The following is a 72,089-nucleotide window of genomic DNA, read 5'->3' as shown; positions in this document are numbered from 1 at the left end:
ATGAGTCCTGCCTCCTCATCCTTCTTGACCTCTCGTCAGCATTTGACACGGTCAAACATGAGAACTTGCTGGAGCTGCTAAATACTCGAATGGGGCTATCGGGAACTGTTCTCAAGTGGTTTTCGTCCTTCCTTCACAATCGGTCTCAGAGGTTCAAGATCGACAATGTGCTATCTACACCTATGCCTGCAGATCTAGGTGTGCCACAAGGATCCACCCTCTCCCCTACACTGTTCAACCTCGTTATGGAACCGCTCGCCACCTTGCTTCAAGCATCCAATGTTCAATTCCATATGTACGCCGACGACACACAACTCTATCTAAAGTTACAATCCCCGGAAGATATCAAACATCTGAATTCCACGCTTATTAACACCCAATCTTGGCTGGCCAATAATCACCTCAAACTAAACGCGCTGAAAACTGAGTTCCTACTCATCTCACCCCCGGCGAAAACGTCCTCCACCCAAACCTGGCTCAACAACCTAACAGCACTCAATGTCCAACCTACCATCGTGGACTCGGCGAAATCCCTAGGCATCACACTCGACGCCAAGCTCAACATGCAGCAGCACGTCAGCAAAGCCACTAAAGCAGCCAATTTCCAAATTAACACACTGAGGAAAATTAAACCCTTCCTCCCGGCCAAAGACTTCCAAACTGCTGTACAAGCTTTAGTCATCCCTTGAATTGACTACGGAATTGCGGCCCTCAGCGGTCTCCCGCTATCCACAACAGCACCCTTAAGAGCCTCCCTGAACGCTGCCGCGAGACTCATTACTGGCTCTAGAAAGCATTCCCACATATCCCCAGACTTAAAGTCTCTAAAATGGCTGCCTTTTGAAGCCAGAATACAGCTAAAAATTGCAGTTATGACACACGCGGCCGTGCACCACAAGGCACCCAACTACCTCGCTCAAAAGCTGTCTATATCAGGAGGCTCGAGAACCAATAGGAGCACAACAAATCTACTCCTGAAACCTCGTAGATTCCGGAAAGCGAAAACTTACAAGCGCTCCTTCTCAGGAATGGCACCCAGGATCTGGAATGCGCTCCCGCCTGAAACCAGGCTGATCTCCTCCACGGCACTCTTCAAGAAAGAGGTGAAAACCATCCTTCTGGCCAAGATCTCCTGATCGCCATAGATGTTGGTTCAGAGACTCCGCATTGTATCACTGCTCAACCTATCCCTTGGCACTACACTTTACCTGTAGAGTGGCACTACTACGCTACTCTCTTACTATCGACCAAGATATGATACACGTTGGTTTACTGATCCACCTGAACACCTCTGTATTGGGATCAATGACTTGTACTGTCCTATATTACTTCCCTACCTGATTGTATATGGATTGGTTTTATGTATGCTTTTTATTATCCATGTTATTACCATCTTATTGTTATTGTCACCGTGTTATTGTTGCTTTACCCATGTTATCACCATGTTATTGACTTTTATACTGTTCCCAGTATCTCTGTTGACTCCTACTGCCCCTACACTGTCTTTGTGAAGCGCTCTGATATCTGTAAGGATCCTGTTCGCGCTATATAAAACTTTGAATAAAATAAATAAATAAATAGAGATGTGAAACGTTCAGGTGCGGCTCTGTGGGTATCTGGGATGTATGTTATCTTGGGCTTCCACAGCAGACGTGAGAGGGAGGTAGGGGCTGAAGTTCTGTTAAGTTAATGGGGGTTGTGCGCCGTTTCTTCACTTTCTTTCAAGTCTGAATTATAGTTTTGAATGTATTTGTGGTAAACTGAATAAACAGAATATAAAATGTAATAAAATAGACAGAAATTAATTGAGATTTGGGAGTGTTTGTATATAATTTGTAAAGTTGGTTACAGATCAAAAAAAAGGAATTGGCAGAGACACAGATAATGCAGGTAGTGAGAAAAATAGTTGATTATATGTGATATTGTCGACAAAAAGTGGGAATGCTTTAGGTATTTTGGGGCAGATTTATGAAGGCCCTGCGCCGCCGGTGCGTCACTTTTTCCCATGTTAAAAGTGACGCACCGGCGGCGCAAGGCCTTCATAAATCTGCCCCTTTAAACTTTAAGTTTGAGGAAAAAATTACAGTGTGGTTTGTGGCCGAGGGATGCAGTGGTTGGGGTGGGGTGAGAAGGAGAGGTGTCCCAGTACAATCAAATGAAAAATTGTGACCATGAGGTTGTACACAGGTTCGTGGAGTATATGCCTTCATAAATTGATGTAGAAGACCGAATATATATAGAGGTTTCTGTGTTCCGCTGTGTGACTCCATTTTCATCTCACTCCTGCTTTCCATATCAGTTGCTTTGTGTTATGTTAGTGTGTGTATGTGTGTGTGTGTGTGTGTGCGTTCAGTCTGGGCTGAGGAAGTTTGTTCTGCAGGCAGACACAGATAGTCACATCAAAGTACTTGGCAGGTTTTGAAAATATTATTTATATAATTGAGATGGTTTTTGCTCGGTGGGCTCCACAGAGCTGAGGGTTTGTTGTGTTTCTGTCTTAGTCCGTTTGGTTTTTTACTTTGTTGTCTGATGGCTGGCAAAGAAGTGTTTGTTATAGTGGAGATGAAAGGGTGATAAGTACTGAAATACGAGATAGCGTGTGCTCTGTAGAAGCGGGGGAGCAGTGATTAGCAGTCTGAGTGAACCACAACTGCGGCGGTGCTTTGTTACATTGCTAAATTTTTTTTTTTGCCAGAGGTACGATTGATGCTATGGTTCACAACCCGCAAAGAAAGGCTTGACTGACCGTCGCAGGCCAGCGGGTTGAACTATGAAAAATTCAGGTTGAGAAAAGAAAACATGAACTGAGTACAGCTGAGATTACGTCAAACACATGAATACAGTTTTAGTATACATTATTTCAGTTGTGAATATGGGTTAAAAGAGGGAACGTATATATTTCAAATTTTGATTCAATGATCCAGTGCTTTGAAGGGAAGTTTTTTATCTAATACAAGTAAACATAATATAAAGAAAGTAGTGGGTATAGTTACTAGTCCATACAACACAAATGATGGAAATGTAGTATGAAGCAAAATGAATAACGTTTAAAAAACATATTGTACAGCCCCGCAATCAAATATATTTAATTATATTGCATGCAAGAAGGTGTCTTTTGATTTTAAGTTCAGTAATCATATATGAAAATGCTAATGGTTAAACATCACCTCATTAACAGTTAGTTTTCAGCATACGAAGCAGTAACAAGCTTGTTGTATGGTATTGTGAAAGGAAATGAAAAACGCGCCAAAAGCGAGAATTTGGCTGGAGGTGCATGTATGTTATCTGCAGGGACGTTCGAAAATCAGCACTCTGAACAACTATTGTATTGAGATAATTTTTGCAAGGTTTCAGTACTCGATGTGACATACAGGTTGATAAGCAAGGGTAATATCAGGGTAATCATATACTTTTCAGTTATGAATCAAAAATCTTTCAATAGGCATAAAACAAAAGCAGCACATGTGTGTGAGGCGGAAATAAAGAGCAGAAAGGGAAAATGGTGATAAACGATATAAAAAGTCATTGTAACTATACACATTTATTAGGGCACATTTAGCCAAATTTTACTCAGCCTTGCTTCGAGAATATCTCAAATCAGATAAGATCACATAAGGTAGTGATTTGTTGAAATTAGAGCATCATGAAATGTTTTGAACAAAATCGAGTAGGTGTGGAAAAACAAATTAACTCCACATAAATTAAAAAATTGTCAGCAGCAGGAAATTGCAATGTCCAATGTTATTAAAGCCAATAGGTCAGTTTATATAAAATATAAAAATAAAAAAATAATAAGAAAAATTAGGAAGGGAAAAAATAGTCAAGATATCAATGGTTTGCAGAACAGTTATCCTTCCATTGAATAGGCAAAGTAAGTGGCAACTGCTTCTAAAAGAAAGTCATTGTTATCATCCGAAAACAAGTCAGCCATCCAATTGAAAAGAGGAAATGAACATACATGGTCATTAATTACCGGAGCCTCTAGTAGCATCAGAGGAGAACTCGGTGAATTTTCAATGTAGCTGTGTGCCAAGAAATCTTGCGCCGCTGTGAAAATATTCCAATGACCCAGAACTCCATGTATCGCTGCAAAGGTCATTATCCCTCCGTAGGAACAAAGCTGTTCATGATCAAGTAACGGATTCATGAGATGATTGTAATTCACTTCAGGAGGTACTGAGTTGCAGAGACATAAGTCCAGGGCCCACATGAAATCACAGCTCAGGCAATGAAATACAGGTTGCACACAGGTGAAATAGGAAAATCGAAACGATAATCCATATGATGCACTCAAAGTCGCGAGTGGCAGAATGCCATACTGGTCAAGCATCCTGTGGCGAAATACTTCTAAGTGTTCCAGCTCGTTTGCGAAGGCAGGACGGACATCCATTTTGTAATAACGAAAATAGGAATACAAAAGTTGCAGCTGCTGGATGAGGAAGTTCAGAAACATAGATCTGAAAGTATGGAGTGAGAGTAGCAGAATGCCTTTAAATGATTTGGTGCAAAAAAAACACCAAACCATTGGTTAGTAGCTGCAAAAAAAATAGTGCAGCTGGGAAGTGGAGGAGCGTTAAAGATTATGAGAGTCACCTTAGAAAATTGTAAAGGAAGGTCACTATTTAATAAGGTATGCAGTTTTCTGCGAGTGTTAGCTAAGTGAATGAGATATGTTTGTGAACAGATGCTCGGGTAGCTTGATTTTGGGACAATAAGGCTGTTGTTCAAGTCTAGGGATGGAAGTTTGAGTTCAAGGCCGTATTTCGCGGCCAGATGCAAACAACAAGGTTCCCATGCGTGGGTGGATGAAGTTCATTTTTACAGAGAGGCATATGCAGAGTGACTATTACAGACTAAAGTTTGTCATTTAAAAAGTCATAGTAATTGACATTGCTTGAAAATAAATAATTACTGCTGAGTGTTAAGGTAAAATTCGGCATTATAGGAGATACCGGTGTACCTTTGAAAACACATGCAACATTACAGCGCTTCATGTAAAATAAGTCATGCAATTGGTAGTGCCTGGATGTGAACGATTATGTGCGGCATTGGTATTTTTGACACTGTGTACTTATGAGTAGTGGAGAAGTGACGCAATGAAATGATGTTAGGTGAGTGTAGTGTAGTTACGGAACGGAAAACGTTTACAGAGAGTTACATTTAGTATGGAATACTTTTTATTTTTTTCACAAACTTAGGTATGAGAATATTGTTACAGTGTTAGCGGGACTGTAAGTTGAAGTTTTATAAACATTAGTGAGATAACTAAATTAAGGTTTATTTAACATGTGCAGCTAATAATCTGTGAGAAAAGGCAATAGTCCACTGTCTTGTAAATAGGGGTGCGCGACCCAATGCGCGCACCACGTAACTTTTTACGGAGAAAACAAATTTTTTCTTTCACGTTCAGGGTCTATACTGGACCCCCTGAGAAAACCTACTCGGTTAGATAATCTGTACCTTCTCTCCTTTCCACGTTCTAACCCTTTGTTCAGTACAATATATTCACTCGGAGTTACAAAATGGCGGCCAACACTTTCTGATTTCCACAGATTCTAATTTTGACAGACGTTAAACAGCAAATCAGAATTGCGTAAAGTGTATATTTTTGCAATTTTAAACAATAGGCAAAATAAGTAAACTTAAAGTCCTGAAACAATCTTCAAGTGTCGTGTGCCTTTGCACCATTAAATTTTACTTATAAAGCACGTGAATCACAGTCTTGTAAATAAGGTTGCGCGACCGAGTGCGCGCACCCCGTAACTTTTTCAGAAAAAAAAAAGTTGTTTTGGCGTTCAGGGTCTATACTGCACCCCCTGAGAAAACGTACTCGCTTAGATAATCTGTACCTTTTTCTCTTTCCATGTTCTCACCGTTTGTTCAGTAGATTACAAACCACGTTTCCGTTTCATTACACAGGATTGTTTGTCGGTTTTGTACATTCAATACATAGACACTTGTTCTTGTGTGTGAATGGCATTGTGATTTGTTGTTTAACGTCAGTAAAGGGGGCATATTACCAAGCAATAGCGATAATTATCGCTATTGCTTGGTTAGAGACAACATTTTACTGGTGAGCTGCGGGGATTTTAATTGCAGATAAACCTTGGTATGACCAAGGTTTATCGCAAATGCGATAAAAAACGGCCGTAATGCATGCATATTGTAGAAAAGTCAGCGATATTCATGCAATACCGAGCTAATGCTCTTAGCCATGTTATCCACCTCCCATTGGTTAACATGGCTAAAAACTGCTCAGGGCAGGTGTTAGCTTTTGGAGATATTCACGCTTAGCGCGAATATCTCCAAAAGTTGGTAATAGGAGATAGTGATGTTAGCGACTGTTTCCAGTCGCTAACATCTTGCCACGCCCACTTTAGGATATCATTAGTGATAATTATTACTGACATGCAAAGTGGCGCCCAAGATGGTTGCTATCTCCGACTAGCTGTCGCTAACTGGTGTTAGCGACAGCTAGGTAATAGGGAGATAATTTTATCTTCGCTTTCTTGGCTTTTAAAGCCAAAAAAGCGGAGATAAATTCCCTTGATAATATGCCCAATTCGGGGGAATTCAGAAAGTGTTGACCGCCATTTTGTTAAAAAACACCCTGCACATAATCTATATGTATTTAGGTAATAAATATAGAAAGTAAGGTTGTGTAGCAGTGCATATCAAAAATATTGCATGTAGTATCCTGGTAATGTATGGTAGATTATATTGTAAATAATGATTGATTTAAAAAATATGTAGGGGGAAAAATTTGGTAAATAAATGTGGTTCACAAAGAAATCTTAAACTTAGGCTTTACGATATATATTGGATAGAAAATTAGGGAATGTATCTGTTAGGCATGATATTTGGTAGAATGGGTGTATGTTGTCTAATACATATGTCTGTATTATGTTAACTAAAATTCAGTTGTGTACTTTTTTTTTAAATAGTGTTTGGTGCTGAAAAGCAACAACCTGAACTGAGCGTGAGATTATACAAACAGAAAATCCTTTTTAACAGGTGAGTTGATAATTTTTAAATGATAATTTATTTTTGAAAAGATTACCATAATATGCATGTTTTTTAAGAAAAATTACACTGCTTCTCTTTTACATGAGGATTTTAATTTCTATTTTAAACATGTCTGAACATGCTTGTAGTACATATGTATTTTGAAATACGGTTCTATTGTTTATTGGTACAACCTTTTTATGGGCCGGGTCCATGTGTTATTTTCTATGCAGTTTGGGTTCATCTATTCTTTGACTGTAAGAGTTTGCTGTTTACGTTGGTTAATTTTTGCTAAGTCATCATTATCTCTCTAACTTATGCTGTATCATTTGTGTACAGGAATTTTTTAGAAATTATAGAGGTGTATTATGATATGGCTGTTGGCGTGATGGCCATTTCGGATGTATTTTTGTGACTGTAGTATCTATTTGCGCTCTATTATATGCATTTGCACAGGTGTATTATGATGCGGTCAGTCGGACGCCATGGAGGGAGTAACGGTAGGGCAGGGAGGGACGGAGGGGGAGGTGTAGGGTGGAGAGATCTAAAATGTGGTGTATAGATAAATGCAGGAAAGTATATAATTTAATTAATAAAATAAATTTTTTAGTGTACACAGCATCGCATTTTGGAATGCAGTGCACACTGCAAAATTCATTTAAATAATTAAATTATGTATTTACTACAAATTATCTGTGTCCTGGTTTTTAGGTCCCTCCAGCAAAGATCTTCTCCTCCTCGTCTTCCTGCCCCACCATAATTCCCTCCACGAGTCGCGGCTGATTGTGGTTTCATATGATTATGATGACATGTTTTACATTAGATGAAATTTATATGATGAATATGCTGTTAAAGGTAAAAGCTACTGTCTCTGTGGGAAGTAGCAGTCGGTTTAGTGAATGTTTAATTGGTATATTGTGAGTCATTCCTTCAGTTTGCATACAGTTTGAATCACAGTTTGTAGTGCTGAAGTTAGAAATTAGATCTCTACAATAAAATTAGAAAGTGTATAAATAGTTCTACAGCACGAAATGCAGAAAGCAAATTTCACAGTGAAATGTGTTTTTACAGCACAATTTCAATTTAAGAAATTAAATAGGAAACTGTTAATGTCTAGGATGAAAGTATCTGTTTTTTTTATAAAATAAAGAGGAAGGTCTTATATTAATCACTGTAGTTAATGTCTTTAAAAGTATGAAAATGTATGTAGTTGAAAGATTACTCGAGGTAATCATTGGTTAACTAATCATAAATAATATATAATTTAGTCTTTATATTTTTTTAAAAGGACACAGAAGATAGAAAAATAAAAAAATATGGAAGATTACTGTGAAAATAAGAATGTCCATTTTGAAATGGCAAAAGAAGTCCTTGAAGAATTAATTGAAGGACTATTTGAGGATGAAAATTCAACCGAAAATGAGGACTTTTTGGACTGCAGTTTTGATACTGCATACTTAGAGATGGTGGAAGAAGAGAATTTGCAAGAGCAAAATAATAATGAAGTATCAGATGAAATTATGCTAAATGTGCTTCTGGAATATGAATTATTAAATCAATAAAATTATTTTTGTTTAAAAAAAAAAAATTGAAAATATTATTGTTGTACTGTTAATCAGTATTCTCTTTTTTAAGAATGACAGTAAAAGTTGTGATGAGGTGCATAAAAGATTAAAGTTAGAAAAATAAAAAGCATTAGGAACACCGACAATGCTTGAAAGTTAGAATAGTACTTATATGTCTGAAAAATTACATTCATAGAATACATGTGTAAGGATAAAATAGATATGGAGTGTCACAAATTTAGAAACAATATTCAGTGTAGGATTTCCTACTCTGACCAGAGACTGTTTCTTTGTCTTTAATCAAGTTATAAAATCAAGCATTGGTTATAATTTGTATGTTATATGGTAGTAGGGGTCTATAATATTTTTTAACTTTTTTCCAAACAGATTTTCATTTATATCAGAAACATCAATCACTATGCCGACGAGAAATGAAAAAAAGAAAGCTGTATAAAAAGACATACCATTTGAAGAGAAAAGAGGCACAAGATTTACCTAATCAACAAAGGACGGAGAAAAATAAGAGTGGTCCTGGTAAGAGCAGCAAGGAATTTTTTTAAAAAATTGTGTCAGAGGAAAAGTCATTTGGATAATGTTGAAAAGGAAAAACAGTTTTCAGGATCTTCAAGGAGAAATGGACAAAAAAAAACTGTGTCTGAAAAGAGTGGTGAGGAAAATATGTACAGTAAAAGACGTACAAATCAGTTTGCGGAAATAAGGAAACGTATGTTTCATAAGAGAGTTGTTATGAATTTATTACAAAAGGAAAAAGTTTCTAAAAGTAAATCTGCTTTTTATAAGAAAAAAAATATATAGAGGAAGTTGTGGATGATGCGTTCGAGACAAAAAAAAATTGTTTATTTTAGTGCTTAAAAGAATAAATACACTAAATAAGGCAATCAGAGTTTTAAAAGCTAAGAGTAAATGGAAGAGACACATAAATAGAACTAATTTTTGTAAAATCTTTTCTGGTAAATGGATGCATACTTCAAATTCTGAGCCATTTTTTAATGAAGAGAGTTACTTTCAAAGTAACGATTTGTTGCATGCAGTTGACACCAGTGGTCGAGCGTATGAAGTGAAGGATGGCTGTCCTATTGAGAAAGAGAAAATTGAGGTCAGAAATACAGAAGGGGAAATAGGTGGAGAAGTTTTACAGGGACGTGTTCATGCTCCTGTTTATAGTTGGAATTGTAGCAGTATTTGCAGTGTACGACAGGATTCAATTGATTTCTTTCGCAATTTCTTACGTAAGTACACTAAGGAAAGTTTAAAAAAAAATTGTAATGTTGCAAGAATTAGATCGTTGCAGAGTGAGAGAAAAAATAGGTTTGCAAGGCCATTCTTTGGCTTGTCTTTCAAAAAAAATATGCCAGAGTGTTTTTCATCACTTTAGGATGTTAGCAGTGCATCATACCAAAATGAGAAAATTAGTTAGAATAATGTATTATGCAAAAAGTCCAGCACTTAAACTTAAAGAGTTAAATAGTGCTCTTTTGCATGGATGTGTATTAGATGTGAAGAATATTTGTGCAGAAATTGAGGTAAGTTATTTTGGTCGAGATGAAGAGAATGTAGAAACTGATATAGTTATAGAAGGAAATCTGTTAGAAAATGTTGGACATTTTAATACTGAAGAATTTGAACAGGAAATAACAAAATTTAAGGTCATTGCAGGTGAAAAACCAAATTTAACTTGTGTGTGTTGTCGATGCATTCATTACAAAAGTCAAACTAGGTTAGTTGATTTATATTTAAAAAGTGAAGATGAAGATAATACTCAGTGGAGAGAGTTTGCAACTTATTTGCTGGTAGAAAACTATTTTGATTTGGGTTTTCAGCAACGTATTTGTAAATATTGTTATAATAAATTAAATTAAAATAAAAGGCCTGCTAGAGCTGTTCATAATAATCTTGAGTTGCTAAATATTCCATCGGAACTGAACGATTTAAATACTTATGAGACTATTTTGATTCAATGTGTACATCCTTTTCAGGCTATTGTTCGTATGGAGCCTAAGACTGGGAAATTAAATCCTACAGATTTACAAAGAGGACTAAAGGGTAGAGTTGTATATTTGCCACTTGATTAAAAAAAAAATATGGAGACAATTGGTATTGAAAATGTAGAAGAGGAACCTCTTGTTATTCTATTTAATGGTGTACCTACAAAGAGTAAGACAATCTGGCAAGATTTAGTGGATGTTAGGAAAGTGAAAAAGGCAACGTTGTATTTAGTCAAAAAAAAAATACTATAAAAATGTGTATGTAGAACAAGAAGATGTAAGTGATGAAGAGAATAATGATTTCTCTATTGGACAAATTGAAAAAGTCGACATGTCCAGAAGTGAAGAAATTTATGAACATTACAGTGTTCATCCACTGCATTCCAAAGAAGCAATGGGGAATGCAATTGAGTTATTTCAGATGAAAAAAGCAGAAGGAAGTCCTATTAGTGTGTGGGAAAAAAGTTTGGAAGGTCGTTGTTTCCCACACTTATTCCCAACAGGTGAAGGTGCGCGATATGATGATCAACCTATGCAGATTCCTGCATCTGAGTACCGGACAACAAGATTATATGCAAAAGATCCCAGATTTCGTCAATGTATCCCATATTTGTTTCATCTTCTGTTTGAGAGTGACTTATCTGGTCTTTCTTATGCAGTAAACCATGTCTTAAAAAGTGGAGTGCATCTGCAAAATGTTTCAGCAAAGGATTTTATGGATAAAGTGCTACAGAAAGATAGTGTTTTGGATTCTCATCTAATTAATTTAATGGCATGTCAGCGTGGTACTAATGAATATTGGTACCGTCGTCATAGAGACTTAAAATGCCTGCTACGAAACTTGGGAGCACCAACATGGTTTGTAACTCTAAGCTGTGCAGAGTACGCCTGGGAAGATTTATTGGAATATCTTCGAGAGGCAAATGTAAATATTGAAAATATAAACTACAAGACACCAGGAGAATTGTGTTCGTTGGATCCGGTTAATGTTTGCAGATATTTTAATCATCGATTTGAAGAAATGATGTCGTTTCTTACAAACAAGAAGAATCCACCGCTTGGTGAAGTTTTGGATTTTTTCTGGAGAAAAGAGTATCAAGCTAGAGGTGCTCCACATATTCATATGTTACTATGGATCAAGGATGCTCCTAAATTTGGAAAAGACTCCGATGACACTGTACTGTCTTTCATTGAGGAATATGCCACTTGTGACATATCTAACAGTACAACTGATAAAGACTTAAGAGGAAAAGTGTTACGGTTTCAAAGACATTGTTGTGGAAAATATTGTCTGCGAAAATTCAAATCAAAGGATAAGTTCTATACAAAATGTCGTTTTGGATTTGCACGACCAGTGCTTTCAAGAGGAAGAGTGAACAATTTGATGTCATCTTTGCGACATAATATCACAAGAAGATCACCCAAAAATACATACAATTTAAGAAGAGGAGAAGAGTCCAAATATATAAATAACTACAACCCTGTCATTTTGTCCATGTGGAATGCTAACATGGATATACAATATGTTGCAGACAACTCTATTGCTGTGGCTCGATATATAACGTCTTACATCACGAAATCCGAAAAGACGGAACTGAAGGAGATGTGGGAAGATATTTCTCATGAAAAGAGCCTAAGCAAGAAATTGTATACATACAGTTTGAAGATGTTATCACATCGAGAAATTGGAGCATATGAATGCTGTGATCGATTATCATCAGCAAGTCTTTATGCAAAATCTCGAAGTATCCTGTGGGTGAGTTTAGGTCTAGCAGGAACACGAAACCGTGTTTTGAAAACTGTGCAAGAAATTGAATACTTAGCACAGAAAGAACCAAACAGTACAGACATTCTGAAAACAAATATGTTGGATACATACTATCCAAATAGAAGTACTCTGCTTGAAAATATTTGTCTGTATGAAGTCCTTGAAAAATACACTTTTAAAAGGAATATTAGAGAGAATGTTGAAAAAGGTATGTATGCTGTAATTGGACAGGAAGGATGTCTGGTGAAACAAACAAAAGGACATTTGATTAATCACCGAAAACTGAGTTGCGAAAATCCAGACAAAAACGAAATAGAGCAAGAAGCAACAATTGCAGCAGAGATTGCTAGAGAAAGTTCACAAGACACTCAAAGTTCAGCATCGTTGAGTCAGGATCCACTGGGAGAACCAATTATCCGAAATGAAGCAGCCACTGCCATGGATGAGGTGGAAAGAGCAATGCAGCAAGCTCAAGAGGATATAATAAACTTAGAAGAATTGGAGAAGGAATTTAATCTTGAGCAAAGACAGATATATGATGAAGTGACAGAGCACATTGAGCATGGTTTTCGTCATGAGAAAAAAGAATGCTCATGTATGTAATTTCAACCTATTCGACTATATGTAAGTGGAGAAGCTGGGACAGGGAAAAGTTTTCTTATAAAAGGAATTACTACATATCTACAGCAAAAAACTCAGTCACCATTGTCTTGTGTTGTGACAGCTCCAACTGGATTGGCAGCACATAATATTAAAGGTATTACTTTACATCGTTTACTGATGCTGCCAGTTGAACATGAAAATAAATTACAATATCACAAGCTATCTGGAGACGCTTGTTATGAAGTTTCAAGAGTTCTTAAAGAAATGAAACTTCTTATTATTGATGAGGTAAGCATGGTATCCAATTTAATGCTTGCTTTTGTACATTTAAGAATGCAGCAGATACTTAAAACTGACTATGATGTTTTATTTGGAGGGAAACATGTCATAGTTTTTGGAGATCTACTGCAACTAACTCCTGTAAAAGGACAATCTGTATTTGAAACTGTGACACATGAAGACACCAGAAAGTGCCTTGGCAGTATTGGAAATGTTAATATATGGTCACATTTCAAATATACTGAACTGATTCAAAATATGAGACAGGCAAAGGATACTAAATATGGAAATATTCTTCAAGATATAAGGATTGGAAGATTAACTGAAGATGCAAAAGAAACTCTACAAACTCGATTACTTTGTAAGTTGTTTCCCAATGAAGATAATGTACCTGAGAAAATATATAGTAAAGAGGTACAAGATAAGTCAGTTATATGCTTGATGCCAACTCTAAAAGAATGCTCAGTTTTCAATGAGAAAATGTTGAAGTTGGAAAATCAAGAAATTAAGAAACTGGAAGCAAAAGATAAAATAGAGCATGAAGGAAGTACTATTGTTTTGTCTGATAAATTAAAGTTAAAATTGGATAGTCTACAGACATCTATATCTAAAACTGCTGGTTTAGAGAAGAATCTGTATGTATGTTTAAATTGTCGGATTATTTTACGGAGAAATTTACTTGTAGAAAGAGGTCTGGTGAACGGAGCAATGGGTAATGTTGTTAGTTTTGTAAATTACCCAAATAGAGATGAGATTGAATTTTTACAAATAAAATTTGATGGAATTGAGGAAGTTCAACAAATCAGTCGCTGCAGAAGTCGTTTGTTACTTGTAAAAGACTTGTATGTCCGTCGGAAACAATTTCCAATTTGTTTGGCATATGCAGTGACTATTCACAAATCGCAAGGTTTAAGTGTAGATTGTGCTTTGGTAAATATTGGAAATAGTATATTCAAAGAGGGTATGGGATATGTTGCTTTATCACGAGTTAGAACTTTATCTGGGCTTTATCTAATTGATTTTGATGAGACAAAGATCAGTGCAGATTTAAAATGTGTAAAGGAGTATAATAGGTTAAGAAGAGAATATGCTCCAAGTTTACCTCAATATCCTTTAATTAAAAAGAGTATAGTTGGTCAGAAAAGGAGAAATGAGGAACAATGTACTGAAGTAGTAGAGAAACGAAGAAAAAAAGATGAGACTGTCATTGATAAGAGTAAGAAAAAGGTTAGTACTACAGAGATTGTTGGATTTAAATTTGAAAATAGGTCTGGTGTCAACTGCTATGCAAATGTAGTGGTTAATGTGTTTTTTTTTCTAAAAAGTTTACAGCAACAGATTAGAGAAAATCAAGAGCAAACATTTTGTTCTTCTTTAAATTCTGTGTTTGAAAAATGTACCAGTGGTAATAGTGAAGTAGCAAGTGTTTCAGAAGTAAGGAATGTTTTAGACATATGTGCAGAACTAAATCAATTTTCTCAGAATATTCAGCAAGATTGTCAGGAATTTATTATTTATATGCTTACAGTTTTGGAAGAAGAAGGTGTAGGTATTGATAGTCTTTTTGGCCTTTCTTATAAATGGGAACATATTTGCCATAATTGCTCATTTACAAGTAGCACTGACATACATACAGAAAGATTTATATATTTAACATTACCAGATCGTAAAACAGTGTCCTTTAATAAAATAGTTAAAGATGCGTATCAGAACATGGTCTGTTCTCAATGTAATTCAGAAATGTTATCTACCTTATTTATCCATAGATATGGACAGTATGTTATTTTAATGCTTCAACGATGCAGAGCTGATGGAAGTAAATTGTCAACTTTAATTAAAAATTATGTGGCTTCTCAAATATCTATTTCTAGAAGAACATTTGTCACTGTAGCAATTATTTTTCATGAAGGGTCATCTATATCATCAGGACATTACATAGCTTATTTGAAGTGTCCAACTGGTTGGACGCTGTGCAATGATAGTCAATTAAGTTTTAAGAAACGTTTGCCTTCTGAGTTAAGAAATTCTTATCTGATATTTTTGCAACCAAAATTTCAGTGAAATTACTTGGTGGAGTCAGAGTAATACTGTAAAGATATGAAAATGTGTTCTTTAGAAATATGATGTGATTAAGGGTGTTCAAATATAGAAATGAAACTTTTATGTGCCAAAGTGATAGCATCAGGTAAGGTTTCCTTAATGTTTCTGCTACAGGACATGTTGGAATTAACTTATACTATTTGGCCATGCGGAAAACAATGAGATATGAAAATGTTGACTTAAGATAAATGTTTTTAGAGTATACTTGGAAGTTTGTTGAGAGGTACTCAAAAAAAACAAATTAACTCATACCATTTGGCCTTGCGGAAATGTATGAGATATCTAAATGTGGACTTGAGATAAATGTTTCTAGAACATACTTACTCGCGAGTTTGTTGAGAGGTACTCAAAAAATAACGACTTATCTCATAGTATTTGGCCATGCGGAAAAAAATGAGATATCAAAATGTTGACTTGAGATAAATGTTTTAAGAACATAGTTGCACGGTTATTTGTGGAGCGGTATTTAAAAGTAACTGGTATACTTTAGTTAGTTTATAATTGTGGAATATGTGCTGTGCTTACTCAAGAAATTGCGAATTAGAGAAAAACATTTAAGACATGTTTTTTTCTAGGTATTTATAGTATGTATAGAGATCTTGTACGGGTTTTTTAAATACAATCATTTTGATTGTGGGTTTTTTTCCCCGCTGTCACATGATGATTACTATTGAAATCACTGTTTATAGTGAAAATCAATTTATCTGAGGCCAGCAAAAATAAACCAGTAAATATGTTGTTTAAGTTATTTTGTTACATTGGATTTAGAAGTATGTATTATAACAGATTTCTTTATTGTCTTCCACAGATATTACATTTTTAAGGTAAGAACAATTAATCATATCTGAGTGTTTCGTGTATCTGTCTCTTATCCTTATTTTTTTCATCCTCTTCCTTTGTTAATGGTGTTTAGATATGGTTATTCTCTTTAACTCATGCTTTTACTTTTACATCTTTTTTGTTAGTATTCTATTCAGTCTTTCTTACTCTTCAGTTTCTTACTTACGTTGCTTTATAGAGAGTCACCTTTATTGATCCATTATCACCTTTGTTTCCTGAATCTTAACTTCTTTGTCTTACTGTACCTTACAATTTGTTCCTTTACTTTGTTTCCTTTATTTATGTTCAATTTCCAATCTAAAATCTATAGTTTAGTTTTCTCACCCTACTTCATTTCTGTCTATCTGTCTCTCTTATACTCCATGTCTGTTTGTATTCCATTCATGTTCTGTTACTCTACCTTTTTGACTCTTTTTCTCTTAGTATTCTTTCTACATTTTATCTAGTTCTTTAAGACATTTAGGTACTCTTAGTCTGTTTATTTGATAGACTGTTTGTTTTGTGTATTATCACTGATCATACTGTCATTTTGTCTGTCACTTCACTTTCCTTTAGACAGTCATTCTTTGAGTGCTTTTATTTCTTTCAAAATATTCTGTCTCGGTCTCTTTCTGTCCCTCAGTCTTCTTTTCTTTCACTTTCTGCTTCAATCACTTCTACTTTGTTTTGTTTTATGAAATAACACTATAACCATATTTTTACTTTTCTTTCACAGATAGCATGTTTTTCAAATATTTAAAGTTTTTCTTTATTACTATTTCTTAGGTAAGTATAAATAATAAAAACACTTTTTCAACCCTGTGTTATTTCTTTGAGTATCCTGGTCATACTAGTGTTGTGTTTTATGTGAGCATTTCCATGGAGGATTGGCTGCACGGTCACAAGGAGCCTCTTAAAAATTAATATAAGAAATCAGCAACATTTCAGTCTGTCAGTTCACTAGTGTGGATGTGTGAAAATATTGCAGGTAAATGATATGTGTTACAGAACTTTTGAGCATATTATCAAGGGAGTTTTATTCTGCATTTTTTATTTTAAAAGGCATTATAGTGCAGATAAAATTGTCTCTCTAGTATGTAGCAGACGCTAACACCAGTTAGTGATAACTAATAACAGATAATAACTATATTGGGATTTGCTTTGTTTGTCTGTGAAATTTAATATAATTGACATACAAAGTTAACATTGCATGATGTTAGTGATTGGAAACAGTTTCTAACATTGCTATCCGTTTTTACCCACTTTGGAACATATTTGTGCCATATTCGAAAATGTACAAAATCGAATAGCTGCCCCTGAGTAGTTCTTAGGTATATCATTTATTGGTCGGTTTATAACTTGACTAAGACAAACAGCTTTGTAATGGATGAATATTGTTGACTTCACAAAAATATTTATTTATTTGGACAGATTTTTTTTCACTTAGGATAGTGGTTCGCATAGAATGTTCACCTGTGGGTTTCTTGACCTACTCAGCAGTTTACAGTGGTTACACACCATTTTATCTAACGGTTGGTAGGTGGTATGTACGTCCTGTTACCTTTCTTAAATTAATTGGGACACTTTCTATCACTCATTCAATCATTTGTTCACTGATCCAGTCATCCGTTCTCTTAACTATCCACCCTTTTTACTTTACTGATGTATTTATGTTTTTGTCCATATACCCCCTGTTGTTTACTAATTAATCTTTGTAATCACCCTTTCAGTTAACCATTCTTTCACCTTTTCACATATCAATTTATCTATCCACGCATTTATTTGACCATCATCTACACTTTCAATTATTTATCTATGTATCCTTTCAAACATCCATTCACTAAATTACTGATGCATCACGTGCTCTTTTACTCATGCATCCATCCTTTAACATATCTATCCATCTTTCTAGCCATTCAAGCAGCCTTTCAGGCATACATACATCAATTTATCTTTTCTGACATCTATACTTGCTCTCATTCATTAATTCATCCATGTTTTCTGTGATTATATAACTATTCTCTTTTCATTCATCCTTTCACTAATCGATCTACTCATTTAGACATTCCAAACTTATTTGCTCACCCACCATTGTAATTTATGACCTGACTCTTTCTCTGTAGAGTTGTAGGAAGAAGAGGCTTGTAAAGAACAACCTACAGCAAAGGGTGGGGTGCGGTGGGTGAGAGTTTACAATATCTCCTTACATATGCAGACTGAAAACGTAGAAGTTATCAGTTATACATGATGTTCAGTAACAGCATGTGAGGTTACCTTTAAATGTTGTTCTTTCCATGGCTTTAAGCAGGGTCGGATTGGATCACAATTCGGCCCGGGCACTGACGAAAAAAGTGGCCCGCATTCAAGAGGCGTGGCCCATATTTAATGGGTGTGGCTCACATTCATGGGGCGTGCCCTTTCATAAAACACCATTTGCACATACAAGGAATGAAAGTGGGAGGATACTGTTCTTGCACAGGACACAGGGCCAAGGTGCCAATGGCGTACATGCTGAGCAACTAAAAAAAATAGCAAGGCCCCTTTCTGTCACAAAATTATTCCAGCCCTCCAGCACAGGAGCACCTGAAAAGCAGCAAAGCCGCTGCTATTAGTAACCTTAGTCCTTCACAGGCCTTCAGCTCAGGAGCACTTGAACAGAGGTAAGGCCCCTGCAATTAGTAAATTAATCAGCCCTCCAGGCCTCGGGAAAATGTCCTGGCAGGGGAGCACAAAACACAGCCAGGTAGCCAGGGGGAGGTTGAGGTGAAGCTGGTGCATGGGAAGTGCACTCCCAGTGTGTTCTGGCAGTTTGAGTGTTTACCATTTACTGTAGTATTACTGTTGTACCTGTGTATGCTACTCTTTTGTAACTTGCACACGTCACTTTTCTGTGGTATCACACTGTATGCTACCTCTCACTTTTGTTTGCTTTAGATACTTGCTGCATGGGCTGCATGGGGCCCAGGCGGGCCGAGGTGAAAATGGCTCAAAGGCCTAAGAAACACCTGGCCCCCAGGGAGGCCGATTCTTGCAAACAATCACCCCTCCCCAGCCCAGCCTTAGCTTCATTGCTTGGCAGGCCAGGGGTGTCCAGCCGCACAGCGAGGCTGCTTTTATTTTCTCTGTCTATATCCGTGCACTCTGTGGGCCGTTTTTTTTTTCTCCCCTTTCCAAGTCGACTCTCTGTGGTTTGGGACAGGGGAGAGAAAAACGGCCCACAGAGGGCACTGAGGCACCGGCCCTTCGGCCCATGCCCGAATGTCCGCCTTGCCAATCCGCCTCTGACTTTAAGCACTGTTTAAAAAAAAGGAGGAGTCTTTTCAAAGGAGGTGTTGGATGTTATTCTGTGGGCAGATTAAAGCACCTAAACTACAAATATGCGTGTAGTATAGTGTGGTGCTCGACTGGAGGTATGTTGTATGTCTGATTGCATGCAGATACGTAGATCAGCAAATACCTTCACACAAACAACAAGCAAAGACTATTGGCTTTGAAAATAGGTGGTACTTCCTTTAAGTACAAAAGCAGTAACCATGGTATTGTTGAATATGTTAATGAAAATACTGCTGTTTAAAATTCATGAGACAATGAAAGAACGTTAATCTGATTTCCTAATTTTCTTTCATAGCCTTTTTTAAAGAAACTGTTTCATAATATGCCATGCTGGTGGTTTTACTTTTTTTATGTAAGACAATGTCTTCTGTTCATTGAGGCAGGAAGCTCCTTTGAGAATTCCAATGGGCGGGTTGGGTGCTCCTGCTGCAGTAAAATTCAAGGCCGTTTCAGCAGGGTCTGTCAGCGTTATCACAGGGGAGGAGCGCGCAGCTCTCTGAGATGGATACAGTTAGACATAACAGGGTAGTGACGTCTGTGGAATTTACGGACGATTAGGCAACCTAGTGTGCTCCGTGCCCTTGGTACCTCATTACGGCGGACTGGGGAGCCGCGGTGTACAGTTTGGGAATCACTAGTTTTAGAATTAAACTTTGATAATTCTATCACTCCTAAGCGTTAAAATTGGCCGCTGGTCTACGAAAAAATATTGGAAGTAAGCCAACATAGTGATAATTTTTGCTAGTTGTTTACGGTTACTAGATTTCTAAACGTAAAAAACGGGACATTAAATGAAAATAGAAGAAGGACTATGATTTCACTTCTAGTGATGAGAGTGCATGTTAGCAGAGAATTACAAAAGAGGCAGTCTGAACATAATTTGAATACATATGTGATAGTACCCCTGTGACAGCCTGCGGCAGTTGACATTACCGCGTGAAAACACGCGTTGTTTTTATGCACTAATGTGTGCTTTGTAAGTAAGAGAGGGGGTTGATTTAGTTTTATTTTCCACACCTCCACGTTAACACTGCCAAATGCTTCATCAAATCTGCTCGTGGCACTCGTACGATAAACAAGTTTATTTAAACTGTTTTTGTAACAGCCGCCGTGTACGAGATAGTATTTTCGCCTTTAAACAGATTTTGCTTGTAGTTTAACATATGCCTACTATGCATGTCATTAAATGTGTGTGCGGCACACATGCAAATTGCTTTTAGCGCAGGCGGTGTTATGACGTTCTCATAAAGATGTTCAAGAACATTTACAAAGATTCAAAAAATTTTATCGCCGCCTTCAACGGCCGCATAATATGCTTTATAAATTGCAGTCGAACGTAATGTTAGATATAAAGGCATATAACATACGTTTCAATTTGAATTTTGAAAAACAAAGGGGCATATTATAAAGGACGGTCGATATATTTTCGCCGCTTTCATCGACAGGAAATTGGCAATAAAGCGGCGATAATGGGTTTCATAATATGCCCTATGGAAATCCTATCAAAGCCCATGTGAGATGCGAAAACATGTAGTATGGGCTACGATAGGAATTTCATACAGCATATCATCAAGTCCATTATCGCCGCTTTATCGGCAGTTTCCTGCCGATAGAAGCGGCGATATTGTATCGTCCATCCATGATAATATGGCTCATATTATGAAGGCGATTATCGGCGCTTTTGTTACTGCGTTCTGCCAATAAAAGCGACGTGAAATTATCATGTCTTCTTCATAATATGCCCTAAGTATTGCCGCATTCTTTTATTATTGTTCTGAAAATGCGGCGATACTTTAGCTTATTAATAGAGCTCTTTTTGGTACAATGAGGTAGTTCTGAAAAGAACTGTTTTTTTGTGAAGTTTTTTTTTTTTTTTTAAGTTTTTTATTCTTTATAATTTGTAAAACTGGAACCAAATTTTTGAACTTTAAAACATGAACATTTGAAGTTGTTAAAAAATTAGATGCATTCGAATCTTTTATGGTCATGAAATCTTTTTTCAATAAGAATGAGGCTCTGCTCCCCGTACACAATCAATCCTTTGCCCTTGTTGCATTTTATATGCACTTTTGACATAAATGGTTTCAACTCCATATGTTCAGTCGATGGAGATGTAGGTCGTCTGGTCGATGAAGTACTGGCCTCAGATGGTGGCAGTTCTGTGGCCAGAGCTCTTGTCGCTGCCTGTGCATATTGCACAGGGTGGACTTGGCTCATATGCCTCTTCATAGTATGAATTGAAAAGGAATATTTTTTGGTTGGATTTCCTCTTGAAAGTACGGAGCCACAAATTGTGCACGTTACTTTCGGAGCATTTACTTTTTTTTGCCCCTCAGGAAAGGTAAAAAATTGCCAAATAAAAGATTCCTTTTTTTTTTTTTAAAGGAAGATGAACATTTTCTTCAGATTCTGAAGAAGAATTGCGTGCGGCCGCCATTTCACCAAAGTCTCCGGAAAGATGAAAAAGGTTGTTCTCTCTTCAGCGCCAAATAGATAGTGAGGGAAGTTGGTGGTTTCTGGAAAATTGCAGAATAGAAACTACTATGAACCAATAGGAAGTGTTATTTTCAAGTCACATGATTTTACATGCGCGTATTAGGACGTATACGCGGTGATGGAATTCGGACACGTACGTGAATTAGAAGTATCGGTCTAATGTAATGAAGTTTTAAAATGTGAAAAGGAGGAAAGGTATACATTCTCAAATGTTAAATACCTTCATATGGGATCACAAGAACCATGCCGATAAAGTATCAAACCTTTTTTATTGTTTCAAAATACCGGGGTGCGCGCACTCGGTCGCGCACCACAGTATGTTTTTCAACATTTAGTGACAAGTCTGAAAACGGTAAAATGAAGGTAAGGTAAACACTTTGTAAAGCTTTTGAGACTTACAAGGAGTCCCTAAGCAATTCTAACAGTGAAGAAAAGTTTGTAATACTATGAAAACATTTGTCGAAAATCTAAAATAAAACTATAGAATACATTAAAAAAATATTTTATATTTCGCAATTAATAAAAACAATGAAATATAATGAAAAAATATAATTTAAAAACAGCTTATAGTTAGAAAATTGCCTTTAAAAAAACCTATGAAATTCACTGAAAAAACCATAGGTTTTACACACGTTATAGTTAGGAAGTAGCATTTAAAAAACCTATGAAATTCACTGAAAAAACCATAGGTTTTACACACGTTATAGTTAGGAAGTAGCATTTAAAAAACCTATGAAATTCACTGAAAAAACCATAGGTTTCACACCAGTTATAGTTAGGAATTAGCATTTAAAAAACCTATTAAATTAACTGAAAAAACCATAGGTTTCACACCAGTTATAGTTAGCTGCAAAATGTTACTCGCATAAAACCATTGAAATTCCCACGTTATAGTTAGTTGGACTATAACTTGCGCGTGCAATGCACTGCTGATGACGTCACATATTACATCACTCATGACATGGTCAGTGACATCACTCATGACATCACTGATGACACCATCCTTGTGACAGAGTGACAGACCTCCTTTCACTGTAATGTAACCCTTGAAACACATATTCAAAAATAGAAACTAACATTTTCAAAAAAATGGAGATACCCATATCAGTTACAACAATCAATTAAATAATTCCACCATCTATATACACATCCACTCATTCACAAACAGTTTTATATAGTCACTCATACATATACTCACTCATCATATGTAGTGATACACCTATACATCCTGTTACACACCGCCAGTCATCCAAAAGTTACTCACACACATACACACACATGCAAATAAACTATTGAACATCCATTTATTTGCATATACAGATATACACACACTACCACCTTACTTCTAAGGAAACTTACACATAAACATATACATCAATATTCACATATATTAGATTAAAACATATGTAGTTACTGATAAAGACACTAGTGAGACAGTCATTCAGTCACTAACACACACATATATACACTCATCCACCCATACAGTCCTGCACATATGCTGTCTTCAAAACACATACAGAGAGTCAGTCACTCATGCATCTATGTGCTAAGTAATATCCCACCAAACCATACAAACACTCATACTGATACTAAGAAAAACATCTAATAACCCATATACCTACACATGTAGCTACTCACCAACCCATGCAGCCACTTATACACAAAGTGAAACACTAATCCATATATTTAAATATTTAAACATTACTTACTAATATATGTATTCACTAACATACACTTAATAAGCGAGTTAACCAATCAGTTTAAAAAAAAATCCATGTAAACACTTATTTAAACATTTTATTCTTCCATCAACTTTTACATATACATATATAACACATAATTATTTTTTAAAAATACACACATTCACTGGATGGTGTCATCAGTGATGTCATGAGTGATGTCACTGACCATGTCATGAGTGATGTAATATGTGACGTCATCAGCAGTGCATTGCACGCGCAAGTTATAGTGAGTCCAACTAACTATAACGTGGGAATTTCAATGGTTTTATGCGAGTAAAATTTTGCAGCTAACTATAACTGGTGTGAAACCTATGTTTTTTTCAGTGAATATATATATATATATATGTTTATATATATATATATATTTATAGATATATACATTCTTTTTTCACTGAAAAAACAAAGGTTACAGGGAAGTTATAGCTTAGGCTCAAATTGCACAAAAACAAAACCATAGAAATTCAGCAGTTATAATTATCTGAGCTACCTATAACTTACACCCCCATAATGCACTGCTTATGATCTCTTATATTACATCACTCATGACATGGTCAGTGATATCACTGATGACATCTCAAAATGACATCTCTGATGACATCTTCCAGTAAGTGTTAGTGTTTCATAAATGTGTATGACACGTAAAGATATATAATAAGCTACTACATACATCAAACTACTCTACTCTCCACTACTAAGTGATACTATTTCTAGAAATATGTCATGAGTGGCTGTGTCACTGTCTGTATCAGTGTATGAGTGGGTGTTGTAGTGGCTGTATTGATGTGTGACTAGGTATGTGAGTGGCAGTATGGATATTTAAGTGGCTTTGTGAGTGACTGCATAGGTCTGTTAATGGGTTTGTGAGTGGTTGTATAGGTCTGTCAGTGGGTGTGGGTGTGGCTGTATATGTTTGTGAATGGCTGAGTGTTATTTGAGTGTGTGAGTGGCTGTTTAAGTGCTTGTATGAGTGTGTGAATGGATATGTGAGTGGGTATATGGGTGTGTGAGGGGTTGTATGGATGTGTGAAAGGTGTGTGGGTTGTATATTAGTGTGTGAGCCTGTATTAAGTACTTGTATCAGTGTGTGACTGGGTGTTTCAGTAACTGTGTGCATGAGTGTGTAAGTGGTTGTATTAGCGAGAGTGGGTATCTCAGTAGTTGTATGAGTGTGTATGTAGGTGTTTGAGTGGTTGTGTGAGTGTGTGACTGGGTGTGTGAGTGGTTGTGAGGGCATGTGAGTGGGTGTGTGAGTGGTTGTATGGGTCTATAAGTGGGTGTGTGAGTGATTGTGTGGATATGTGAGTGGGTGTGTGAGTGGTTGTGTGTGTGTGTGAATGGGTGTGAGAATGGCTGTATGGATCTGTGAGTGGCTGTGTGAATGGGTGTGTGAAGGTGTGTCTGAGTGGTTCTATAGGTATGTGAGTGGCTGTGTGAGTGGTTGTGTGGGTTTGAGAGTAGATGGGTTAGTGGTTCTGTGGTTGATGTCATCAGTGATGTAATATGTGAGGTCATAAGCAGTGCATTGCGGGGGCATATTTTATAGTTAGCTCAGGTAACTATAACTGCTGAATTTTTATGGTTCCTGGTACCTCTACCATTACCCCCTCAATCACTATGCACTCACATTCTGATTCACCAGGGCTGTGTCCAGAAACATAAAATTGTGGCCTTAACCATCCAGGCAGGTTGCAGCCAGCCAATCATGGGGTTGCTTTTGTCACAAGGATTCATGAAGCACCAAGATGGAACCATGAAGGATCCATACCACTAGATATACAATTTAGTTTTTTTCCTTAATAACACAGCAACTACTGAATGTATTTACACTAAATCACAAAAAGCTTTCCTTATGGACCAAGAGCTAGCTTTCTGCCAAATTTAATGTAATTCTGTTCAGCAGTTCAGTCTGTAGTTGTGTCTAAATATTGCAAAATCCCCGTTGACATAGAATGGGGGAAAGCATTTTGCCCCCCCCCCCTTTATCTTGGCACCCACTTTAAAAATCTCACAGAAACTTTCCAAACGACAGCTGAAGAGAGTGGAAAACTTGTTTTTAAGATGTTGTCAAACCTGAGTGCCTGCGTGTGCCTGTAAGTGGGTGTGTGAGTGATGTTATAGGTCTGTGAGTAGGTGTGTGAGTGCTTGTGTGTGTTTCTGAGTGGGTATGTGAGTGCCTGTGTGGGTCTGTGACTAGGTCTGGGAGTGGTGCTATATGTTTGTGAGTGGTTGTATCAGTCTATGTATGGGTGCATGAGTACCTGTGTGCGTCTATGAATGGATGTGTGAGTGGTGCAATGGGCCTGTGAGTGGCTGTGTGTGTGACTGTGTAGGTCTGCGAGTGGGTTTGAGTGCATGTGTCTGTCTGTTAGTGGGTGTGTGAGTGGTGTTATGGGTCCGTGAGTGGGTGTGTGAAAGTTGTGTGGGTCTGTGAGTGGGTGTGTGAGTGGGCATTTGGGTGGTTGTGTGAGTATATAAGTGAGTGTGTGAGTGTGTAAATTAGTGTGTGAGTGAGTGTGTGAGTAGGTGTGTGTATCTGTGAGTGATTTATTTTTAAATTGGGGGTTGGATCCACCCCAGAGCCTCCCTGGATCCACAAAAACCCGGAGAGGATCCAGGGATGATCCAGGGAAGATCTGCAGATCCTGACATGGTAAAAAAGGTTTTCGTATCATTTCTTGCCCATGAATGGTCTCTCAAAGACTCCTTCATTAATCCCAAGGGGTCATGATGGATCTATCCTGACCCATTCTATCATTTTTTAGCTTTATTTTTCCCACAGGGAAACGAGTCTCTATGAACAATATGGCGGCCACAACTTTCCTTTCAGCTTGTGGCTAGCTAATCACGGCATTTCTGTTGGTGCGTGGATTCATGTATCCAAGGAGGATTCGAGAAGTATCAGAGTCCCTATGTATACAAATTTGGATTTCGGTTACTATCTCTAAAACTACTTAATGGTTTTACAACAAATCACAAAAAGGCACTTTTCTGGACCAACATCTACCTTTCTGCTAAATTTGTAGTAATTCTGTTCAGCAGTTCAGGCTGTACCTGTGTCTAAAGTTCCTATGGAAATGAACATGGAGAAAACATGTTTTGGGACCCTCATTTTTTATCTGCCCCAGTTTGACAAATCACCACGAAACTTTCAAGACAGCAGCTTAAGTGAACATCGTAGTAGTTTTGCAAATTTCATTAGAATTCGTCAAACTGTGCCAAAGTTATTGTTAAAATTAGATCCTAACCATAACTACCCACTGGAAACCTCCAGTAGGTAATATATATATATATATATACATAGGTAGTTCTAGTTAGGACCAAGTTTCCATAGGAAAAGTGTTTTTTGACTAGCTTACAACTTTGGTGCATTTTTGGGTGAATCTAAACAAAATATTTTTTTGAAACTGTCCTCCTGGTTCTAGTTAGGCATGGAAAGTTTCGGTGTGATACTCAAGCAAGGGCAGAGAAAAAGGGCAGCTTGAACCGCTGGACGGAATTACACCAAATTTGGTAGAAAGCAAGCTTGTGGTCCAGAAAACGTGATTTTTGTTATTTGGTGTAAAATTATTCAGTATTTCTTCAGATTTGAAAGGAAAACATAATTTGTATATCTAGGGACATGGACCATTTGCAAATCCTGCCGATCTTATGCAGAGATCTAATTGGCTGCCAACACTTCAACCAGAATATGTTAGCAGCCAACTTGGGACTTCGCCTCAGGTTAGTCCCCAAAAAAAGGTAAAAAGACAAAGTGGTGCTAGGGTCCCCCAGGGACCATGGCATGATCCCAGAGACCACAGCAAAGCAAAAAAGCATTTTTGTAAAAATAAATGTATGCAAAATTGCGTACATTCACAAATTCGAATAAAAAAAGTGAGGTCTCCTGCACTTGTTTAAACATTGGCCCCTGAGTCAGCAAGGTCCTAGGGGGCACACACAATGCCACCCCTCCCTATCCAAATCTAGGCCCCAGGAACCCCCCCATGTAAAATGCAGGTCTGCGCTAGCATGGATGGGTGATGGAAATGGAATAGAGTGATTTCAGATAGGCCGATCAGTCATGTTGTGGCAGGGCACTGTTTCATATCTCACCCCTCCCTGAGATGCGTTGTTATTTGAACATGCGGTGGCCACATGGGCACCCTCATGAGGTTTTTGAGAGCCCCAGGGACCACCACCTCCTCTGGACCTTTTAAAAAAATTGCAGGGGTCCACAAGGACCCCCCTCCATTGTCTTCAAGGGCCCTGTGGACCACCACCTCCCCGGGGTGTCACAAATTACATTTAAAGGGGGAGGGGCCGAGTGGCCCTCCTCACCTTTATAGTAGGGAGGGGCTAGATTTCTTCACCTCTCCTGGTGAGAGGAGAGTCCAGGGTACTCCATTCAAATTACTATGAGTATGCTAATGTGTGAATCACCTGGAAGCTCCGTCCATTTGGCTGCACGCCATCCACCTTAGTAGTATGCAAAGGTCTTCCTGCCTTTTGCCAGGATGATGAACAGCTTAAAAAATGGGACCCCAGTGCATTTCCTGATCATTTTGGTGATGTGTACCTGATGCAGAGGAGTATGATGACATCTTCACCAAACAAAGAAGCACTTACTTCATATAGTTAAGGGCAGGTACCCTAGTTTGGTAGAGATTACCCTCTTTGTAGTCTTGTTGTCTTCTCTTTAAGATGATTCATGTTGTCACAGATTTCTGGATAAGGACGCAGAAGGAATAAACACATTGGCGAAATCCACAAAAGGTAACTGGAGACAAATTATGCAAATGTACTGTAGAATACGCACTGGACATTGTTTGACCTGGTAACATTGCGTGAGTTTTCCTTCTATTTTTCGCTGTTGTCTCCTCTGTTTTTTATATGTTTTTGCTGGTTTACAATCTTTGGGCACTGTGCTACTGCTATTCAGTGCCTCAGTGCAAGTGTTCCCTATTAAAAATTGTTGTAATGGATTAGTGACTCCATGATTGGTGTATTTGATTTACTTGTCAGACCCTAGTACAGTGCACCAGGTGTGCCCAGGGTCTGTAGATCAAATGCTGCTGGAGGGCTTGCAGCACTGATTGTGCCACCCACAGAAGCAGCTTGTAAAGTATGTCTCAGGCCTGCCATTGCACATCTTGTGTGCAGTCTGGTACTGTCATGTTGACTTGGTAAGTGCACCCACATACCAGTCCCTAAACCTTCCCTTTTCTACATGTCAGCCACCCCTAAGGTAGGACCAATAGCAGGGTGTATTGCAAGTAAAAGATAGGACATGCCCTGGTGTGTGTGGCACGTCCTGATAGTGAATTACAGCCAATTTCATTTTTCACTATTGCAAGGCTACCTGTCCCCATAGGCTAGAATGGCAGTTTGATTATAACATTTTATAATCCTAACTGACCCAGGGAACATGGTAGAAAAACAAATTTAACATGCCTGAGATACATCTTTTAGTGAAGGTGATTTTTACATTCTGTGAAAATACCACTTTCAGAAAGTAGGTATTTTCTTACCTAACCATCCAGCCTGCCTCTGCTAGGTTGTGTATTGCATGTCTGGTTTGTGAGTGAAAGGAGGGCTTGGGCTCCAGCAGTCTGATAAGTTAGAGCTGGGCTGAATAGGACCTTGGCTGAAAAGAGAGTTGGGGGCAGAGAGTTCCTTTCACTCCGCTGAGCCCTCATAGAATAGTGAGTAGGGGGAGGAGATTTTCTTTCAGCTACCTAGGCCAGGTCTGCTTTCAACAATGCTGTCTCCACCTCCTGCCAGGAAGCTGCACCAGTGAGGACAGTACTGGTTTTGGTCAGGTACAGACACTCTCGGCCTTCAGAGAACAAATAAATTACTGGTATAAATATAGGGGCCGAGACCCCAAGACTTTAGATCACTTCTGTGAATCAAGATGAACCTTTTCAAGGAGAGTAACCAAATAAGCGGAAGGATTTGACTGCCCCTGTGCCATTGTTCTATTTTCTAGGGTTGGCCTGCAGTTATGACTTATTTGCCAAGGAAAGGAGAAGGAGCTTTTAATGAACCTTCATAATCTTGAAGAAGAATCTCCAAGGGCTTGAAGTGTGCTTGCCGCCTCCTGATGAAGTCTAAGGGACACAAGACTTCACCACCAGTTCCCCCCTAAATTTCCTTGTTGGGAATTCTGCCTGCAGAAGCCTGCGAATTGTTGGGAGCTGGAAGACAGACTTAACGAGAAGAAGTCTGACGCCGCCACAGCTGTTGCCGAATCACCAGAGAAGCGTGTCGCCATCGCAGCTGTTTGTCGTTGCATCACTGGAGAAGCGTGTCCCACCACAAGGGTCGCAGTCACATCACCGGAGAAGCGAGTCACAGGGCCTGTCACGTCTCAGGAATTACCAAGTTCACCGCACGGCCGTCAGGCATGCTGCATCATCTTCACGTTGTCGCACCGCATCAAAGACGCCATATTGTTGCATCGCACTGGATCATCGCATCGCATTGAGGCGCCATCTTGTCGCATCGTAACCAGAACACAATACGAGATCAACGCGTAACCTCCTCTCCAGTAAGGAACAGACGGATTGCTTACTTTGGGCAAGCACTGAGGAACAAGCACATCACCTCCCCCGAAGAAAGGAACTGACGCATAGCCCTCTCTGCAAACCTTTTGTTTATCTTGCGTTACGCATACAAAGGTACTTTAGTGAGAAACGTGTCGCATTTACCATCACCTTTGCACTAAGCTATTTTTACCATTTAAAAGTAATTTTCCTAATACTGTATTGTGGATTTTTGTCATTTGGGTCTTGTGATAAGTCTATCTAAAGAATACTTATTTTTTATAAAACCTGTGTGGTGTTCATCTGTAGTGTCTTCACTGTATTACTATATGTGTTCGCAAATGCTTTACACACTGCCACTGAGATAAGCCTACCTGCTTGTGCCAAGCTACCACAGGGTTAAGCAGGGGTTATTTTAGGAATGTCACCCCCTTTCACTGACTAGAAGCAAGGGTCCCTATTTGGACAAAGGGGCAAACCATTGTGAGCTAGAGACCCCCAGTTCTAACAGACATTTACCCAACGAGGTAGCAGTTAGTAATTAACCAGAAGAAAGCATTCCAGTGGGTAGATATTTTGTGCAAAACTTTGGAGGTGAGGTTCCATTCTGGCCTGGTCACTCACATAGCTAGTGACACACCCACACAGACACTGAGAGACCCACGCATGCACATATTCAGACACTCACACACCCAGTCACAGACCCACACACTCACACCCACTCACAGACCCACTCAGACACTCATGAACCCACTGACAGATCCACTCAGAGACTCATGCACCTATCGAAATTGGGGCACCTGAGGGTATTGTGCACTTTCTAGCACGTCTTTATGCTAATTTACGTGCTTGTGTCCGCTATGGCCCTAACGGGGAATGCACTACTAACTTTAAAATCGGGCGGGGAATTAGACAGGGATGTGTGTTGGCTCCACTGCTTTTTACTCTTTTTATCAACGAGATTGATTCCTTTCTTAAATCCTTGGCAGTGGATGCTCCTAAAATTAACGAAGATAGCGTCCCTGTGTTACTTTACGCGGACGACGCAGTCCTAATCTCACGCACCCCTATCGGCCTTCAACGGCTGATGGATGGCTTTTCGCAATTTATCAATAATAGAAAATTAGTGTTAAATAAATCCAAAACCTTTGTTATGGAATGCGGGCGAAAGAACAGAAAGAAGCACTTCTCATTCTTTATAGAGGGTCAAAAGGTCAAAGCTGTTGATAATTTTTCCTATCTGGGGGTCACCTTCTCTAGTAACAATAATTGGGCCAATGAGCACAAGAATGTACGGGCAAAGATGGCGAGGAGTTCTCACGGAATATTCACCATGGCTACAAAACTGGGAGATAGGCGGGTCCACGACATGTTAAAAATCTTCCAGTCTCGTTGTGTCTCGATCGCCCTGTATGGAGCAGGCATTTGGGGCTATGCCACGGCAGGGTCTCTTCAGGTAGAGGAGAATGTCTTCTTGAAGAGACTTCTGTGCCTGCCAAGCTCTGTCTCAAATGTCTTAGTGCATAATGAACTGGGTATTCATCATCTTGCCGACCTGATTCTCCTCAGGCCTCTGATGCTATGGCGCTCTATTTGGATAAAAGAAGAGACCTCATTGTGTAGAACTATTATTTCTGATTGCCTTTCCTTGGATCACTATGAAAAGATTCCATGGTTAAAGTATATTGTGGACAACTTCCGTGAGATCTTTGATATTAATATCATTGTGGACCGATGCGGGGCCAATGAGCTGTCCAAAACTGAACTTAAGGACTGCTTTTTACAACAGCTATCTATAAGGCGACATCAAAATAGTGCTGAACTTTCTACCTGTGTTTTTTATCGTGACTTAAATGAATTTGTAGGCTTTCAACCGTATTTATCACAAGTGACCTGGAAAGCACATCGGTTTGTGTTGGCCAGACTGAGAACTGGAGTAGCCCATCACCTTGTGACCTTCCCCTCTCTGCATTCACACCCTGTTGGCCCTTGTTTGTGTGATAATACTACCCCACAGAGCACTGTGCACTTTCTTCTGCTTTGCCAGCTGTATAAATATCTGCGGATCGCCTATCTGAAACCTTTGTTTGTAAAGTTTGGTGTAAGGACAATACGAGACTCCATGAGCCTGCTTTTTAATTTACATCACCCGGATGTTTGTTTTTATACGGCTACTTTTATTCTCAAATCAATTAATGCTAGGGAAAGTATGCTTTTTTAACCTTTTAAACTGTTGTATCCTTTGCTTTTTATGGCTGTTGTTTTATATTGTAATCCTTTTTATGCTGTGCTTTTATGGACCTGTTTTTTGTTCCGAATAAAGCCTTATGAAATGAAAAAAATGACTCATACACCCATACACAGACCCACTGAGACACTCACATACCCACTGAGACACTCACATACCCACTCACAGACCCATACAGCCCCTCTTAAAGGTTACAGTTTATAGATAGGAAATACAATTAAAAAAACACTTTTTGAATTCAATAAAAAAAACAAAGGTTACAGGGACATTATAGTTAGGAAAAATACTTTTTAAAACCATAGAAATTCACTGAAACAAACCAAAGGTTACATTGGCAGTATAGTTACGCTCAGATTATCCATGTACACAACCCCAGAAATTTAGCAGTTAAGGTTGCCTGACAAAACTATAACTTACATCCCAAGCAAAGCACTGCTTATGACCTCACATATTACATCACTCATGACATGGTCAGTGACACCACTGTTGATACCTCTGGAAGCATAGTTGATTCACAGGTATGGTTGTACTGATCACAAATACATGCAGTGTATTTGACAGTATCTCCAGTCAATGCAAATATGGCCACCGCATTTTTCCAGCCTTTGTCAATAGACTACCACTGACCATGTTTATGTTAACTAAATATGTTTGACCAATGAAATTATGTAGTATTTAAATGAGATGCTGGTTACATTGACATTTAGAAAGGCAGTGCGCCAAAACTTGTCTGTTCAGTGTTTTTGTTTCTGGCAAATAAATGAATGGAAGATTTCCTGAATGTGAGCTTCATTGTTTATTATTGGAAAGTGGTTGGTGAAATATTTGCGAGTCCACCCTCATGTGGGAGCAGCACCCATTGGGGATAGTGCGGCGACTGGTGGATCGAGATATAGCACATATATATATCCCAGGATGCTTGTTTCCGGTCCAGGAAAGACATGTCTTGGCAGTTCGGGTTAGACTAATCCCATATGGCACAGGGTCAAGACTGATGAGCATATAGCTGTGTCTGAACTGGGGTGGCAAAGTGAGCTAAAGAACGATGATGGATTCCACCCAAATCTGTGACTGGGGGTGAGTGTCTGAAAAGTTTCAGCGCTCTGTCCATCATCTTCTTGTGTTTGCTTTGTTCGCCCTTAGTTGGCAGGGTATGCCAGACGTGGGTCCCTTGCTCACTTTGCCACTGGATTCAAGCTAGTCTGGCTGATGAGGGCTGTTAGCCCAAAACCAGTCCCAGGATGCTTGTTTCAAATCCAGGGAAGACATGGCTTGGCAGTCCAGCCTGGACTGTTCCCTTGAGGCACAGGGTCAAGACTGATTTGCATATAGCTGTGTCTGAACTTGGGTGGCGAAGTGAGCTAAAGAACGATGATGGATTCAACCCAGATCTGTGACTGGGGGTGAGTGTCTGAGAAGTTTCAGTGCTCCGTCCATCATATCTTCGTGTTTGCTTTGTTCGCCCTAAGTTGGCAGGGTATGCCCAGATGTGGGTCCCTTGCTCACTTTGCCACTGGATTCAAGCAAGCCTGGCTGATGAGGGCTGTTAGCTCGAAACCAGTCCCAGGATGCTTGTTTCCGGTCCAAGAAAGACATGGCTTGGCAGTTCGGCCTGGACTGTTCCCATGAGGCACAGGGTCAAGACTGATTTGCATATAGCTGTGTCTGAACTGGGGTGGCGACTTGAGCTAAGGAACGATGAAGGATTCAACTCAGATCTGTGACTGGGTTGAGTGTCTGAAAAGTTTCAGTGCTCCGTCCATCATCTCTTTGTGTTTGCTTTGTTCACCCTAAGTTGGCAGGGTATGCCCAGACGTGGGTCCCTTGCTCACTTTGCCACTGGATTCAGGCTAACCTGGCTGATGAGGGCTGTTAGCCCGAAATTGGTCCCAGGATGCTTGTTTCTGGTCCAGGGAAGACATGGCTTGGCAGTTTGGGCTGGACTGTTCCCATGAGGCACAGGGTGAAGACTGATTTGCATATAGCTGCGTATGAACTGGGGTTGCTAAGTGAGCTAAAGAAGGATGATGGATTCAACCAAGATCTGTGACTGAGGTGAGTGTCTGAAAAGTTTCAGCGCTCTGTCCATCATCTCCTTGTGCTTTCTTTATCTGTTGTCTGTGGCCATATAAAGACGAGTGTTGCACTACCGGACAATGCTCAAAGTTTTTATAGTCGATGGGGTGTGATTTGGCTCATGCAATGTTTAATAAACTACAAACTACGGGCTTGGTTCTAACTCCAAATATCTCATGTCCATCCTATATTAAGGGGTGCTTCATATAGTGTGCACAAATGTGGGTACTATATACCTGTCAGACTGAGAATGCTATTGGAGTGTAAAAGCAGCCCTGCTTCACAACAAGTTGAAAGTGGTGAAAGGCAGGGAGGGCTCTGAAAGGCAAAGTGAAGAATTCCCTGAACTACACATGTTGTTTAAAGTATTGTGTGGGTTTCTAATTGAGCCTAATGTTGATACCGCTGAGGCACAGGGCAGTAATTTAAAATGCCTGGGAGCACACATGTCAATGTGGAAGTTAGGATTAGTACTCCAATCTCCTTATGCCACTAATTTGTGCCATCTCTGATTTAGAGGCTGTCACAGTTTGGGGGGGTGTATAAGCTTCAGATTTTCCAACAATCACGCTGGCACATAAAGTTAAAATATATTATACAACAAGCTGGACTCATAGGTTGGGGTACTAAGAAAGAGCAAACACAAAATGTTGTGCAATATCCAGCAATTTTGAAGTTTTCCAAGCAGAGAAAAGTAGAGGATATATGCCAATTTTTGTGTGTGTGTGTAAACATTTCTGGTGAAATCCAACAGGCATCTCACTATTACAGACTAAAAGCACCTGTACCCAACTATTTATCACAAAATACAATTATTAGGGTGGTGTAAAACCCCAAACACCCCCATGAAACAACACCCCTGGCCACAGGCCTTCATTTGGGGATTGCCAGCGATTTGACCTTTTTCTATCTATATATATATATTTTTAAAAAGCGCTAACTCAACTCGAAGGTATTGGAACATTTTACAATGAGCACCAGTTACATTACACAAGGTCACATTGATTTTTTTTGCACTGGGAGATTAAGTGATTTGCCTATAATCAGAGGATCCAACTTCACCGCTGTCGGAGGTGATGAGGAGGCTCCCCCTCCATTAGTTAAGGAGACAACTGCTTAGGGAAATACACTACACCACCACTAGTCCCGACAACGAGACTCATGAAATATTGCATCCTGGCAGTTGCGAATGATTATTGTATGACATGTTTGTATGAAATGTAAAATCCAATAAAAAAGTTTCCCAAAAAAAAAGAATCACAGGATCCAACTTCAAGACTCGAACCTGTTTCCCCAGTTCCGAAGCCAGCAGTTCTGACCAGGGCCGGCTTTAGGGCAGTGTGACTGGTGCAGCCGCACTGGGCGCTGACCTTTGTAGGGGGCGCTGACCTCAAGATTGGTGCTTTGTATAGCAATGACTTGTGGTTGGAGAGATGAGGGGCATGTTTGCCCAGTGCTAGTGAGAGAATTCGCGGAGGCAGTTATGGTGCATGGGGTACCAAAAATTATTGTCGCACAGGGCGCCACTAGCGCTAAAGCCGGCAATGGTTCTGACTGAAATTCCACATCCTCTTCCCTTAACATCCTCCTCTGCTGCTTACACTAAGCATGCCCATACTGCCTCTTGCTCCTCTTTGTACGTACGTTTCGGCAGCGCACATGCAGCTAATCCAGTGGTGATGCTGTACTAAGTGTGACTGGAAAGCCATACTTTAGTTGGTGACATAGAGTACGGACTCAGAAGATAGCACAGCCAACCTCTAGTAATTATTTTATTAATTAAAGTATATTACTGGTGTAGATAGCTTCAACTCGAGCAGATGTCAAATCTAAAGCAGCACCTGTCAGAGCGTTGTGTATGCCATTCAGGCCACTTTCTGCAGCTAGGTACTGACTCACAAACATTCGTAAGTGGTGGTACATAAATTAAATTATTACCTAGTGACTGTGAATATTACCCAGGCCTCACTGGAGGCTAAATCAGACGCTGAGAAGAGACTGTTATTTTGTGGTCCTTAGGCCCACGTTACATTAAAGAATGACACAGAAAAGTGTGGTATTGTGCTAAGCCTGCCCACAAGCTTGCAGCAGGGCATATCTCTAAAATATAAGACTGTCCTTCTGAAGTCATCCACAGGTCCAGGAGTGTACTGAAGAGGTGGTTGAGGAGGTCCAATATTTATACCTGGTGCCGGCCTGTGAAGTGGAAGTGACATTCTGGCTACCCTCACATCCGAGGTGACAAAAGACTGGTGTCAGGTTCCTTTGTGTGTGTGCTTGAGACAGTCCTTTGAAATGGAAGTGCCACAGGGAACAGCTCCATCCCACTCATCCTGGCAGGATGGCCAAAACTGCCAACATATATTCCACTTTTATCTCACTGTATGGGAGGAATACATAAAGGACAGCTGCCATGATATTCACAGTAATGTGACCCAAGACACGAGCAGCAGGCCCCAAATGGTTAGAGCAAGAAAATTCCAACTTTCTTCAAGTGGCATTATCAGAATTGTGACTTAAAATCCTACTTTACCATTAAAGAGGATTTTGAATTGCAATTCATTTAAGTCTAAACTTGACCTCCCTAACTGTTCTCAATCAAACGTTACCACTTTAAATCTAATAAAGTATCCAATGTTATCCAATGGGACTAATAGCCCTTACAATAGTGAAAAATGAACGTAGGAGTTTTTCAATACCAGTACATGTGAAACCTAAAAACTCATGTACTACCTTTTAAATAACATGTACCCTGCCTAATAAGTTGTTCAGGGCCTACCATAGGGGGCAAATATGTTTTAAAAAGGAATGTTCAGGCTTAGCAAAAGCTTTCATTTGGCAGGTCGAATTGACAGTTTAAAACTGCACCAAAGGCTGCAATGGCAGACCTGAGACATATTTTCAAGGGCTACTAAAAGTAGTCACACAATGAGTGCTGCAGGCCCACAAGTAGCGTTTAATTTGCAGGCCTTGGGTACACATACTTGGATCAGTGTAAATACCATATACTAGGGACTTATAAGTAAAATAAATATGCCAATCATATTTTAATGACAGAACTTAAGTACTTTAGCACTGGTTATGTCATGCCACTCACCGGGCTCTTGTCCACAGAGATGATGTTGACCACCTATCTCTCCTAACGTGGCATCTAAATCCACTGCCTCCCCAGAGCGGAAGGGGGTTGGGACAAAATAACAAATAGAGAGACTTGAATGCTTTCAAGCTCAACCACCCTCTTCTTGGAGTCGTACGTACGTCTTTTATAAGACCTGAAGGGCATCAGTCTGATATGTGCGTGAGTAAGTGCGCCGTGAGCTGTACTGCAAATACAAGTAGAGAGGTTATTCAACAAATAAAATTTTGCCTCCCTCCTTTGGCATGTGTACTAACAGTCACTTACACAATAATGCATCCATTGCTGCATAGTCTTTCAATAATCAATTGTTACCCTTGGAGTTGCAGCACTTCCGGCAGAAGCTATATTGTGTTTTCACATCTCACACTAAGGTATACCTTTTTTATTCAACACAAGGTGTGCATGAGTGTGCTTTTGGATTCACCGACTGCAGCAAAATAAAGGATGGCACATAAGAATGTCACTTGGCTTTAATACCAAGGCTTCGGTATGCGTGTTAAATAATATCAACAATGTCTTCATTTTCAAGAGTTGTCCTGTTTTCTTATTTTCAGCATCATAAACTTAACCATATTTTCAACATTTTAGGTGCGGCGTTGCAGGGATAGTGTTCTCTACATCACTGGATTTGCAGAGGAGAAGATGTCCACCGCGTCGGAGCTTTGCAGGAGAGGAGTGCAATGCAGAAGAAGTTAAGTCATTTCGTGGAGACGTTCAGGTGAGCGAGATAGCTGAAGAGGATCCGGCCTCTTCAATCAGTGGATAAGCCACGCACTGCCTCGTGGTTTGAGAGCAGTATAAACACTGTTCTCAAAACCTGATGAGTCAAACCAAATATCCCCAGAGTCATGTGCCTATGAGTCAGCCCAAATATCCCCATAGTCATATCCCTATGAGTCAACCCAAATATCCCAACAGTCATGTGCCTATGAGTCAGCCCAAATATCCCCATAGTTACGTACCTATGAGTCAGCCCAAATAACCCCATAGTCATGTGCCTATGAGGCAGCCCAGAGATATGACCATAGCCATGATGAGTCAGCTCAAATATCACCATAGTCATGATGAGTCATCCGGTAGGCCCTGGGGGATGTTACTGTTTGTACTTTGGTGTTTCATGACTGGATGGACCAGGGCCTCAGGGAATAACTAGGGTCCCGGGATAATTACCATGGCAAGAATATTGCCAAGCATACGAGGCAAGAAGTCTCATGAACAGCCAGGGAGGCATTGAGGCTTGATCTCGCAAGCCCCTTACACAGAATGGACAGGAAGAGTGAGAACACAAAGATGTCCGAGTCTTGCCAGGTTACCAGTGATAAAGTGCACAAAGTCCTAAAGCCAACAAAAACAAAATTGAGAAAACAGGATTGTTGTAGCTACACAATTTAAGGGAACACTACACCCAAGGATGATAGGTGCAACAATTAGTATATTATTTTGAAATGAAAGCAATAAAAATATAAATAAGCATACATGTTAAATGGAACCTTAGTGCAAACACTTTAAAATTTTAAAACATTGTTTTGAAATGTTATATATCTGACAACTGTGTCAAAATCTTAATTTAAATTTTAAGTATGTAAGATAATCATTTATACAAATCCATAAATGAATAGACTTATTCATTATAAAACAAATTATTAACTTGTGGCACACATGCCATACAAATCATTCTTAACCTTGCTAAAGACAAACATTCCTTTATATATGTTCATGAACCTCCAATGTGAGTTGGCATAACTGAATAAAAATTGTCTTAATCAATCTTCATTAATATTTAACACATCCTTTTGTCTAAGTAGGTTTTTATAAGAAAATGTGTCTTTTAACTCTACATGAAGTTTATTTCTCATGTATTTTGGTTGTTGCTCTTTCTTGTAAGGCAATGTCATTAAATTTAATTTAAAAAGTCTTACATATCCTTAGACGCTTATATTATAACCTTGTATTTCTAGCATTGTCCCAGTAAATATAAAAGTAAAAACAAATGACAATATTCAGTTAAAGTCTACCCACAGACAAGATGGTTGCTTCCTAAAATATCTTTGTTGTCTTCTGCTCGTGTGAATGCTTATTGATGCTTCTCAGCCACCCCTGAAAACATAGTGATATAGGGGCCAATTTTGAATTGCATCTAATCTCCCCCTCAACCCCCACCCTCCCTCGCCCCTCCCCCACTGATGATATGCCGTCACTGGAAACACTGATAAATGTCTCTTAGTTGGATGTTGGTAGTGTACATTTTGTTCAAGGTGTGCAATGGAGCATGTCTTCAAACCTAGTGACGCAGGTTTTAGGCCTTGTGAGACACTCTTGCATGGTCTTAATCTCATTGCCCAAAGGTCGGGATGAAGGCCTGCCACACTCCATTCATAAATTGGTGGTTTACCTTGATTCTATTCTAGACCATACTACCAACACTAGTTCTTGCTTGTATGTAAATTGACCGGTATTACAATCATGGCCTCATCCCATACACTGAAGGTACATATCTCTTTTCAGCTATATAATGGACATATTGTCACAGATAATAGACACTGTGATCTTTCTAATCTGCAAGGACAACTAGGCCCTTGAAACAAGTTAATGTTTTTCTAATCAATCAATCAATCAATCACAGCATTTGTAAAGCGCGCTACTTACCCGGGAGGGTCTCAAGGCGCTGGGGGAGAGGGGTATGTTACTGCTCGAACAGCCAGGTCTTGAGCTGCTTCCTGAAGGAGAGATGGTCTTGGGTTCGCCGAAGGTGGGTGGGGAGGGAGTTCCAAGTCTTGGCTGCCAGGTAGGAGAAGGATCTTCCTCCGGCTGTGGCTCTGCGGATGCGTGGTACGGTGGTGAGGGCGTGGCTGGTCGATCGTAGCTGGCGGGTGGGCGTGTAGAAGGTCATGTGGTCGTTGAGGTACTTGGGGCCCAGGTCGTGGAGAGCCTTGTGTGCGTGGGTGAGGAGTCTGAACGTGATTCTCTTGCTGACGGCGAGCCAGTGCAGGTCTCTCAGGTGTCCGGTGATGTGGCTGTGTGGAGGGATGTCCAGGATGAGTCGTGCGGAGGCGTTCTGGATGCGTTGGAGTCTTTTTTGAAGTTTGGCTGTGGTTCCGGCGTAGAGGGTGTTCCCGTAGTCCAGTCGGCTGGTGACGAGTGCCTGGGTGACGGTCTTCCTGGTTTGAGTGGGGATCCATCTGAAGATCTTGCGGAGCATGCGCAGGGTGTTGAAGCATGAGGATGAGGCAGCGTTGACTTGTCTGGTCATCGACAGGGAGGAGTCCAGGATGAAGCCCAGGTTGCGTGCGTGGTCCGTTGGTTTGGGAGCGGTGCCCAGGGCCGGGGGCCACCAGGAGTCGTCCCAGGCAGAGGGTGAGGATCCCAGGATGAGGACTTCCGTCTTGTCTGAGTTCAGTTTAAGGCGGCTGTTCCTCATCCAGTCGGCGACGTCTTTCATCCCTTCATGTAGGTTGGCTCTGGCGGTGGTGGGGTCATTGGTGAGGGAGAGGATCAGCTGGGTGTCGTCGGCGTAGGAGATGATGTTGAGGTTGTGTTGGCGTGCGATGGCTGCAAGGGGGCTCATGTAGACGTTGAAGAGGGTTGGACTGAGTGAAGATCCTTGTGGTACGCCGCAGATTACTTCGGTGGCCTCGGATCTGAACGGAAGGAGGCGGACTTTCTGGGTTCTTCCGGCGAGGAACGAGATGATCCACTCCAGTGCATTCTCTCGGATTCCGATGTTGCTGAGGTGCTTCACTAGGGTGCGGTGGCAGACCGTGTTGAACGCCGCTGAGAGGTCCAGGAGGAAGAGGGCCGCTGGTCCCCGTTGTCGATCAGGGTTCTGATGTCATCGTTGGCAGCGATTAGGGCGGTCTCGGTGCTGTGGTTGGCCCGGAACCCGGACAGCGAGGGGTCGAGGGATCCGTTTGTCTCGAGGAAGGCGGCAAGCTGTCTGTTGACGGTCTTCTCGATGACTTTGGCCGGAAAAGGAAGGAGTGAGATGGGACGGTAGTTCTTGAGGTCGGTGGGGTCCGCCGTTGGTTTCTTCAGGAGGGCGGTCAGCTCGGCGTGCTTCCAGCTCTCCGGGAAGGTGGCGGTGTGGAAGGAGGAGTTGATGATGTCTCGGAGATGGGGTGCGATGATGGCGTCGGCTTTGTTGAAGACGTGGTGTGGGCATGGGTCGGTTGGTGATCCGGAGTGGATGGAGTTCATCGTGCGGGTGGTGTCTTCGGTGCTGATCGGGGTCCAGTTGCAGAGGGTGGTGGTGGCGGGCGTTGGTTCGGTGGTAGGGTGCTTGGTCTGTGCGTCGAATCTGTTGTGTATGTCGGCGATCTTGGTCAACATCTCTATATTGTGGTGATTGAGGTGATTTATGGCAGGGACTCTGGTCTGCCCCTCTGAATCTCCAGACTGACTTTGGGTATGACTGGCATTGCTGTACCTACTGTTCACAGTGCACGCACAACATAGATCATCTGATGATGTGACTGCCAGGAGATGCATTACTGTTGTGGCTACACTTTATGTGCAGTAAGCATCCACACTGCTACTACTGAAACCATCATGGCTGGTTTCCTGCAGAGACTCTGTCTGGCACCTGTAGCACCGGTGTAGCAATGGAATTCGAAAAAACACCCATTGGTCACATTATTTGCATGTACACTCATCTGGAGCAATTGTTGCTGAACATGTGTGGCTGTCTTGGTGACCTCACTGCTACCACACCACCCTCGTTACTGGGTCAAGGATTGCCCATGAATATATCTGAAAGTTCATCACCTTAAAAATGTAAGCTCAATTAGGTTGTGAGTAATAATTTTCTAATTTAAACTCATAAGTTGCAGATGTGTTTTGCATGTATTAGTTCTCTTCAAAACGTATTACCTTGGCACTACTATGAGTAAGAATGCAGTTGGTGGATCAAATGTCTGCATCTAAGCCTGCCTAGTAACTCGTCCTCTCATAGTCTATTCTAGGAAATACCTTGTAGGAAAATGCATGTCAATGCTTTGTTTATACTCCTGAATTAACTTTTACTTCATTAAAAACAAATTGAAATTTTGCGACATCTGTAAATGATGCCTCTTCTAAAATAAAGTACCTTCATTAAGGCTGATTTTCATTACCCCATATACTCCACAGAGCTGAGACTGGGCGATCTGGAGCACAGACTTGTGAAAGCAAATTATCCCGTTAATAATTCTGCACTTTAAATAATACTAGACAGCCACAAATGCAATGCCTTTACTGTGTTTAATATAACGAAAATGTCAAGCTTGACAATAGTAGACTTAGTCGTGCTTTCAAACTGCCCTTTCAAAATGCATGTGAGGTGCTGTGCTTGACAAAAGTACGTTTTCTCTGCCTGTGCAAAGAGGAGTCTCAAATGTGACCTTCAGTATTAAATTTAATGTACAAAATTCGGTCTGCTCATCAGTCCTGTTTGCAATGTAAAATCTTTAAGGCAGAGGAGCGTCGCCCCACTAGGTGTAAAAAGAAAAAGAAAAGGATATTGAAGGAACATTAATAACATTAAGCTATTATCATTTTCTTCATCGGGAAGCAGCAAGCCAGGTTGAGGCGGGGCTGAGCTCATCACAGGGAGAGGGCTGAGGAAGGTGGTGTGGTTGCTGCTGCACCATAAGTGCGTATGACGGTTTGGCCGTGCGTGTCAGGCTGGTAACCGTCATGCGCACTTTGCATGTTCTCTACAGGCTGTATTGTATAGCCTTAGTGGAGAACATACACAGCCTCCCAGTCCCAATCTCATAGCCAAACCACAGTACTTAGACCAATCACGACGCTGCTGTCGTGGTGACAGCAGTGTTGTGATTGGCATAGTGGAGCCTGGGTGCTGCCAGGAGCCAGAACAGCGAAAATGGAGAAGAGGCTGCCGGCGACCACAAGGTAGGTCTTCTTTATTTAATTTGTTTTCTAAACAGCCCCCCTCCTTGCCCCTGCCCCCGCCACTGTTCCCTATCAGCCACCACTGGAGTTTTCCATTTTACTATTGAATATCTCGATGTAACTTTTTTCACCATGGCACAGTGACCATACAGTTTCTTTTTCTACAAGCCCCCAGGGCTTATGTCTCAGCCCCACGATCTTCAATGCATATATGACCCCGCTGGCCAACATCGTCAGATCCCACGGTCTCAACATAATTTCCTACACTCTCACTCACTGATGACCCCACCACCACCTGAACCAACTTCCACAGATGCATGACAAACATTGCAGACTGGAGGAAGAACAACTGCCTGCAGCTGAACACAGACAAGACGGAAGTACTGATCTTTGACAACAGCAGCAACACATGGAACTACTTCCGGTGGCCATCAGACCAAGCGCTCGCACCCACTCACTCCGACCATGCCAGCAACCTCGAAATCATCATTGACAACGAGCTAACCATGAAATCACAGATCAAAGCTGTCTCATCCGCCTGCTTCCTCATTCTGCGTATGATAAATAAGATCTTCTTGTGGCTACCCCTACACACGTGACGCACCATGACACAAGCCCTCATCACTAGCCTACTGGACTACTGCAAAATCCACTAGATAGGAATTGCCACACACCTCCTGCAGAGACTTCAGATCATACAGAACACCACAGCCAGACTCATCCTCTGCCTTCCCCGACAAGCCCACATCACACCCAGCCTCAGGCAACTCCACTGGCTTCACATACAGAAGAGATGCCATTTCAAGCTGCTGACCCATACACACAAGGCTCTACACAACCAAAGACCCGCGTACATTAACCACCTCCTGAACTTCTACTAACTATCAAGGCAGAAGTGGAGGACCCGCCGTCCCCCACATGGCAGCAAAGACCTGGAAGAGCCTCTCCATGCAACTCGGAACCATCACCTCACTTCCGGAATTCAGAATAGCCCTCAAGATCTGGCTGTTTGAATAAGCCTCTAGGACCTGCAAGCGCCGGGATACCCATCGGGTAATTAGCTGTTTTTTATAAATCATGATTAATTGATTGAGACGAGAGAGAGATTTTCCCTTCCTCCTTTAGAGGAGGAATTCATGTCAAGCCTTTAATTGATCTGAGCCTAGAATAATTTTCAGTTTCCTTCTTTGTAGCCTTTATTGAGCAGTCCTTGTGACAAATGCTACTAACTCTTGCTTGCCTTGTGCTAGACCGTAATCAGTGCTAGCTAATAATTAGATTAGGGTTCAGTTTCCACTGCCAGTTATATTTTACATGTATTTGTATTTTGAGCATTTTGAATTGATTAACTAACCATAGCTTTGTTGCCTTCTGGATTGATTCTTAAACTTTAAATAAGCCTTCATGGTTTGCACTTTGAACCCTGTCTCATGTGGATGTTCCTGTGGTATTTCTCTGGGTTTAAATGTATATGCGTTTAGTTGTAAAAAGCACTGTCACACTCAACACTGATCATGATTGGGACTAGTAATGATGATGGATGAATTTCAGAATGACAATCTAGAAATCCTATGCACAACTAAACAGCATGCATGTCTGAGTAGTGCAAGAAAAACTAGAGCATAATAATTGAATATGTTTCCGGTTGACTTTCTTCCTTGATTTTACCCTTCAAGAAACCACTTGAATTCCAAAGGTTGCTTTGTATAAGATAGCAATAATGTACAACTAAATCCTACCCCTCCCAATCATTACATGCTTATTGCAGCATAAACATCTGTTAGATATTTTGTGCAAGATGTTTTAGAAGCTTTGTAAGACTCCCTTGATTTAGCAACGAGGGCAATAGGGCAGTGAAATCCAAAATAATCTAGTGCAGCCCTCAGGCACGTGTGTGCAACACTACTTGAATATCCTACCTAATGGGTTCTTAATGTCCAAACAACATCTGGTAGGTTTGGTCAGGAAGAGCATGCACCTGATTTTTAAAGCATTGACTATGGAGAGAGATGAACCCCTCCCACCTATGAGACCTCCTTCTGCACTGATGGAGACCATAGACGTGTCCCCTAGTGATGCACCATAATATCCTAATTTCCCGCTCTTATTTCTTGCTGCATCTCCTTTTGCCGGCTGACGTCAATTAGGTTAACTTGGTTAAAGTACTTTTTAACACCACATGAAAGTGATTTTTTGTAATTTATTCATCCATTTCCGATGCCTTTCTATAGCTCCTATGTGATTCAGTGCCTTAGAGTCCCGAATGGCCCCCACAATCTTGCTAATTTCTCATACTTTTGCCTGTTCTCCATAGATTACTCATATACTCATGTACCTTGCCTGAAGGCTCCTCATGCGCTACCCGCTGTTTTAAAAATATGGGTGTAATCTATACTGTGGGAGACAGACCCAGATTATTACAACCACATCTACCATAACTGTTTTGCTTGACCAGTGGATGTTGGCTGTAAAAGCTTAAATTAATCTCGCAGCTTATACCATTATACTGGACACCCTATCATCCTTCACTAACCCGTGCTTTTCCACATCCCCCACAAAACCACCACTTCTATGGATGAACACATCGATCTATAAAATGTCTAAGGAGTGTTCACCATACAGGAGAACCCAGGTTCAGGTTGTGTCCTTGAATGCAAGAGGAATTTCACATTGAATGTAGTTCTGCATTATTTTGGCTATATACATCCTGACAATGCGCCCCTCCAAGAGACACAGCAATCACAATCTGATTTTGAGAAAATTAATTGGGTTGCAATGGTATACAGTATATTTTGAACATCTTTAAGTTCCCCCTTGCACTGTTCCGCTAATATAACAAACATTTATTAAAGAAATTGTAAAACACAAAATGATTCCTTCTCAAGTTGTAATTGTTAATGTTAACAAAATGTGATATTACTACCCAGCTACCCACACCTTTTTAACCAAAGCACCATTAACCTTAAGATAAATCACAAGCATATAAAAAATGAGAACAAAACTAAAAACATTTTCGATTCACATAACACTAGTATACTTAGTACTTTGAGAATTGCAACTAACCATATAAACCAAATAAGGAAAGAAATGTGTTGTATGTGCCAATATATACAATGATTCATGAATAGTCCTAAGGTTGCTGAGGACATGCCTAAGACATACAATAATATTTACTCCACAATGTGCCTTCCAGTGCTAGCCAGATGTAGCTGCCCACGTCGAGAAGGAAGAGAGGGTGGTGGAGGTGAAGGTCGTGTATGAACATCTACTTTTTAAATGCCTACTTGACTTGCAGAGTCATAAATAATTCCCATTCTTCGGAAACCTGTAGTAACAATTTCTCATCTGAAATAAAAATTCTTGCCACAGTGATGAGGCCTTTATTTCTGGTCAATAAATTGGTAATAAAAAGATGTATTCTAGTATATTGAAAGATTTATTTTTTGAAGTAAAATACATATTTCTTTTCACAGTCTTCTTAATTATTATAAATACCAAGCTTACCACTTTCATTATTTTGAGGATAAAAAAGTGTTACCATGCCCTTTTTTGTGAACGTATTTGTCTGGAAGGTATAACCATGGTGGTAAAAATCTAGCTAGGTTTGGGAGGTAGCACATCTTTTGTGTCTTTGTATTGATTTACTCCTGACAGGAGATACTGATCCCCATATAACCTTCCAGCTTAAACTCTGGAGAAATATCATAGCCAGACAAACATGTGTTGGTATTGTAAAATTGCACAAGTGGCCACAACAGTTCACGGGACTGAACTGAAGGAATACACATACTCCCATTTATATTTGGGCTTTTTCAGAAGTAATGTAATTTTAATTTTAAAATATATTGGTTATTACCAATAATCAAGTTTTTATTTTTACTAAGCAGTGACTGTGCAGTGCTTACTGGAATTATATTTGAATCTTGTTTTGTACCTTGCATAAAATCCCGACATCAGCTCCATGAGTAAACCGTGTCTACTCAACTATACTACCCTGAGAGTCAAATGTTTAAGGGGCGCACGTGATTTACAATTTTCTGTCTAATGTGTTTCTTTAGCTCAAGGACAACAATGCTAAATAGCTTGCAAACTTTCAATATAAGGAACAAAACATGAAAATCCGTGGATTACACATAACATTCAAACATATGATGAAACTGGCACATTTTAAATTACATTGTGAAATAATCACATTTAAACATATTTATGAAATAAATATGCTTTAAAGATTATATAATTTAGACATATCATGTATGATGCATTTATATAATTTTAGCTAAACATTTTTTTCTTTAAATGACATTAGGGTTTCCCCAAATGTAATGTCATGTACTTACCAACTACCCTGACAATTACTATTCCTTGATGGTGCACCAGGTCACCTTCTCGGGCAACAACATCTGCCCACTGATGCTGGATCTGTCTAACACACCTTTCAACACCACAGAACTCAGCCAAGTCGAGAAAGTATTCACTAGTGCAGGGGTTAGCCCTGTCCTTTTATACCCCTAGCCAAAATCAGTCTAGGGAGGGAGAGTACCACTAACCATATTAGTGCATCCATCTCTCTATGAGTAAAATGTGGCTCCCTCCCAGAAGCTGGCTGACAGTAGTGCAGCCTGGCTTAAGACAATAAAACAAGTTTTGCCAATCAAAACATGGAAGATTAACAGTATAACCCAAACAATACACAACTCAAACATTCAACAATAGACAGTGTACATAGAGGATACAAGAGACACAAGAGCTGGACAATCAGACTAACAGACACAATTGTGAGAATCTAGAAACATGTGTCTGGGGATACACTTGAAAAGAATACTGTTACTGGCACTGGCCAACAAACTGTGAGAACTGTGTGTGAAGCGAGTAACACTGAACCACATCGACCATGATGCATGAGGTAATTCAGTTGTGACGTGTCAGCAGGGTGCTCCAAATCCCTTTGACTGTTTAAGATGGCTCCCGTGGGCCGTGAGCTGACGAGCTCTGTGAGCACCTGCGTGCTGAGAGTGGCACTAACCCTGAGGAAACTGCGGCAGCACGTCCAGCGACCTATGAACATTTTCCCTACTGATGAAAGAGGAATCTAGAAACACGTGTCTGGGGATACACTTGAAAAGAATACTGGTACTGGCACTGGCCAACAAACTGTGAGAACTGTGTGTGAAGCAAGTAACACTGAACCACATCGACCATGATGCATGAGGTAATTCAGTTGTGACGTGTCAGCAGGGTGCTCCAAATCCCTTTGACAATTGTGAGCTATATTCATCTTGTACTCAGTGTACATCTGCTAACAAGTACCATCATATTTCTTCATATTATAATGGTTCTAGCTTGCAAACACACAAATAATGGTTTTGGGTTTATATTTTTATGATGCATAAAATTGTGAAAGAAAATAAATAAAATAATTTATCAAATTAAATAATAAGTTTTTATTCATTATCTTAGTCATACGTTTTTTAAGGTTACATGTATGCATAATAACTCTACTAATCAAGCCACAGTTAAAAAAGATACAAATACAATGTATATTTCTAAAAAACTATACAAGTATAATCTGCGCAGTGTTTTGTTGCAGTTAACCCCTGGAATCAAAATGTATGAATATACCCAGAGATCCAGGCCCGGTGTAAACGAAAAGGAGTCTCCCAGAGTTGTGGGCACATCACCTGGAAGTCTGCCAGATCTTTCATGAGTAAGAACTAAATGTGGTTTGGAACCCATGAGCCAGTTCGGCTCCTTAGAGAAGAGAATGTGCTTTGCTACTACAGGGGCTGACAGCTCAAAGGAAATATAACAACTGCTGTGTCTTGTGTTAGTTGAGAAAACAATTAAGTGGACAAGAGTGCAGGAGAGTGCTGGAGTCGGTCCAACTTACTTCATATAGTGGAACACGATCTATCAACATGATGTGTACTGACTTGTAAGAACCATGAGATAAGAGCTACAAGACTTTGACTGCTACCCAAAGACAAGAATCTGAGCTGAAACTTCCAGGGGTGACACTGAAGCAATCTCAAGCTTCCAGACAGCACAATGAGAGGCTAATCTTCTCAGGCACCAGCAGCAGGCAGCGGGGGCCTGCAGTGATCTCCAGAGCAGCCCTCCACACCTGCACGCCTGAGGGGAGGTGCTTACATGCATATTATCCCACCTGCATCTGCCTTTTAAATACAAAAGAAGACAACATGCTGTTAGAAGATGCCGTCATTAGGCTACTGACAAGACTTCTTATCATTGAGATGGGTATTAGATAACAACACAACAAGCCTCTGCACTAGTAACAAATATGACTGATCTTTGCAACACATCACCTTTGAAAGTAGCTTGTGCACTCAACCCTAATCCTGCACATACCCTATACTTAATAGCAGATTAATGCATGTGGGTTTTACTACGAAATATATAACCTTTTAAGGATGTGTCTATGACCTATATGTGTGTGTCATGAGCTTGCACATACTTCATAATTATAAACAGATTAGTACATGTGTGTTTTAGTGTGTAATATACATTTTAAGTCCGTGTGTATGACCTTTAACTGTGAGTAATAATGAGTATTGATATGTATTTAAAAATAATTAAATTACCCGAAAAGAGGCACAGGCTTTCGAGTTATCTGTCTGTTAACTGAGTCAGGAAGTATAGACCATACCACACTATCCACGTTAAACTACTAAGCATAGCTTGCCCTTGCTAACCTGAAAGTTAAATATGAATAGGGTGTATCAGTCAAGGTGTATCAGTCAAGGTTCTCCAATGGTTGCTGCTCTGTTATTCGCTATTTGGTGTTCTTTCATTGCTGCGTTCTCAGTTCAGTGCTGGAGCTCTGTTTAGTGGTTTGTTTGTTTTTCAGTCATGTGTAATCTGTTGAGGCCTGGTGTGTGTGTTTCAGGAGGAGGGATCCCAGCCCAGGAAACCAGGTGGTGGTGTGCTGAGCGAAAATCTTTAATCCTTCATGTATAGTTAGGGGGATAGTGAGGAAAAACAGCCAGTACTGACCATGACGTAACTGATCAGTTGCCCAAATGGTTCACGTTACTACTGACCTGAACTCCGGGCTTTAAGTGGGATCAAAAAACTGGAGGGTCTCTCAAAGGGGCGTGGACAATGTAATTTCAAGAATACACAAAATCTCTGCGCGATCAATTCTGGATCGCGTAGATGCATTATATACAGAAATGCTTTGGTTTTTCAGGGCAGCATGCCTTTTAATATTTTAATCATGACTTCTTGCACATTTTCATTCTCAGTGTCTTACACCTGCCTCTTTCTCTCACTTCATCTTTCTGCTGTTATTCTCATCTCTTACTAAATTGCCCCCTCCCTTTCTCTAGTAGTATATTTCGATCGATCTATCTATCTATCTATCTATCTATCTATCTATCTATCTATCTATCTATCTATCTATCTATCTATCTATCATCTATCTATCTATCTACCTACAAACCTACCTACCAATGGTTTTTAGTACTTACAGATGGCAGTCAGCAAACAAGCTTTGGCAATAGGTCTCGCCTTTGGTACCTTATAAGTGTTTAGCCATGCAACAGTTGATGTTGTTGCACCAAGGATATTGTGCTGCATAACTAAATACTTATAAGGCCCCGAAGGCGAGACCTATTGGCTATGCTAATGCTTGTTTTTTATATAGGGACTGTAACTGACTGCCTCCATGACTCGATCGGCACCCGAACTATTATAGACCTTAAAACATTTGTGAGCAACGGGGCCCAGAATTCTAAATTATGTTTAAAATACTCTGCTGGCACCCCATCTGGTCCTGTTGCCTTGCCTGATGCTCAACCAAGTATAGCTGTGCATACTTCCCCCACAGAAATGGATTTACCAAATTCAACTAATGTTTGGGTAGTTGTCATGTGATCAGCTGGGAGTCTTAGACTTTTATCAGGCATTTCTGGGTTAATTATTTATGCAAAATGAGAAACCCATTCATGCTCCATTATATGACAATCTATTCCTGGCTCTGGCTTTTTAATGAAAAAGAGCCTGTTCAGTATTTGCCAAAAGGCTTGATTATCTTTCAGGGTCGCTGCTTGTTCCAGATCGTCCCAGGCCTTAGTTCTTATTTTAGCCTTTCTTTTTTCAATGGCTTTTTTACAGTTCCTTCTAGCCTCTCTCACCGTCACTGCATCCCATGGGATTTTGTGAGTTGGGATTTTGTGAGTTACGCTTTTTAGAACTCTATAGGTATTTTTCCATTCTGGATTAAACTATGAACAGACAGGGCGCACCATCTGTGGGTTCTTAATCAGTAATGAGTCAGTAATTGATTTACAAATCCTAGCAACATTTTCACGTACACTAAAATATTCTACTAGGCATTTTAAAATTGCTGTATAATTATTGCTCACCACTTCTGTGAAACTTCCACTAGGATCAACATGTTGCCACTTTCTACATACCCCTTTATTTTTGGTGTAGGTCATGGGCTGTGTTTTGCCATGCGTGGGAGAAACTAGGGGTGAGCAAACAAGCATGACAGTAATGGGTAAGGATCACTAATAGGGGAGGGACATACCTTTCTATTTTTAGCAAACGAACAAGGGTATCTGATACACTAGGACATGGTGAATGGTGCTTCCTTTGCCTCTCCCCTCAACGGTTGGGATACCTATCTGGTTTTCACCCTTTAAATCCATTGCAAAGGACAAGTTATTAACTAGCAATAGTCTTGTTCATGCTTCTCCATATGCAGAGTGCGTAAAATGACCAATAGGCTCACCCAGCCCATTATTGATTCTGCGGACATGGTTCTCACTATCGATATATTTAGTTATGTTAAAATTACCCGGCCATAAAAGAGAAACCTTCCGTTCTTTATCTATTTGATCCATGAGAATGAGCTCTAACTCCTCGATAATCCACATCGAATGAGCCCCAAAATAATAAAAATAAAAATTGATTAAGATTATGTTAAACTCTTTACGATAAGATATCTTTGCTAGTTGGAGATGAGAATTAAAAAACTATTCCTTTCCTTGAACATTCCCAACCACAGTTGATACCAGAATTAAAAGGATACCCTTCCCCCTGCCGGCACGTGAGGGGACTGCAGGTGAGCAAAAAGACCTAAACCCGTTGATTGAGATGTGCTCATAGGTCCAAAATTCCTGACAGCATATGATGTCAAAAGGTTCAACAAGACGTACTCAGTCGTTATCCTTAATCTTTTGTCGGATCCTTTCCAAGCTCAAAGAGAGAAGCCACAATCCCTGTGTACGCTGTGTGGGAGGGCTGTCTTCAATGAATACGGGGTCCATCTGCTTGGAGTGGGAGTTCATTTGCGTTTCTAATGTCCGACATGGCTTCCTGTGATAAATCTGACCTGCTCTTCGTTCAGTAGCAGGTGGTCCTTTTAGGAGGAAGCACGATGTTTGCCTCAGGTCTAACAGAACCTTCTTTTTGGGACCATTACTCCTTCAAATGGACGGCATGTAGATCAAGTCAACCATCTGCATCCAACTGCAAGAGCATCTGCAATCTGTTGTGAGTAGGGATCCCATGGGCTCTCCATGAGTCTACACGAGGGCAGAGCAAAGAAGCAACCCTTTTCCCTTGGCCAGCTGGTACAAATGAGCGATAAATGTAACCCAGTGGGACAACAGAGAGCACATCAGGAAGTCCCTTGTGCATGCTTCTTCTGCCAGATCAAGCAATGAGACAGCTCTGGGAACCTGCATCTGACCACAATACAGTCCCCTTCAAAAGCTATTGAGGGAAGGCCTAATCCAGAGATTTCACCAAACTCCCAGTTCGTCAGAGCGGAGTTTCTCATGAGCCAATGGCACACTTTGGGGCCTATTAGCAAGAACCTCGTTAAAATTATCGCTTTTTTTAGCGGCAGGAAACTGCAGCTAAAACGGTGATAATGGGCTTGCTAATATGCGTTATAGAATTCCAATAGAAGCCCAGGTTAGATGTGAAGGACATCTAACCTGGGCTTCTATTGGAATTCTATTACGCATATTAGCAAGCCCATTTTTGCTGTTTTAGCAGCAGTTTCCTGCCGCTAAAACAGCGATAATTTTAAGGAGGTTCTTGCTAATATGCCCCTTTATTTTTTAGGGTCGTGAGAATTCCCACTGCTTGCACTGGAACAAAGGATACCCCAAATGCACTGCCATGTAGGGGCAACACTCTGGCGGCAAATGTAAGATATTATGTGTATGTGGACCTCTGGAATGATGGGAATGGCAGTAGTTGCTGTTGGGTCTTTAGGCCCATCGCAACTGGGTCCGGCCTGCAACTAGGGACCCCTCAGGGTTATGTCATGCTTCTTTGATGTGGCAGAAACTGTGATCTTTATCTGAGAGGAGATGCGACCCCTTTTCCTGAAGCTGCTTGTCAGCCCCTCTCACCAATAAGCATCCAGTGTACTAATGTTATTTAATGTATTTATTGAATCATGTGCAGTCATTGAAACTAGGGATACTAGGGTAGGCTTGCTCTTCCAGAGAATTTAGCCTTTCCAAAATAGGTGCAATAGCAGAAGTTAAAATCCCCTTTCTACCATTTTCTCCCCAAATACATTCAACTCCACCTGGCCAATGTCTTGTGTCACAGCAGGTGGAGAAACTGACTGGTGCCAAGGTCCCGGATTCTGCACAGTAGATTTAATTCATGCACCCATTTTTTTGTGATAGCTGAGGCTGGGCCTGATTTTGATTTCATTTTCTTTTTGTCCACAGCTTTGCATGAACTTTTATTGAGGTCACGATCAGAGCAGGAACCAGGTGTGGCTGAGGATGGACCCAAACCCCTGGCCCAAGCAGGACAGCTTCAGGGAGCAATTTATTTTCTGCAACTGCCTCTTCGGAAGCAGATCTTGCAGATTGTGAAGAACTCAACCAAGAAGTGACAAGGTTTCGGTCTACTCCATATTCAAGGGACAACCCCCTCTCCGCTAGTTCAATCTTCTTCAATACTACACTGACAGCTCACACGAGGAAAGAATCCAAAGTAGTACGAGTACTGGAACAGGTTGTGGCAGGATCCATCCTCATGTGCCAGCTTGTGTTTACCCATGAGTTGCATAAATTCAAGCCAAACTCACTGTTGGACAATATCAGCCTGGGAAAGAAAGCACATGGGATGTCCAATGGTGAACACCAATCACTTATTTCCTCTCCTGGTGTTGTCGACCTGCCACCCATACACACCACCAATGTTCAGTATCCAATATCCAAGTATCAGCTTAAATGCCGGCAACAGTCTCCAAACAGATTTTGTTTCTAAGACGGGACCAGACAAGGCCTCCAAGGCCCCTTCAATGAGAGGCCTCCAGTGTGTCTTTTCCTCTGTTTCCCCCACTTTTCTCCACTTTTTGATTGGCCACTCCCTGGTGACTAGGGAAGCCTGGGTCTCTCAGCCACCAAGCACCAAGTGCAACGCTTCATGAAGCGCCCACCACCTTGCTATACTCCCAAACCCACCCGCCTCCATGAGTGGGTCAGGTGCAGTGATGGCTGGTGCTATCTGCTAAGCACTAATGAGATCAGAGTAAGCTGGGCTAGGCCAATGGCTCCCGGCCGCGTGGCAGTGTCAAGCCCGGGGAACAAGGCCGCAATCTCGGAGGCCCCAGTCTACTTTCCCCAGACAGCTTACAGCCAGGGCACCAGGGGCAGAGAACAAGACCATGACAATGAGCAAGACACAGAGACAAGGAAAACACACAACCTACTTCACAAGCGGTGAGCTGTCTGCACTCCAGTCTTCGTTCTTATTCCCTCCTCTCTAGGAGCCGAGACGCCCAGCGTGTCAGAAACACAATGGCAGCCATCTTGACAAGGACTTCCTGGTTTCCTGGTGTGTGAGACATAGATGTGTGGGAAGACTTGAGCAAAGAAACAAGGGGAGGAGGCAAAAACTACTTCATATCAATGGAAACTAAAAGTCCCAGAATGCAACATGTTTGTGATGAACATGAGAATTATGGATATAGGTGCACATGTTGACTTATAGATGGCAACATAGCACTACGATACGATCACAGTGGAGATGCGAGCATGCATGGATAGACACATACTTTTGTGTAAGCATGTGTCTTAGGCCTCCACAGTATTTAAGTCCAGGGACATAATTTGGCTGAGGCATTTAGAAAAACTGTTTTTATCAAAGTGACCTAGTTTGAGAGGTGGGCCTGTGTGCATATTTGTGTGCATAGTAGTGGCATGGAGAAGGCTGATCAGTGCATAAGTATAAGGGTAGGGTGACCAACCGTCCATAAATTTCATGGACCATCCGTGATTTAGACCTCACGTCCGTTATCCATGCTGATCCCTCTTAAGGTCGCCTTTTGTCCGTAATTTTGGGCATTGCGGAATAGCACTACGAGAATCCTCAACTCCCTGATGGAGCCACCTCTCACTCCTCCTCTGAGCACAAGAGCAGCCCCACATGGCCCATTGTCATTTTGTATGCCGGCTGATTTTTACATACAGAATGACAATGCTGTGCTGTTAAAGCATGTGGTGGGCCTCCTCCAGCCTCGGTCTAGGACAGGGCATTCCGTTTTTACTGTACATAAAGAATAATGTTGCACCTCATGAAATGAAAGAAATTTACAGAATCCGTTTCATATATAGAACCCAGGGAAAGAAGTTAAAAATAAGGGGGGTATAGTTCTTTCAGTCTCAACATTTCAGAAATGAAGCATTTTCAATAATATATACAATGAAGCCATAGTTGCTGCTTTTTTATTTTATGCAACTAACAATCATTGACAAAGCAATAGCCTGGTGTGTTGCAGGTGTAATGTTATTTTTTGTATTATGTATCTGGATGCAATAACAGAAGTAGCAGAACAACAGTCGGGCAGCACACTATGCTAAGCACAGATTTTTAGCATATGCTTTTTAAGCCACGCCTTTAAATACATTGAACACGCTCTTTGGAGAGACTCCCAAGTTTTTTTAACCCACTTAGAGCCCTGAAAACAACACCATGTCAGTTACTTCACATCCTGGCACTGTGCAGCATGCATGACTCATGACTTTTCAGATTGCCTATGTGCCAGAGCATTGTGAACGCTCCTCCACCCCACCCCTTGCTTTAGGAACTACAGCAGGGTGAAGTTTTTGATGGGCCTCTTCTGTCTGCAACTCTGCAGACGGAGGATAAGCTTATAATTATTATGCAAAGGTGGGTGAGTAAGTAAGTGAAAGAACAGGTGAATTGCTGGATGGATTAGTAAAAGGGTTTATGGATTGATAATGAGAGAAAGGAGGGATGGATGAGTGAGTGGAAGGATGGATGAGAGAAAAGGTAAATACATAGATGTAAGGGTGGAATGATGGATGTATGGGTGGAATGGTGGATGGATCGGTAGAAGGCTGGATGGATGAGTGAAAGGATGGATAGATGAGTGAAAGAGTGGATATTAGACATGTGAGTGGATGGATGGATGAGTAAAATGATGGATGGATTGATGAATTGATAAGTGAAAGGGTGAATGGATGGACAAATGAGTGAAAGGGTAGATGTAAAGATGGATGAGTGAGTTGAAAGGGAGGGTAGATGGGCAAAAAGATGGATGAATAAGAGAAAGGGTGGATGTATATCAAAAGTAAAAAAGAAAACATTACACTGTGGACAATTACATTTTTGATAAACACAGTTCAAACACAACATAAGATGTTTTGGAGTTTTTGTTCTAGCACACTGGCTATGTTAGTATTGAAAAAGTAGATGTCAATATGAGTAACGATACACTCATGTATAAAAACGAAATCACATCTTTATTGACGAATTCGCCCGTAATGAAATCCACGTCAACCCCGACTCAAAACTACGGAGTCAGGCAGACGCTGAGACCCAGGCCTGAGGTCACTAATTGATAGGTCATGAGTGGGGTGACACGTAGCCAGCAGACAAACAAGTGAACTGGAATCCCCAGATCAATCCCACAGATAGGAGAAGTGACACCACATTGGTCCAGTGTAATTGACCCCAATAAAGCACACATGGCCGGAGGGGTACACCATAAAGTCAGATGCCACATGAAGTTAGGAACACATAGCCAATCAGGACAAAGCACACACAGTACACGCAGTGATCGCAAGCTCCCCATGGTAGATATTTGGACACATTACTTACTGGCGGCATTGTGTCCACGTAAGATCGAGGCCCATCTGGATTCCTCATCAAATACATTAATTTATGTCTCCAAAAACAGTGATTCACATTCCTTAGCAAAAACAGATTGCCTGAACTATTTTATGGTATTCAATAACTGTATAAAAACCCATGTCAGATCGATTATAAGTTTAGACAGTCCTGTAACCCTATGCCTGGAACTGTACTCCCGGACGCATTGTTTAATTAAAGGGACTTTTCTGTTTTTACCAAATGCCTCTTGTCTCTTGTTTTTTCAAAGTATTTCATGTTCAAGCTACATTTTGGCGATCCACTATCAGAGCTGATTGGTACCTCAAACCCAACTGCAGAACCCCGCCTGGACGGATTCACATTTGCGCATCAAGGAAGGTGAGCAGACACTGCAATTGATTGGAGTTCTGCTGAATCCATGGGGTGAAGGTTTATCGTGAAGCAGCCGTCATAGGGTAAGAGAGGACATCAGAACCTAATCAAAGCATGTGGTGTATGGCACACCAGGGAGAAGCGTAAAAAGATTACCTGAGCGGTCTGCCACTGACGGGATATCTGGCATATTACCTATTTTATATGTCATAGCTGAGTAATCATAAGGCGGCCTTGGAGGCGATCCAGCGGAAGTCAACTTTATTTTGATAGTCAGCATGCAATGAAAGGTGAATATTTATTGTACAGTCCTTTATGGTTCCCAAGATGCTTTTTTTGGGGTAAAGATATCCTTATTGGGAGGAGTTGGCACCTCAACCTTATTTTTTAGTCTAAAAGGGTTTCTTAGTGCCACGGGTTTCTTAACACCGTTGATATCTGAAAAAAGTGAGAGGTTTTGGTCGCTAAACCCGCTATTGTTGAGATTGATGTAGGGTATATGTGATGTTGTGGTGGTGTTAATTACTGCAAACTGTGTTTTGTCTTAAGTATTGTGTTTTTTGTCAAAGACCCAATGTTTCATATGACGGTGCTGCTATTTCTCACAAACTGTATTTGATACAAAGTGTCAATATTGTTCAGATACTGTTTTTATTGACAATTGCACTTTTTGTATGTTGCAAACCTTCATATGCATTGTTATTTGTGTTTCTGAAATATTCATGTTGAATTGTTGATGTATCTGTAGATAGAGCTGAGTTCGTAGAAATGTAATTATAAGCAGTAACCCTGTATATTTTCCCCATGATTTGATCAAAAACAAAGATTCCATAAAACAAAGAAGCTAAGGTGCATCTTGTCCTCTAAAACAATCCAGAATTATCATGGAGTCACCCTTAAAACAAATGCAAACCAGATTCCCCACACAGGTTAAAAAACGAAATACATTTATACATTTTACCAAGAATGGCATGAACACAGGAAGGCGCACACACAGGGAACTTTTTACACTAACGCAATTGAACACATGAGAACATGTGTACTAACCAAATACACAGGTCAAAAGAAAGACAGAAGAGCGAATTATTAGCACTATGGGTCATCTTTGAGGAAGCCCAGATCAGTAGTCCGACACTACAGATAGCAAGCAAGGCACCAGCACCTCCCCCACCATATGAAGGTATGGAGATGCTCTTGCCCGCTCTCCCCACATTAGGATACTCCAATCTGCCAGTTGAAGAAGGAGGCAGGCACCCCTACTGAACAACAAATGGTTATTCCCAAGCATGACAGACTAACCGGCCAGAAGGCCCAGGAAGTCCTGGCACAATGCCAGTCCGGTGTGAGGGCTCCCAGACGTTTGATCCTACATACGTTGTGCCTAACACATAGAACCCCAGCGCCACAGAGAACGTGCATTCCCACTGGTTAAGAAGAACACATACGATTGACAGGGAGATTAGTGGCGGCTCTAGACAGTGATTCACCTAGCAGGAGTGACGAAGGGTGCCCCAGTACCCCATGGTCCGATGACGAGGGTTAGACTACAGGACTTGCCCAGTCAACCAAGCGAGAAAGACGGGAACCGAGGCAGAAGAAGCACACAACCACACACGTCTCGTATTGTCAACCCCGGCTGACCAGCGGAAAAACTAGCAGTCATGGTACTCAGGAACAATACAACATACCACTTTGTAATAGACACAGTGGCGGCAGGGTCATGCCTAAGGGAAGGGATGATCCTTTTATCGAAAGACACTCCAGTCATTCAAGGGTTCTCAGGTACGGTGTCAAGGATTCCCTTCACAAAACCCCTCAAACTAGAAATAGGAGGGAATCACATGAGAAGCACAGTTATTATATCATCCTTCATCCCATATAATCTATTAGGACGAGATTTGATGACCAAACTTAAAATGCTCATTGAGTTTTCCAACAACGAAACCATGGCCTGTTCCTCCCTTGAGGCTCTCACCATAGGACCCCTGGCTCCGAAACACCCCCACATCACAAGTATGGAAACAAAGACACTCCCTACCAACCAGACCACCGTAGATGAGGCAGTCTTGGATTACTTGGGAAAATTCTTGGTTATATGCAAACGTGTTCGGCAGTAGGCATGTCGCGTGCACAGCCTCCTAGTTGAGACAGCTAAAAAGACAAAAACCTTTATATCCAATAGGGTATGCAAGGAGGAAGAGAGTTGTGATTATGCTATATCCATGCCTGCTGGGTCCCCAGAGACAGAAGAAGAAATGGGGGCAACGCATGTGGGGGAAATGGCTATAACTGCTAGATCCATACGTTCTTTGAAACGCCCAGCTCACCTGGAAGTGGAAAAAAGGAGGCTGCCTTGTGCTGTGTGGTGCACTCACCAGGCCTAAGCACCCGTTTCCACTGTGAAATAAGATACCCAAACGCATAGCTATAGTAAAAAATGATGCACATAAAGAAGATAGAAAACCACTGCAAAGAAAATGTCCCCTTCGACTGCCTGGGGAGAAAAGTTGAGTATAAGACGGGGGCAGACACACATATCCCCCACTCACCAACCCATGAGGACAATCCCAAAACAGGAGCATGCCATGCCAAGAGAGACACTGCTAAATTGGTCCAACAAAAATTTAAAAAGACCACTCTTGAGGGAGCTGTGTTTTTTGAGAGCATGCAAATGCCATTAGTCTTAAAGGGAGCTCCACCGCAAAAACCCAGAGGCTTTTAAATAGCTATGGTGACAGAGACCATGGAGGTTGGCAGCAACCAGACCGTAGGGAATGTTGCTATTGCAACAGGATGGGCCACCTAGCAGAAAGATACCGGTTAAAAGCATGGCACGAACAGAGATCAATAGGCCAGGTCCTGGCACCACAAAATCCTCATTCACAAAACCAATCCCAGGAAAACCCGAATGCATCTTACATTCAGTCGCAGGGAAGTCAGTCAGCCACCGCACCACTGAAACAGTGATCAGGTAGTTGAACAAATACATGGCAAAATCAACCACAGACTGGGAACTCAGCCCAACGGGGACCGGGCCACAGCCTCGGGAGGGAGGGGTAACTGTCTTGGGAGATAATGCCTTCACACAAACACAGAGTCCAAATGTGCAATAAGATAAACCCCCAGTGCAAATACCACCCATTCGCTCACATTCCAAAATTAACTGTACCAAAAGCAAAAGGAGGAGCAAAGAGACAACACTGGGAATATAAACTTTTACTTGCATCTGGAGATTCAGGGCTGCTGTATGTGTTCTGTCAATCGGGTATCCTCACTAAAGTTCACCATTAAGGGCACTTACGGGAGCCAAGGCACCACTCAGCTGCTGATCCACCAGGGTGGAGTCGGCTGGCTACACCCCAGGGGAGGACAGTCTGACTTGTGGGCGGACTGGCTCCTAGACAAAGTACTTAAAAAACGGGCACCAATGTCCCTATTTCTAAAGTCAATGGGGACGGGTTCCAAATACCAATTGGGCCCCCATTCTCTGGCATCAGGCCTGGGACCCATGTTCCCTTCATGGCGTGTTGCCCCAACAGCACCTCTAAAACCAGAGGTCTCCATTCAATGGAGGCCCCCTTTCAGTTTTAAAACAAAGCTCTGCTTAAGTAACAGGAAACAGGATACCAGTACGCCTGGGATAATGAGGGTCCCATAACCTCCACACGCAAGAACCAATATGTTGCGAGGTCCCCACATTGAGTCAGTCGGGAGGTTCTCCGGGTTAGTCAGACATCCCAAAATTGTGTGGCAGTCCCGGTCCAGTCATCATTTCTAGGCAAAGTTCGGCAAGGATTCTTGAACTTAGCCCCGGGCTCCCCACGTTCTTAGGATCCCTGTAGTGTTTTATTTTCTTTACTTCTGGTTTTTCAAATCTCCGAAATCTGGTTGCCGTGCCATACCCTTCTAAAATTCCGACGGAAGCATGTACGCTAGTTATACGTCCCTACCACAAGTCAGGAACTGCAGATCCAAATGCACTGAAAAAATATGCTCCAAAGGAGAAGGGGGTGCCTGCGAGAAGGGAGTCCTCAAAGTCTGTCACAGCTCCAGGTGAGAATAGAACACAGAATGCGCTTTCCCCTCGCATCAGGTCTAGCAATTAACCAACACATCGGGCCTCACACGAAATGGAAAGAGACTTTCGATTGGAGGCTGAGGGGGCACCTGAGGTGCCCCCCCTGTAAATCCCAAAAAGAACAATTGATGGACAGAAAGCAGAATTATGTCATACTTTCACCCCAGTACAGAGATCTGTGTCTAAATCCATTGTTTTTTTGCTCCCCATTACATTCCAGTTTGAACTCAGCCATATGCAAATCAGCCTTGCCCCTGCACCTAGTCCAGACTGCCAAGCCAGGTCCTCCCAGGACTGGAAACAAGCATCCTATGACTGGTTTTGGGGTTCCACCCCTCAGCAGCCAGAATAGTTTGACTCCAGTGGCATGTAGAGCATGGGGCCCACGTCTGGGCATACCCGTCCCACTTGGGCTGACAAATGCAAAAAGAACAATTGATGGACAGAATGCAGAGCAATGTCATACTTTCACCCCAGTACAGATATCTGAGCCTTAATCCATCTTTCTGTTGCTCCCCATTCCATTCCAGTTTTTAACTCAGCCATATGCAAATCAGTCTTAATCCTATGACCGGTTTAGGGGTTTTACCCCTCATCAGCCAGGATAGCTTGACACCTGTGGCATGGAGAGCATGGGGCCTACACCTGGGAATACCCGTCCCACTTGGGGTGACAAATGCAAATCAGTCTTGCCCCTGCGCCCAATGGTACCAGTCCAGCCCGAACTGCCAAGCCTGGTCCTCTCTGGACTGGAAACAAGTATCCTAGGACCGGTTTTGGGGTTTCATCAAACCTAGGTGGCATGGTGAGCAAAAGAATAATGGATTTAACCCAGATCACTTGACTGGAGGTGAATGTTTTGATTTGTTCTGCATTCCGCACATCAATTGTGTGTCTTTTGCTTCCTGGACCTAAGTGCACCGGGTGTGCCCAGACGTGGGTCCCGGACTCACTTCCCCACAGGATTCAAGCTATTCTGGCTGATGAGGGTTGAAACCCCGGAGCCAGTTCTTGGAGGTTTGTTTCTGGTCCAGGGTGGACCTGGTCTGGCTGTTCGGACTGGACTGCTCCCACGAGGCACAAGGTCAAGGCTGATTTGCATATGGCCAGGTCTAAACTGGGGTGGCATGGTCAGCAAAAGAATGATGTATATAACCCAGATCTCTTGACTGGAGTTGAATGTTTTGATTTGTTCTGCATTCCCTCCATCAATTGTATGTCTTTTGCTTCCTCGCCCTAAGTCAGTCAAAAGTCTTAATTTCGGTTTTACAGTACCATAAAAGAAAGAAGAACATAGATCGTGCATGGCAATAATAAGAATAAAAGGCACTGTGGATTAAAATACTTCCTATACAGGCTTTTGATAATTTAAAAAAGATACAAATTAGGATAAAAAGCTTATCACAAAGATACAATATGTACATAGTGCAAATTTAAGCATATTTCAATATTTAAAAGGTGTGTCCTAATATCAAATTTAAGATAGCAAGCAATCCAAATATTTGCAATCCAAAGTGCTAGTGCGAAATACACGCCCATCTGTTCAGATCATTTGGGTTTCAATTCATTTAATTCCTTCAAGTCGATAGGGCCCTCCTTCTAATGGACCATGATTTACCCAGGAATTTTGCTGTTACACAAGCAAAGAATGGTCTTGCGTCTGACTTCAGAATACGTAGGGCTTCTTTATGACTATGTGTCCCTAAGTATGAACATACAGGGGTAAGCCAGTTCCTTCCGAGTCTGGTGTAGGCAGGGCAAGCAAAAATACATGGCCTATTGTTTCTTTAGGGCAAGGGCAAGAAGGACAGCCCTTGGGCTGTGATATATTTGTCCTCCAGGTATTAGTGAAGGCATTAAGAGGAAGGCAACCGTGTCTAAATTGAATGTACAATTTCCTATCTTCTGGCACTTTTATTAAATCAAGGAAGCTTTCTAGCCGTCTGCTAGATTTAATATCAAAGAACAGGTCAGTTAAGCAGCCATGTTGTGTAATCATAAAGTTCTTCTGTTCTACCCAAGCCCACAACTGTGATTTTAGTGTGTCCCTAGAGTATGTGGGAGGGTGACCTTCTAGCTCCTTGGGCACACCTATGTGTGCCTGAATGCTATTTATGTAGTTGATCCACCCAATGTTATGGTTTTTGTCCAGGGCAGAAACTTCATTAATAGCAGTTCTGGAGTTGTAACTAATTTGTGCCAAAAAAAACAAAGGGCGTAAGCTCACCAGATCATTAATAGATTTGACACCCATATCGAGTTTCAAGGGAAGGAGGGGGGTGCTCTGTGGGAGTGATAACAGACTTCTAAGAAACTTACTTTCTATTATCGAAAAGATGTTAACGTTTATAGAACCCCACAGTTTGGCTACATAGAGTACACTGCTTACTACCTTACAGCTATACAGCCTCAGTGCATGGGCTACAGGCCTAGTGTACGAGAGACAATGTTCCCGTCGCAGGGCCCCAGTTAGCTGGGAAAATTTCAGGGATGCCCTCTCTAGATGTTTCTTCCATACCATACCCTCAGATAACTTGATTCCCAGATAATCAAAGGAGCTTACTCGTTCGAGCGGGACATTATCAAGAACCAAGTTTCCCTTAAAGAATTTGTGAGGATTTAGCATCATCAACTGAGTTTTAGCTGTTTTGATGACCAAACCCCTCTCGTTCTTAAAGCAATTTAAAAGATTCTGTAAGCCCATGGGGGTTTTCACCCTAAGTGCGCCGGGTATTCTCAGAGGTGGTCCCGGGCTCACTGTGCACTGGATTCAAGCTATGCTGGCTGATGAGGGGTGAAACCCCGGCACCGTTCCTGGGATGCTTGTTTCCGGTCCAGGGAGGACCAGGCTTGGCAGTTCTAACTGGACTGTTCCCGTGAGGCACAGGGTCAAGGTTGATTTCCCTATGGCCGGGTCTAAACTGGGTCTAAACAAGGTGAGCAAAAGAATGATGGATTTAACCCAGATCTCTTGACTGGGGTGAATGTTTTGATTTGTTCTGCATTCCGTCCATCAATTGTGTGTCTTTTGCTTCCTTGCCCTAAGTGCGCCGGGTATGCCCAGATGTGGGTCCTGGGCTTACTGTGCCACTGGATTCAAGCTATCCTGGCTGATGAGGATTGAAACCCAGAAACTGGTCATAGGTTGCTTGTTTCTGGTCCATGGAGGACCTGACTTGGCAGTTGGGACTGGACTGTTCCCATGAGGCAAGACTGATTTGAATATGGCCAGGTCGAAACTGGGGTGTCCTGGTGAGCAAAAGAATGATGGATTTGTCCCAGATCTCTTGACTGGGGGTGAACATTATGAGTTTTTCTGCATTTTTTCTGCATTTCTTCCATCAATTGTGTGTCTTTTGCCCCCTGTAAATCCTATTTACAACAAGGGGTGGTGATGGACAGAGTCTCTGAATTAAGCAGAGTACTCTCACCCAGTCAAGAGATCAGGGCTAGATCCAACACCGTTTTTTAGCTCATTGCACCATCCCAGTTTCAGAACCTGGCTGTATGCAAATTAGTCTGTCCCTGGCCCAGTGCATCATGGGAACAGGGCAGACCAGACTACAAAAGCCAATTCTTACACTGGGAAGGAAACAAGCTTCCGGGGACCGGTTTCTGCCATTTCAGGCGTCTTCGGCCCGGCTTGCTTGAATCCTGATGGTGCAATGAGCAAGGGATTCACATCTGAGTATACCCTTCCACGCTTAGGGTGGACAAAATTATTTACAACAAGGGGTGGTGATGGACAGAGTCTCTGAATTAAGCAGAGTACTCTCACCCAGTCAAGAGATCAGGGCTAGATCCAACACCGTTTTTTAGCTCATTGCACCATCCCAGTTTCAGAACCTGGCTGTATGCAAATTAGTCTGTCCCTGGCCCAGTGCATCATGGGAACAGGGCAGACCAGACTACAAAAGCCAATTCTTACACTGGGAAGGAAACAAGCTTCCGGGGACCGGTTTCTGCCATTTCAGGCATCTTCGGCCCGGCTTGCTTGAATCCTGATGGTGCAATGAGCAAGGGACTCACATCTGAGTATACCCTTCCACGCTTAGGGTGGACAAAATTATTTACAACAAGGGGTGGTGATGGACAGAGTCTCTGAATTAAGCAGAGTACTCTCACCCAGTCAAGAGATCAGGGCTAGATCCAACACCGTTTTTTAGCTCATTGCACCATCCCAGTTTCAGAACCTGGCTGTATGCAAATTAGTCTGTCCCTGGCCCAGTGCATCATGGGAACAGGGCAGACCAGACTACAAAAGCCAATTCTTACACTGGGAAGGAAACAAGCTTCCGGGGACCGGTTTCTGCCATTTCAGGCGTCTTCGGCCCGGCTTGCTTGAATCCTGATGGTGCAATGAGCAAGGGACTCACATCTGAGTATACCCTTCCACGCTTAGGGTGGACAAAATTATTTACAACAAGGGGTGGTGATGGACAGAGTCTCTGAATTAAGCAGAGTACTCTCACCCAGTCAAGAGATCAGGGCTAGATCCAACACCGTTCTTTAGCTCATTGCACCATCCCAGTTTCAGAACCTGGCTGCATGCAAATTAGTCTGTCCCTGGCCCAGTGCATCATGGGAACAGGGCAGACCAGACTACAAAAGCCAATTCTTACACTGGGAAGGAAACAAGCTTCCGGGGACCGGTTTCTGCCATTTCAGGCGTCTTCGGCCCGGCTTGCTTGAATCCTGATGGTGCAATGAGCAAGGGACTCACATCTGAGTATACCCTTCCACGCTTAGGGTGGACAAAATTATTTACAACAAGGGGTGGTGATGGACAGAGTCTCTGAATTAAGCAGAGTACTCTCACCCAGTCAAGAGATCAGGGCTAGATCCAACACCGTTTTTTAGCTCATTGCACCATCCCAGTTTCAGAACCTGGCTGTATGCAAATTAGTCTGTCCCTGGCCCAGTGCATCATGGGAACAGGGCAGACCAGACTACAAAAGCCAATTCTTACACTGGGAAGGAAACAAGCTTCCGGGGACCGGTTTCTGCCATTTCAGGCGTCTTCGGCCCGGCTTGCTTGAATCCTGATGGTGCAATGAGCAAGGGACTCACATCTGAGTATACCCTTCCACGCTTAGGGTGGACAAAATTATTTACAACAAGGGGTGGTGATGGACAGAGTCTCTGAATTAAGCAGAGTACTCTCACCCAGTCAAGAGATCAGGGCTAGATCCAACACCGTTTTTTAGCTCATTGCACCATCCCAGTTTCAGAACCTGGCTGTATGCAAATTAGTCTGTCCCTGGCCCAGTGCATCATGGGAACAGGGCAGACCAGACTACAAAAGCCAATTCTTACACTGGGAAGGAAACAAGCTTCCGGGGACCGGTTTCTGCCATTTCAGGCGTCTTCGGCCCGGCTTGCTTGAATCCTGATGGTGCAATGAGCAAGGGACTCACATCTGAGTATACCCTTCCACGCTTAGGGTGGACAAAATTATTTACAACAAGGGGTGGTGATGGACAGAGTCTCTGAATTAAGCAGAGTACTCTCACCCAGTCAAGAGATCAGGGCTAGATCCAACACCGTTTTTTAGCTCATTGCACCATCCCAGTTTCAGAACCTGGCTGTATGCAAATTAGTCTGTCCCTGGCCCAGTGCATCATGGGAACAGGGCAGACCAGACTACAAAAGCCAATTCTTACACTGGGAAGGAAACAAGCTTCCGGGGACCGGTTTCTGCCATTTCAGGCGTCTTCGGCCCGGCTTGCTTGAATCCTGATGGTGCAATGAGCAAGGGACTCACATCTGAGTATACCCTTCCACGCTTAGGGTGGACAAAATTATTTACAACAAGGGGTGGTGATGGACAGAGTCTCTGAATTAAGCAGAGTACTCTCACCCAGTCAAGAGATCAGGGCTAGATCCAACACCGTTTTTAAGCTCATTGCACCATCCCAGTTTCAGAACCTGGCTGTATGCAAATTAGTCTGTCCCTGGCCCAGTGCATCATGGGAACAGGGCAGACCAGACTACAAAAGCCAATTCTTACACTGGGAAGGAAACAAGCTTCCGGGGACCGGTTTCTGCCATTTCAGGCGTCTTCGGCCCGGCTTGCTTGAATCCTGATGGTGCAATGAGCAAGGGACTCACATCTGAGTATACCCTTCCACGCTTAGGGTGGACAAAATTATTTACAACAAGGGGTGGTGATGGACAGAGTCTCTGAATTAAGCAGAGTACTCTCACCCAGTCAAGAGATCAGGGCTAGATCCAACACCGTTTTTTAGCTCATTGCACCATCCCAGTTTCAGAACCTGGCTGTATGCAAATTAGTCTGTCCCTGGCCCAGTGCATCATGGGAACAGGGCAGACCAGACTACAAAAGCCAATTCTTACACTGGGAAGGAAACAAGCTTCCGGGGACCGGTTTCTGCCATTTCAGGCGTCTTCGGCCCGGCTTGCTTGAATCCTGATGGTGCAATGAGCAAGGGACTCACATCTGAGTATACCCTTCCACGCTTAGGGTGGACAAAATTATTTACAACAAGTGTAAGAATTGGCTTTTGTAGTTTGGTTTGCCCTGTTCCCATCATGCACTGGGACAGGAACAGACTAATTTGCATACAGCCAGGTTCTGAAACTGGGATGGTGCAGTGAGCTAAAAAACGGTGTTGGATCTAGCCCTGATCTCTTGACAGGGTGAGAGTATTCTGCTTAATTCAGAGACTCTGTCCCTCACCACCCCTTGTTGTAAATATCCCTGTAAATCCTTGCACTGTGTGGCAGTCACCATGAGGTGCCTGCCACAATGTGCAAGGATTTACACAAATGTACGCACAGGGATTTACACAAACTCCCATTGCTCTATGGGAGCTTGTGCTGTGGGCGGAAACTGTCCGCTGCACAAGCTCTTGAGAAATGGGAGTTTGCAATCGCACCATGTGCGATGCATAATAATACAGTGTCGGAACCGCTGACCGGAGGTCGGTCGGTTCCTACAGCAAGAGTCACCCGATATCGTAATTAGGGCCTTCGTTTGATGGGCAGGGTATCCCAGCAATATAAGTTGGATGCCCTGTCTGCCATATTTAGAGTGCTATAGACTGTAATGCACTTGTAATGTGACGGATCAGATATCCACCAGGATTGTGTCGGAGTGCTCTTTAAGCAAAACTATAAATAAGTCCCTAGATTTTAAGGCAGTAAGTGATTTGTAAACACCTTGACAAAGGTAAAACCTCCCTTCTCATTCTTCTTGACCTCTCCTCTGCATTTGATACTGTTAACCATGCTGCCCTACTCAACATACTCAAAGACCGTTTTGGCTTTGACGAAACTGTTCTTAAGTGGTTCACCTTCTTCTTCCAGCATAGAACACAACAAATTAAAATCAGCAATTGCCTCTCCAAACCTTTAAGTGTCACCATGGGCGTCCCCCAGGGCTCCATTCTCTCTCCCACCCTATTCAACATCTTCATGGAATCCCTCACCCTCATCCTCAAACAAGTGAAAATCAGTTATTACCTCTATGCCGACGACACCCAACTTTACTATAGGATTAAATCCCATGCTGACATCCTTCATCTCAACGATACCTTGACTAAGATCCAACTATGGTTCCATCAAAACCACCTCATACTCAACCCCAAAAACAACCTGCACCCAATTCATCACTGGATCGCAGACATCAAAGCCCTCAACTGCACTCTCTCCTTCTCCAAGTCGGTCAAATCCCTCGGCATCAGCATTGATCAGAGCCTCAGTCTCACCCCCCACATAAAAAAACTCGACCAAAGGTGCTCTCTTCATACTACAGCACCTCAAAGAAATCAAACCCTCCATTCCAACCAATGACTTTAAATCGGTGGTGCAATCATTGGCCCTATCAAGAATTGACTACGGTAATGACACTCTCGCTGGAAGTCCAAAAGTCCACCTTGCCCCTATCAAATCCGTTCTCCACCTGGCTGCCAGGCTTATCACTAGCTGCAAACGACTTGACCACATCTCCCCCATCCTCGAGGACCTCAAATAGTTCCCGATTGAAGGCAGAACCACCTATAAAACTGCTTGCATTACCCACAAAGCCCTCCACCAAAACACCCCATCCTACCTTACCGAAAAACTCCACAAAGCGGGCTGCACCAGATCACTGAGGAGCACTAACGCTCTCAACCTTATCCCTCCTCCACTAAAAAAGAAAACTACAGAAGCTCGCTCTTTCTCCGGTAATGCACCCTCTATCTGGAATGCTCTCCCTAAAGAGCTACGCTGCAACCCCTTCTACCCCTGCTTAAAAAAAAGCTCAAACTACTCTTTCTAAACAAATACTGGGGCTCTTAAATACTTGAACACTGGCCTCCAACTCCCTCTCTGACGTTCACAGTTCCATCCCACCCTATTCACTCCCACTATATTATCTTCGATCTGTTGTTTAACCTTGCTCTTCAATGCTTTGCTCCATCCTATTTATGCTACTCATGTGTAAATTGTTTCTCTTATGATGTCAAATGAACCTAAGCTATATTTCTACTGACTCTGTTCTATGACTTATAAAGCGCTCTGATACCCCTGGTCCAACCAGCGCTATTTAAAACCTTTTAAAATAAATAAGTGTTCCGCAGGAGTGTACTGTGCCCTGGACTTTGTTGCAGGGTAGTTCACCATGCATGCAGTGTCATTTGATGACATTTATTGTCATCCAGCCATTCACTGACATTGGTGTGGATCTCATACCACTGGAATTATGTAGATAGATGTGTGTCAGAAAAATATTGTTTTTAAGGACCAATGTTTATTGAGTCTGGTTATCATGGATAACTTTCCACTAGACATGTATTTCTGCGCTCTGACATTATACAACAAATCACAGTGACATACTAACATAGACAGTTGGGGGCAGTATTTTCAATTTCCATCTATGTGTCTGATCCTCTACATTGTTTATTTTGTGTACGCTAATTACTAACGTTTAGGGTTTGATGGTCAGCATCTTATTTTTCTATATTTGGCAACTTGTACATATTTTGGCTGCTCTGTTTTTTGTATGCTGGCTCTTACAAAAAATCAGATTTTGTCTGCGTGATTGAGGTGATTTTTTTTACCATGTGTTTGTCTCATGTGCGTTATCAGGACATCTTTGTTACATATACTAGTCATTTAATAATTGCTACTGCTATGCTGATGCATGTTTGTGTCGGGATTTCAGTTTCCACTGGCCCATCTAAAGGCGATGATGGCTCATTATCTGGGTAAGCACTGGAGCAGACACAGGACTCGGTGGAAGGTGCAAGTGGCACAGAAGAACTCAGTTGCACACAGGCAGGGTGGGGTACTGATATGGATACCAGCTGAGGGTCAGAGTCAACTACAGAGTCTGATTTTAACTTGTGTGACCCTTGACATCCCTTTATGGTAACTGTAGCGTCTACATCTGGAGTTGCCCCTACCACCAACCCTAATGTTCCAGTCAAACTCTAAATAAGCACCATTGACATGTTTTCAACCTTTGGAGGACTACGTACCTAAGCCTCCTCAGGGAGGGTGCAACCTCTGTGAGCAGTTAAAAGGCTTTCATGGGACCTTGTGATAAAGGCTTCTAGTGAAGCCCTAGCCGGCTACAGCTTATGAAATTACCCTGGTGGAGGATTTGGAAAAACAAAAGGTCTAAAAGAAAAACCTTAGACATTGTCAAGTTGACAAATCTATCCCATTGGCATAGCGACCTTGGCAGCTACAATATCCTGCTTTGTATTATTTGGAGATTTATCACAAAAACCGAAGGCTTCAGTGGGAGCTCGAAAATAATGCACCTAACTTTGAGAGATTCTCACCTGCTTTTGTATCCTTACTTGCCTCGATGTAGGACTTTGCAAATTTAAAAGTCCTCCATGTCCCAAGGTAAAAACTTTAATCAGTGAGACCTGCCGATGCCTTCGTCATCATGG

Source organism: Lissotriton helveticus, chromosome 3_2 (genome assembly GCF_964261635.1).
Source record: "Lissotriton helveticus chromosome 3_2, aLisHel1.1, whole genome shotgun sequence".
Classification (NCBI taxonomy): domain Eukaryota; kingdom Metazoa; phylum Chordata; class Amphibia; order Caudata; family Salamandridae; genus Lissotriton; species Lissotriton helveticus.
Note: the sequence above shows the minus strand (reverse complement) of the source record.